At 40.6% G+C, this 72,089-nt stretch overlaps 1 protein-coding gene across 1 annotated transcript; it reads right to left on the minus strand.

The window, feature by feature from the left end:
- Positions 1-12,186: 12,186 nt before the first annotated feature.
- CPO (carboxypeptidase O) lies at positions 12,187-42,115 on the minus strand. The gene is made up of 11 exons (XM_047082232.1): positions 42,084-42,115; positions 39,930-40,017; positions 37,573-37,727; positions 26,270-26,369; positions 24,109-24,210; positions 22,509-22,613; positions 21,353-21,463; positions 20,135-20,225; positions 18,240-18,442; positions 13,312-13,396; positions 12,187-12,449 (listed from the first exon to the last, which is right to left on the minus strand). The coding sequence occupies exons 1-11, from the start codon at positions 42,113-42,115 to the stop codon at positions 12,187-12,189; spliced, it is 1,335 nt and encodes a 444-aa protein (XP_046938188.1).
- Between the last annotated feature and the right edge of the window lie 29,974 nt (positions 42,116-72,089).

Below are 72,089 nucleotides of genomic sequence, written 5' to 3' on the forward strand. Positions count from 1 at the left end.
GCCACTGGTGCCGAGACTGTGATTACTACTCCTGCCTTCTGCTCCCGATGCTGGTAACAGACGCTGCTTCCTGTAAATGAGTGCCTGGCACCGGTACAATCCTGCCCTCGGGATCTTGAGGAAAAGCAGCAACCTTATTCACACTATTAAGGACAGCACTGAGGACTCTGGGAAGAAGTCACCGGCCCAGGGAGAGCGTCAGAGAGAAGAGAGCCCTGAGTCCTTCAGCCATTTGCTCTGTGGCAATTGTTTATCGAGATCCCACTTTACAGACAGACTGGGATAACTAATGAGATATTTTCAGAAAGCAACAAAGACACAGAAAAGCACCTCTGAGTTTCCGTTTACACTCACAGCCTATGAAGGCCACCCAGCAGTGTCGTAGGGGGCCGGTGGATTTCCTAAGACACAGCTTTAGTGATTAGAGCTGGTTGGTTGTCAGGTTTTGGCTGGAACAAAATGCATTTGGGAAGATATCAGACTTTTCATCATGAATAAGAATAGGGTAACGGATTTCTCTGCTAACAGCTTTCTTTTGAAATAAATGATAATCCGCATAAAGACAAATACAAAATATTCTCATTAGCTGAATTAATTGATTTCAGTTAACTAACTGAATTGCTTAATTTTCACTAGCCACCCTCTCAATGAGTAGTTCTTATCTCTTGGAAGACCCTTTGAGCAATCTGAAAACGTACGTATCCTTTCCCCGGGAAAATGCGTACATGTTCCGCATATGATTTAATAAAGTTCATCACCATCATCATCAAAGCCAATTAAAATGCAGCTAGAATCCTTTTGCAAGCCTGCCTTTAAGTTTTGGGTCTCCTGGGGGAAAAGAAGGGCCACAGGAGTATTTGCAAATGAGCTGACCTTTGGGTTGGCACCTGCAAGGAACGGCCAGGAATATTCCCCTTCCCTTCCATTCCCTGGCCTTATATTGAAAATAGGTTTAAATGTTTGAGAATCCTGGATTTGCAGACACACATACCTGAGAACACCTTGCTTCAGCCTGGCTCCAGGAAAACAGAGTGGAAGCACATGTTCTGCTCTGGTACCTGGTTGGACTCATCCTTTGTTTTAACCCCCAGAGAGCAACCCTAATGCAAGTAATTTGAGAACACAGCCTTCCACGTGACAGGAGGATCAGACACCGCCTCTTCTGACAAGGTCATGGTGGTAGCCCCACAACCCTTTCAGGGGGCTCTTGTATATGAAGAAAGGAGCACATCTCATGACATGAAGGGTGAGATGGATTGTAAAACCTACATTAAAATAGCGATAAAACACTGACATCCAGAATTTATCCCAAGGTTTGGGCTTCGCACCAAAGACTTGTATCTTTGGCTCTGTGTTTTCATCTTTGTCATCAGTTAATAGCAGGAAGCCTTTTGTCTTCCCTTTCTCATCTGTTGCCAGAGGCTGTATGGTCACATGAGCACGTTCTGATTCGAGCCTTCAAAGAAGTTTCTATTCTCCATTTTGGCTTTGCGTGGATCACTCCAGCAGGTTACTGGGAACGCTGTCTGAAGGTGATGCAAATGGCAGTGTTTCATATCTATATAATACTTGTAACTTTTTGGAGATTTCTCCTACTTCAGCCTCATTTCTTTCCACTTAGCAAATGGGAAAACTGAAGCGCGCATAAGTGAAGAGAAGGAGCACAAGTTTCTGGCACACAGTAATGATGATGACAAGGAAGCACAAATCGGTTCTTGTGTATTAGGCAGTTTGTTTCGCACATCACATGTCTTGTCTCGTTTACTGTCCCCAACAGCCCTATAAAAAGGTACGATTATGATCCCTTCTTTTCAAGTTAGGAAACTGGGAGGAGATTCAGTTAGCTCTTGCCGCAATAATGCTGTGTAACAAACAACTACATGTTACCAGTCGCATGCAACAGTAAGTAGCTACTGATGTCATGCATTTCTGGGTTTTCTGGATGTTGGCTGCACTCAGCTGGGTTCAGCTGGGGTGGTTCTTCTCCCTCTGTCTCATCCTCCTGGAGCAGTGGACTAGGTGGGCCGTGTTCTCCCCGCGGTGCTGGTAGAGATGAAAGCAACAAAGTGGAAACGCACGAGGCCACTAAAGTCATGGACTCAGGACTCATGTGGGGCTGATTCTTCTTAACATAAAACTAACCAAAGCGAGTCACATGGGTGAGCCCAAACTCAGAGAATGGGGAAGTACACCCTGCCCAAGATGAAACCATGGCAAGAGTAGACGTAGGGAAACATGAAGAACTGGAACCCAAGCTAGCTAAGAGGCAGGGTTAGAATTTGAACAAGACTTTAAACCCAAGTTCTTAACTACTATCTGACATCACAGGGACTGAACAAAAGGCCACCGTTGTTATCTTAAAAATGCAATTTGTCCCTTTATGGATAAAATGGATTACTGTAAACAAACAAATGAGAGTAGGAGACAAAAGCTCTTAATAAGAAGCCATGGTGGAAGAATAAGAAATGGGACAGAGAAGGAATTGGTAACGATAAATCAATTACCCAGCGCTCACTATTTACAGAATACTTTGCTCCTATTTTATATCACCATTTCATAGCAAATGAGGAGAATGTCTCATTTTTGTCTTCTGTCTATACTGGCATGGGTCAAATGTTTTGAGATTCAAAGTCACTTTTAAGTCGTGATTTGGGACATGCGCCCCATTTTAGTGGCACACTTAACTTTAGATAAGTCAGGTACACTGTACTCTCCTGGAAAGGGTGCAGGGGCCAGAAACATCAGGCTCTGACCTCAAGAGGAACAGCAGGAAAGCAAGCCAACGTCGATGAACCAGACGAAGACAAATAGAAAGGAATGGGCCAGTGGCTTAAAATGACCCACGAAGACTAATGAGATTGGGATAAAATACAGACACGGATAAAGAGTAGATGAATGACACATAAGAAACCTTTGCCTCCCAGGAAAGTAGGATGACCTAGTTTCTGTAACTTTGTAACCTCAATTTGGAGGTAGATGGCTAGTGTCAACCACAGATAATCTCATGGAAGGTCAACCCTTGTCAGGGCCAGTTATCCAAATGTCACCCTCCAGCAAGAAGCCAATGAAGGCTGGAGAAGAGGTCATTAAAAAAGAATTGACTGACCCCCTCAGCCATCTAGGACCTTCTCACTGGGTTTCCTCCTTTTTTTGTTTTTTTTTTTTTTTGGAAGTGATCTGTTGGGACTACCTTACACAATGATTCTACTTTCCATCTCCTCTTCCCCTAACCTGAAATCATATTTAAAGGACTACTGATAACCTGCTCTTTGCTGTATATGTGTATGCCTCATTGCTGTGATGCAGACACTTGTCTTCTAGAAGGAACAGGGAAGAGAGCCCAGAGAGCCCAGAGAGGACCAAAAACAACTCTGGGGTCAGCCAAGGAAAAAGGCAATGAGAGGGAAAGGTACTTACAAGAGAAGGGAGACAATGGGGCGCCTGGGTGGCTCAGTCGGTTGAGCGTCTGACTTCAGCTCAGGTCATGAATTTGCAGTTTGTGAGTTCAAGCCCTGCATCGGGCACTGTGCTGACAGCTCAGAGCCTGGAGCCTGCTTCAAATTCTGTGTCTCCCTCTTTCTCTGCCCCTAACCCACTTGCATTCTGTCCCTGTCTCTCTCAAAAATAAATAAACATTAGAAAAAAAATTTAAAAAAAAAAGAGAGAAGGGAGACAAGATCCTCCTTCCTGGTGACATCAGTGAGGCGTGAGTCTCAGAGTGAGTCTCAGCCTCGGTGCTGAGGCCCAGCAGGTCGCCAAGATGTGGGGGAACCCTGTGGTGCATTCTGGAGTCATTCACTTATACTTTGCCTCTCTCCTCCACCCCATCCTTCCATGCCAGGTGTCCTTGAAGGGCAAAACCCTCTTCAGTGGTGTCACTGTGAGACATCTTACTGATTCCAGAATAACAGAATGCTGACAAACCAGGAGACAGAAGAGAGAATATTGGGAAGACTTAGTCATTGATAATCACATCAGACATATCCTAGGCAAGGCAGGTCACCATGGGGGAGGACAGTTAACAGTTCAATATACCCAGGCATGCTTTCCTTTTTCTTGTTACTCTATGGTGAGAGTGCCCTTCCTGTACCTTGGAATTTCCCATGAGGGCTGGGGAAAGGGGTAGTAGAAATAATAGTCTCAACTCCTTACGTATAGTGAGCACTTACTCTGTGACTAGTGAGGTGGTTTAGGGTGGACAAGTGACTTTGTCGTGGAAAACCAGCCCCCTTCCAAGTGTTTTACAAACATTATCTTACTGAATGTTCTCAACAACTGTATAAGGTAGATTGTCTTAGTATTCCCATTTTATCAATAAGGCTGTTAAAACATAGGTTCAGTAACCTCCCCCAGATATAGTCATGAAGTAATGGGGCTGAGGTTTTGACCTTTTGAAGCCTTTTCAACAAGGCTTCAGAATTTTTGCCACTGACACTGCCCTGTATTCTCTCCCATAGGCGAAACCTGGGAATAGTCCATGAAAACAGTTACCTGTAGAACTCGTGTGGAGGCCCAGAGACATTGTTGCTACAATCAGGTTGACCTCATGATTAGAATGGGCTTTGGCTTTGGTTTGGGGGACCTTGAATCTAGTTTTGAATGTATGCCCAGCGCACAGTTTCAAGAAATGTTTGACTTGCTTCTTGGGAATATGATCCTTGGAATCTGTTGGAACAAATTCTGAGAGAAGCCCTTCCCTTTCCCTGGTAGAGTGGTCAGCTTTGCTTTCTGACTGACCGGTGCCCACCCATCCTTTTTCCTCTACAAGTGCCTGACTTCACTCCTTGTCTCAGTCTATATGGTTTGGGAGAGCTGATCTATGAGTAGACATGTGGCCCAGGCCTGGATATCAGCATATTCCCATTTCTTGACCCAAGGAGGCCCATTCTTGGGTCTTACTGGAACTACTGGAAAAGAGAAGCACTTTTCCTGGTAGCAGAGAGGCTAGGATACAGTCCTGGAGCTGTTAGGGGTTGCTTGTCCCCAAATGGGAAGGGTCCGCTTCAGTGAAACCAACAGAAAAAAAGCTGATACAAAATTAAAATATGAAAAATCACCAACCCTGAGAACATATTTGGAATTCCCAGATCCTTCTGTTCCTGAACTCCCTAGTCTAGACATTTCTGTTACACAAACCGATAGATTCCCTTTTTAAAGTTTAAAGCCAGATTGTTTGAGGTTCCAGTCCCTTGTATCAAAAAAAAAAAAAAAAAAAAAGAGAGAGAGAGAAATCTGGCTGGGACACCTGTGGACCCTTGGAGGAAGGCATACCCCTTAGTCCTAGGACTTAAGAACTCTATTCCTTCAGAAGCAGGGTCCTGGGAATTTCCTCCTGTTATCAGGGGCAGCAGCTGACATCAGATGCTTAAGGCAAAGGTCCAGAAACAACCAGATGTTTCTGGACTGAGAGTTAATTCCAGCCTTTTCTTCCCTGCTTGAGAGAGGGTTTGTTCAGGCTTATCCCCACAGCCACTGCTCCCCTACAAGCCCCCTGGCTCCCGATTCTACTCCTCCAGTCCATCCCACCCAACCCCATTCTGCCTCATAAAAGACTTTGAGAGCATTCTTACTTATAAAAACATAATTGAATGGGAAATCCATAGCCATTATCAGGATCTCAAATTCAAGAATGTGTCTTGCATGGGCTACAGGTCATTTACACAATCTGCCCATTTCTAAGTTCTACTCGAGATTTAAGACAACTCGGTGAGGGGCACCTTGGTGACTCAGTCAGTTAAGTATCTGACTCTTCATTTCGGCTCCGGTCAGATCTCACGGGTTTGTGGGATCGAGCCCTGTGTCTGGTTCCACACTGATAAGGTGGAACCTGCTTGGGATTCTCTGTCTCCCTCTCTCTCTCTCAAAATAAAGAAACTTAAAAAAAAACAAAGACAACCGGGTGACATTTTCCCTGGCCCTCACCCACCTCACACAGAGGCTAAGTTAATGGCTCTTTCATTCTTAGTTCCATGTATATGGCCTCTGTTTTAGTCCTTATCCTTAAGTGAGGTTTACTTTTCTGTGTTTTGAACTAGACTCAAAGTCTCTTTGAGGGAAGAGACTTATCTTTCACATTTGACCTCCTTTCACTCAAAAAATAAATCAAGGCACTCTCTGCTCATCTAGTGATGGTTTTATCCCGATTTATTTTATCCATGATTATCCCCCAAGTGTGTTCCCTGGAGCAGCAGTATTAACATCCCCAGGGAATCTTTCGAAACTACAAATTCTCAGGCCCCACTTGCTGAATCAGAAACTGAGATGGGGCCCATCAGTCCACGTTTAACAAGGCTTCCGGATGATTCTGATACGGGCAAATGTTGGAGAACTGCTGCTCTAGCCTCTTGCCACTCAATGTGTCGGGGGGTACCCATAGCATCAGCATCGCTAGAGAGCCTGTTACACGTGAAAATTTTACGCTCTGCCACGGATCTTTTGACGTGGCCCAAGGATCGGTGTTTTGACGTGATTTCCAGGGGACTTGTGTACTCTCGAGCAGCACTTTCGAAATTTTCAAGGTTATTAAATTACCTAGGGATCTTGTTAAACCCAAATTCTGATACCTGAGATCCTGAATTTCTGATAAGCTTCCAGGTGAGACTGAAGCTCCTGGATCGGGGACCACACTATGAGTAGTAAGGGCCTAAAGTGAAAACAGGAAGTGTTTCAGGGCTTTGGGGAAATTGTGGGAGGGGGCTGAGGGGTGTCTCTGGACCCTCCTCCCTGTTTTTGTCTGACGGATACATCATGCCGTAAGGTACATTTTTAGTCGAAATAGGAATTCTGCTGTAAAACAAATCTTTGAAGCAACTGCGTTAGAGAAAATAGTCAACCTTTAAAGTGATAGACTTGCGAACCTAATTATAAAATAAATGTCATAGGGTACATTAGCGTATGTGCAGGAAGAAGCTGGTGGATATTATGGGTTTTTTTAAACTTATTTTAAAAGCTTCTACCAAGTTTCCATATTGAAGGAAATTTTGAAACATAAGATTGAAATGAAGGTTGCCCGTGTCTAGAGACCTGATTTAAAGTCGGAAAATAAACCTAAGTTTCAGCTGACGCTTCACCGTGACAATTTCATATTTCCTACTTCCTGTCTGAAACTCAGTGGTTTCCTCATTTTTCCATACTGCTTCCCTTTTGGCTTCCATAAACCCACAAGTCCATTTTCAGCATTGGTCTATTGCACCTTTCTAGCTAGGGAGGGAGGAAACAAATTTGACTTCAGACAAGTTCTCATGATCTTATAGTTCCACAATTATTCTAGTCATCCACTCCCAATGATTTCAATGCGCTTTTTTCACATTTCCGTGTTCACATAGACCCCACATTGAATCTTTCTGAATAGCACCTCTGATTTCTGTCCCTTGGTTCCATTTTTACAGCCACCAACTCACTTGAGTCTTATTTAGTTTATATGTGCACAGTATATTTTCTGAACTGTTTGCCTCAGACTTCTCCACTCCAACTGTCTCCTTCTAATTCATCCTCCCAGACTTAACTTTACATAACATGTGTTTATTTATCCTCCCTGTGCAAAAGCATCGGTATTCCCAGCAGCCTATCGGGACACTATTCGAACCGTTTGACATTCAGGATCTATAACCACCTGATTCCACCTTGACTCTCTACCTCAATTTCTCTAAGATCCTCTATCCAGTTAACTGGGTTTTCAGGGAGTTCAAACCTATGAGTACATGCTACTCTTTGCCTCCTCTGTGTTTCTGTGGTTGCTTTTGCATCAGAAAAGACAGTTCGCCTTTATTTGCACCATTATTTTGGAGCTGACTTGCTCAATTTTTTTTTTTTAAAGAACAAGTTCTTAGGGGGTAAAAAAAAAAAAAAAAACCTGATAAGAGCTCTATGGGAAAGGCACACGCAGCTTGGGAAGGAGTTAATACACTCACCATTTAAGCTCTTTGGAGCTTTACTTTTTATTATTATTATTTTAAACGAATGACTCCTGAGAAAGAAATAAAATTCCTTTTTCAGGGTAGCTAAGAAAAGACTATGCAGTCTTGATTACAGCAGAGTGGAAAACTGTTGTAAGTGGCCATTATTTTCTCATAAAGTTTTATCGCAACGCCAAATACTTCAAAATTTACAAGTCCTTAAAGGCTAATCTTTTTTTACTTTGCTTTCAATAAAGACAAAACTGGAAATGCATATGTTTTCCTGAAATAAAAGCCTTATCTGAAACAAGATTCCTCACATTCTAGAATGATAACATCTTCAAAATACAAATATTTCTGTTCATGCAACATGGATAATCCCCAGGCATATTCTGATTATTAAATCCTAGCGCTACTTTTATTAAAGGTCTTTTTAGGAAAGTAAGACTGTATTTTGTTTGGATAGTACTTCCCAAGGAGGGAGTCTTATGTTGGGTTCCCTAGATGTAGACCTCCAAGCGTGGGTTCATGCACAAATGGTTTACTCAGGAAGTGCTCCCAAGAGAAGCTGGTAAGGGATGGGGGAGAAGGACAGGAAAAGGGAAGCCATGCACAGTTGTAACTTCAGAGAAAGTTCTTCGGAGGGTAACTTCAACCTAATCCCACAAAACCTCTCCAACATGAGTTACACTTGGGAGTTTTCCCCCAACCCACTGCAAGGGGATAGAACTTTACACTCATGAATTTAATGGTTCCCATCCAGGCAGTGGCTAGGGGTTTCTGGTGGTAGGTACAAATCCCATACACGTCTTACTCTCTGTGACTATAGGAGAAGTACGTGCAGTAGCCAAAAGTAGTCATCAGAAGATGAGTCACACATGTGTGAACGGTTGGAGGCAAAAAATACCTCCGGGGCAGAGATAGATACAGGAGAAGGGGCCTGAAGGGATACGGATGAAGCATTGGCGGTGGCCGCTGGACAGTGCTTCCGATATCCTGGAGCCAGAAAAATCCTACAAATATGAAATTCTCAGTAATTATTTGATCAACCAACAATTATTAAGAGCAGTGTGACCGCGGTCATGCTACTTTTCTTTGTCTCGATTTCGTCTTCAAATAAATAAACGTACCCAACAGGAATCGTATGAGTATTGCACGAAGTAATATGCAATCAAGTATTTCAATCACTTCATAGTGAAGCGGAAGTGAGTGATTATTCATTTTTATTTTTTAACTTCTTTACATTTAGCATTGTGATTGTATATATGTAGGCAGTGGGCTTCTCTTAGTGTCATGTTACATTCATGCCAGATTACAATGTATGCATGAGATGCGAATCATACTGGGGTGATATGAAGGATACATTTTTAGGAACATATCAAAAGATGGCTAAACTGCGCAAGAAAAGGAAGGGAAACAGGAGCTCGGTCATACATAGCAAAAACAAAAATATAACTCATCTTGCCACTGATGTAGAAAAAAAATAGGAGTTAGAGGTTTGCCTACCATCTGAATTTATCATTTTGCATCATTTTAAACTCTAAATTTACCTATAAGTCAAGAAGATTTAGATCCTTTGTAGGAACAGTTATGGAAAAAAAACACACTAAGAGAGTTTGGTGGAAGGAAAGAAATAGTAACGGAAAATGCAAGATATTCAAACTTTCTTAAAAATTAAAGAAAAGGCACCATGGAGGTGCCTTTATTAGCACCGAGAAATTATGTTGAACCACATAAAATCACCAACACTTGGACTTTTTGACCTATGAAGACAGCAATTTCATATGACCCAACCTAATACCTGTTGGGAGACAGTCATCTATGGACTTCTCTTGCCCCTACGCATCTTGCTGCCTACGCCAAGGATGCAAGGTTCTGACCACTCTTCACCTGGCCCGTTTCTCTGAGTTGTGTTTGCAGCAAGCAAGCAACTGTGAGTGATAAGGAAGTGTCTCCTTCTGGGATAAAGAGCAGTCTTGCTGACTGCTTGCTGTAAAAGCAGTGAAGTGCTCAAGCTCAGTGTTTCCTTCCCATGACACCACTCACTGCAAGAGCAGGTGTCATCTGGGCTCTCGTGGAACTTGAGAGCAAGAGGAACCAGTGCAAATATGTTGATGCTCAAGCTGCTTATGGCGCCGTGAGTAATGTTGTCCTGTGTCTCTGACTCAGGAGGCGCATGTCTTTCAACATCCGTGAAGCAGTGACAAGCTAAGTTCTTAGCTTTAAATTGGGGTAATATCAAATCCCAGACCCAGCAGCATCACAGTACAAACTTGAGACACTCTCAAGTTTGCATTAATTACATCAGTGGTGAAGTTTCCCCGACCTACTGCCATTTAAGACCAGGAAGTTGAAAGCTTAAGAAAGATCTGTGTGGGGAGTGCCTGGGTGGCTCAGTAGGTTGAGCATCCGACTTCGGCTCAGGTCGTGATCTCGAGGTTAGTGAGTTCAAGCCCCGCATCGTGCGTGCTCGTGCTCGATGCTTTCAGTGCTGAAGCTGTCAACTCAGAGCCCTCTTGGGATCCTCTGTCCCCCTCTCTCTGCCCCTCCCCTGCTTGCATGCGTGCCTGCTCTCTTTCTCTCAAATAAATAAACGTTTTCTTTTTTTTAAAGAAAGATCTGTGTGGTTGTTTATCACCTTTAGATCTTTGCTCTTAGGATCCTTTCACAAGAAGTAAAAAAACGTCCAGAAAAAGTAACATACATGTCCTGGCCCTCAGATCTCCTCATGCTCTCAAAGCCACGGGAAGCCCCCCAAGAAAGCTATGATTGTGTCCTAGACTCTTGGGAGAATCCATGTAGGAGGTTTCAGGCAAGCTAATAGCTTGCATTTCCATCTGCTCCCTTCTAATTATATTTGTCCATAGGCTCAGTCTTTAGACATGAATTAAGTTTTGTAGGTCAGAGTTTCTATAGACTTGGAGGCTCAAATTGTTAAAAGACAACCATAGAAAGTAAAACACAGGCTAGATTAAGGCTGATAACCTGTGTCCCGAGGCACAGCTCCTTGGCTTTCTTCTTGAATGTGGCACTGGTGGTCACAGTAGGTTTCTTCCCTCCTGGGTTGACTACTGAGGAGACCCTACCGTTTTCTCCTGACAATGCCACAATTGTGGAGTTGGCATTTTCATGTAAATAGCTGCTGTCTGATTCATTAAGCCCTATTGCCCCTGACATTTTTTTTTCTTTCTGACCCTCATTAGCCGCACACTGGCAACACAGGAAGAAAGAAAGAGGGCAAAGAGAGGCAATAAAAGGGTTACGACCAAGAAGTATATTGTGACTGTGACCAACAAGGAAATTTGGAAATGGGTGACTGAACACCCAAGGATGCTCTGTCGGCTGGTTACAGCCACAACATTTGTTCAAAGCCTGACAAGTGCTTAGCACCATTTCAAGGTGTCACATAGAGATACATGGGAAATGACAGTCATAGACACTACCTTAAGAGCACTTACAGTTTAATAGACAAGATAGCACAATTAAATGCCTGTATTCCCATATATGTACGATCCGGCCCTTGCTTACCTCTCCACTTACTCTATTTCTCTCATAGTATCTGTCACAAGCTACAATATTCAGTTTATTTATTTGTGTGCTTAATCATTACGGCTCCCCTGAGCTGAGATTTGCCTTGTATGCAACAGGGTGTCCATTCCAATTATTTACGGCTACCATCCCCAATCTCACCCACTGAAATAGAAATTCCCAGAGGACGGGGACCATGTCTATCTTATTAACCACTGTAAGCCCAGAGCTTAGCAAAATGTACCTAGCAGATTCTCAAAAAAATTTTTCAAGTAAACAAACAAATAAAATATTGAATAAATTAAGGCAGCAACAGCTACATAGAGGGATTACACAACATCTTCTGAGTGCCGCTAGTCATTCGATGATGCAAAATTAAGTGTGAACCTGGTTCAAAAACACAAGCAAATTTCTCAAAATATTTCGATGAGAAAAAAAAAAAATCTCCAGGCCCTGAAACTGACCGCAGATGCGTAAGTGAGCGTGGCCAGGATCAGCAGACCTTCCTGGCTAACCGGTAGATTCATGAGCCACTGAACTTTGGTCTGATCGTAGCAGGATTATAGCAACAACTAATACTCTTGTAAAGTAATAAAAATTGATCACCAGCAAAACACACATGAAAATGCAAACGTGATTCGTCTTTATTGAAAGGGGAAGTATCTTTGGTTAAATTATTCGATTCCTCCTTAACGATAGCCAAGCACCTTCGCCGCAACCACGTTCTCGTCACTGGGGCTGAGCCGGCGTGGGGAGCATGCGCTCAGAGAAGAGACATGAAGGAGAATAGCAGGCCCAGCACCACGGCGGAAGATGCTGCCTTTCCAGCACTGTCCGTGCCCCAGTATTTCTCATAGACGTCATCCAGGACCGAGAGTATAGCTGCCATGCTCTCCTCGCAGGTGGCCTGAATCTGTCCTTCTGGCAGAACAAATCCGTATGTACCATTGTCCCGCAGCTCAAACGTGTATGAGAAGGGGATCCCAATGTCCCGAGCCCAGTCTCTTGAAGACCCGGATGTGGCATCTACAAACAAAAGCATGAAGGCAGAGGTAGAAGTTATACTGGGAAAGGACACGTCTCCATGGCCATTTCAGGGAGGAAAGGCTCGGTGCAGGAAAATGAGTAGACTTTTTCATAGTAAGGATTCATGGGTAGTTGTCTTCTCCCTCTCGTTGAAACGAAGCCCCCGTAGGGCAGGAATTATGTCGTGTCGAACGTCTCTGTTCCCTCTCGCCCGTCTCCCAGAGTACCTCGCATCATGCCCGGCACATAGCAGAGGACTAGTTAAGCTTCTCAGCGGAATCAGAAACTAGGAAAACCCAGCATTATATGGCAAGTGAACTGACATATAAAGGAACTGAAGCAAAATGAGCAACAGGGAAAATATTATGCAAATATCATCCAGGTGGTCCTCAGGTGGGTGGGAGATGTGGTGGCTGAGGATGGGGAAAAGCAGTGCATTGTCCTTTTAACTAAATTTTTTATTGTCTTAGATCCTTTCTCCGAGCCCCACCTGCTTTGCTTTCTCAGCCTGATAGGCCCTCTGAGAACTGAATCAACTGACCAAGGGTCACTGGAAAATGTCCTTCCTGTTAACTCCTGTACCTTCTCACTTGCCAGCTCTTTTTAACTGAAGCCAGAGGGAGTTCTGGTATGCGCCAGTGTATTAATTTTTTTTTTTCTTTTAGCTCACACCTTATCCCTAGAGAGCATAATTCTAGATTGGTACAGATTCCCTTTTATCCTCAGTCATTTTGATTTGTACAACTTCCTGTTGACCTCTGGAGCTCTTCCGTCCTTCTCCTGCCCATCCCACTCCCCAAAGTCCACTGGTTTCTTTTGTTCCTTAGATACTATTGAAGAGGAGAAAAAAAAAGCTACTTACATAAAATATCTGCACTCGATCCAACTCTATAATTGGTTCCATGCTTTTCTTTCAATGCATTTGCTGCCTTCTGTCCAACTTGGATCTGTAGGTGGGAAATGCAGAGACAGATATCTGGTGTTAAAAATAAATCCAACAATCCAGAGGGTTTCATATTTTGTCCAAATCCTTTTCCAGAGTTCCAGACCATCTTCCTAACTTCCTATTGGACCTCTATACCTAGGTAGCCTGCTGGTACCTCCGACTCAAAACATTCACACCCAATTTCATCATTCCCCCACTAATAAGGCTATTCTGGTTTCCATATTTCTGATGCCCCATGCTCCTGCAAACACATGTAAAATCTTGCCCTCACCTTTGACTCTCCTTCTTTCAAATGGTTACCAAGTTGCATCTCCAGTGCCATCACCCTATTTCAGTCTCATTACCTCTGAAATGGACTATTGTCATCTTCTAGTAAGTTTCCCTTCCTTTCACCAATCCTTATCCTAACCGATCTCCTCTGGCTTCCAGGTGAACTTCTATAGAGTAGAACTATGATCATGATCTTGCTCAAAAGCCCTACGCTTAGCTGCCCATTGAATTAAGCCCAAGCTTCTCAGTTTCATATTTGAGATTGTAGGCTTATAGAATTTCAGAGCTGGAAGCAACACCCTTCCTCACACCTACCACCATGTTACCTGACTACACAGGAAATCCGTCAGAACCGGATGATTTCTAATGTTTCAACCTTGCTCTCTGCAGACCCTTTTCTGAGATCACAGCCACCAATACTGACAGATCAAGTGCATTGGCTATGTTTAGTAGCCTTCTGATAAATCTCCTCACGTACCCTTTCAACAGTCTTCTCTAAGTATTCTCCACCCCTGACTCCCTAATGTTTCCCCTTAGATTCTACACAAACACCACCCAAATCCTCCTCCCCACTCCCTGCCTAGACTGGGGTCTACCTTGGCTTTCTTTACCTCTTAGGGCAGCCTGACTGCTCTTGGAGATACATCAGTTCCCCTGACTTCTGACTAGGGATGAGTCTAACTTTAAATCTTGTCTTTTCCTTCCTGGTCCTGTGTTGTCCAGCTGAATCCTAAGGTATGACAGAGTGGCGCCTGGGTAGAGTAGGGATAGGCACAATGAAATTCAAAAGGAAGAGTGAGAAAGGTAGTAAGTCGTGGTGGGTCACATACAGCAGTTGAGAGCAGCATCCTTAGGGCATTTGGGACTTTCTGCGTGTGGTGAAAATAGAAGAAAAACCATTCAACTGAACATATGTATTTAAGATTTTCGCCTCTTTACTCAATACTGAGAATTCCGTCTTGGGCCATTCACCTTCTCTCTCTCTTCCTGAAAAGAGATTCTACGTCTGGCTTAGTTCCTGGTCTCACGTTGTCCGGAATTGACACGATGGGTAGTAAGGGCTAAAGACGCACAAGAAATAAAGCTGGTTTTCATCATTAACACTGCAAAGGGGTATAAGAGTTGTTTGTAGAAGAAGAGAAAATGATAAGAAGGAGAAGAAAGTCAGAGAGGGGATTTCTGGAGACAGAAATTCTGCTAAGGAAATAAAAATGAAAGGTGAAGAGAAAGGATCAGGGTAGTTGCTGTCCGTAAGTGAAATGAACAGCCAGGGGAAACAATTTCTGTGATTTACCAGCTATAGTTCCTTTCGAAGTTCTTTCAAAGTCCGGTAGAGATACAAATTGCTTTTAATTATTTGTCATTCCTACATGTCTCTGCATTTCTTTGAGTGAAACTACATGCTAACTGGTCCGTGTGGGCCTTAACTTGTATTTGGATTATATGGACCAGTTCCAGGCTACATTTTCCTTCCAAATGGCACTTGGATTTTTTTTTTCTTCTGCAGTTCACCCCAGATGATGATTTCCCTCTTCTGATTGCCAGCCATTACTTATTTTATCCTACGTAATTCCTTTCCCTCAAATCCTGGCTGTGAACTTCTGATTTTTTTTTTCAATGATTCCATTAGCAATTCTAATGGGGAAGTCGATAGGAGTAGGAAGAATAACATAGAATAACATATAGGAGAAGTATACAATGGCGGCCCTAGCTTATAGACTTGGTCCTTTCCAAGAAGATAAAATAAAATGCGAAGATTCTGACTTCTATCTTTAGGGGTGGACCTCCTGATTATTCTTCCCTCTCCGTTTGACACTATACCCCGAGGCCATACAGAGCCAATTTCTCTGCTGCCTTCTTCTCAGCCTACAGGAACTTCAGTCAAAATAATAAAAATCCCTTTGCCAGTAGCACATAGTTTACATTTCTAAAGACCTCAAGCCTCCTTCATAACTCCTTCACTGGGCCCAGAGAATTTCCTATAGTCGTATATGCCCAGGCAGACACACACAAAAAAGGTTGATGAAGGCCCTGGCATGTGTGTGGGGGGATGGAGCTTGGGATGGAATCTAGAAGTTGAGAAGGAAAGGGTTCAAATGAAAGAATGTCCGCATTTAAAACATTAGAATTTTTACAGCTATTCTAATTTCCAGAGCCATTTAGAACAGGGCTATATATAGTTATGTTTCCCCTACTTAGTGATTGCCAAGTTGTCTATCATGCAGTGTAATATTTATCATGATTTCTACAAATTTCTGGTTTTGTAAATATATGGAGATTAATTGCTAGTCTCTGGTAGTTGTAAATAGTACCCAAACTGGAAATCTCCTTAAACAGTTGGCTTGATTCCTTGCCTCTGTGCACTCTATCAAAGCTTACCCTTAGGTTCTTAACCCAAAACCACTGCTAGCTAGCTTCAACAAGGTTGACACAAGGTGGCAAAAATTTCACACTGTCTTTTTTAGAGATGATTGTTTATGCTAACTCTTCAGCTCCTGAGACTATAAGAGATACAGAATTGAAGCAACCTTTCTCAATTCAATGTCCCAGTTTCTGCCTGTCGTCCTAAAGTGTTCTCGGTAATTCCCACCTTGGAGTTACCGTCCAGTAGTGGTGAATCTGTGTGACAGGTCTCTCCTGCCCTCTTGCCTCTTCTAGCCTGTGGCCAGAGGGCTCTAACCAGAGAGCCAACAGCACAAGAACCTCTCACCTTTGCATACAAACTTTGCAAAATGGTCACCTAGTATCTGTTTTCCTGAGCCACAAAAGGAACAAAGTTCCCTAAAATTATACCGGGGTTACAGGCTGCTTTTTTATTTTGCTGGTGGAAGGCGTGTCCCATCAAAGATCTATAACGGCCTGTCTTTGGTGGTTCATTTGTGTTTGCCACAGATCCCTTTGAGCAGAAAGTAGACATCTACAACAAATGCCACAGAAACTGGGATATAAAAAGGGCTCTGGGCATCTCAGCTGAAAGCTCTGTTTCTACAGTTTCCTTTACAGAAGAAATGAGATTTCTAGAGCTCAGGGATAGGAAGAACTAGGACACAGTGGTCTGGGCATCTAAGTTGATAGGAGTTCCTAGAAGTTGCAAGCCGTTTCAGAGCAGAGAGGCAGTATGAAGTGACTAAATGAATGTAGCCTCTGGAGTCTGAAGACACGAGTTCCAGTCCGGACTCCACCAACCACTGCCTGGGTCCCCAGGCCTCTGTGATCGCAATAACAAGTGTTGATGAGCATGTGGGGCAATTCCCTTGCCGGAATAGAAAATGGTGCAGTCCCTGTGGAAAACAGTATGTTCCTCATAAAATTAAAAATGATTCATCGATTCATTTGATGATTCATCGATTCCATGTCTGGTGGTATACCCCCAAAATTGAAAGTGGGATCTCAAAAGAATATCTTTGTATACCTATGTTCATAGAGGCATCATCTGCAATAGCCCAAAGGTGGAAGCAATTCAAATATGCACTGATGTATAAAGAAAATGTGATACGTACACATGATGGAATACAAAGCCTTAAAAAGGAAGGGGATTCTGACATATGACACAACATGGATGACCCTTGAGGGCATTATGCTACAGGAAATGAGCCCGTCACAAAAAGACAGATATCATAGGATCCTACTTGTAGGAGGTTATCTAGAGCGGTCAAGCTCCTACAAAGTGAAAGCAGAATGGTGGTCGACTGGGAGCTGTTTCTAATGGGTAGCGAGTGCCAATTATGCACGACAAAAGAGTTTTCTCGAGATTAGTTGCACAATAATGTGAATGCACTTAACACTCCCGAACTGCCCGCTTAAAAATGGCGAATTTTAGGTCATTCCAATTTTGTCAAAATTAAAAATCGAAAAAAAAATTAATGCTTTACAAAAGATACCAAGCATTCCAACAATTCTAAATGTCCTCTCCCTTTACTTTGTGTCTTTTGTCCTCGGGTTCCTGAAAGGGCAAAGACACCTGTCCTTTTCAGCACTTTTGCCCGGTGCTCGGGTAAACACAGCTTCAGAAGAGCCAGGTGAGACAAAGTGCAGTTTCCCTGCCCGGCTTGGGCCTCGCGGGCGCTCCCCCTTACAGACATTCCTAGGCAAATACTAGAAGCAGAGCTTAGAAGAAAATAAAGCATTGTGTTTAGCAGAGAAGAGAGCAGATATTATTTAGCCATGTTATTTTAGATATGCCATATTCCACTAACAGCTGGCAAGTTCTTTAAAGCACGGTTCAAAAGCTATAATTGCTGAACGGAGCTTCAAGAGAATTTACAGAAATGAAAGCACATTCCTGCAGATTATTAACATAATCGTCTCATTTATATTATAGACGAATACCTAAGATGTCTCCCAACTTGACACTTTGTGAAACAGGTAGTTAATTAATGTAGGTAAAGCAGCATTTAACCTGAAGCCTTCCCAGCAGGCGTCTGGCAAGGTGTAAAAAGCAGACGAAAGAAAATAAGGAAGAGCAGGGAGAACAAAAGCGGGGCTGGAGCCAAAATCTCGAAAATGGAAACCGAGGAAAGGAAGGCAGGGGTCCCATGGAGGCTTTTGTTAAGACTCTGCTGCTGTGGGCTTACCAGCTCCTCGTGGTTACTGGACTTATTTTTAGTGTAGCCATAAGGAGTGAGAATGAGCTGCCCAAAAGAGTGCATGGTCAGGAAGCACACGATGTTGTCCTTCTTGCTCTCTATGAAGCTGGAGACAGCTTTTGTCTCCGGTTCCGATACCGGTCCTGTCCCGCAGAACGTTATATCTTGGCAGTTTCTAGATGCGCCGATGCCTGGAATATACGGGACACCACGGGAAGGTCAACATGATGCCAGCTGAGAACTGAGGACAAGGAGTCACCCTTGCTCAGGGCAACCCGTGGGTGGAATCAGGGTTTTTCCTGGCTTGTCGAAGTTAGTTCCGGTCAAATTCGCGAACGAGGATGGTCACTCAAGGAGGAACTCAGAAAGGCAGGAGGGCTGGCGTTCAGACTTAAGAGACAAACTCCACGCTTCCATGGGCTGCGGGGGGCGATGCAAAATGAAATGGCATTCCTTTTACTTAAATCTGTGCGGGGCCCTGAAACAGACGTTTGGGAACCAGTTCGTGGGTTCCCAGGTCAGGCTCTGCCATAGCCTTATTGGCCTAAGTCTCTTTCACTGACTTTCTGGCTTCCACATCATGAGAGTTGTTTTGCAAGGACGCAGTAGCCTGTTCTCACTGATAGTATAAGGACCATCAGCCGCACACCTTGTACGCACTGGGCGCTGTGGTTGGCTCCTCCTCTGTTCAAACTGATCAAATCTCCACAACAATCTACCGATTGGATGGTATGACTACGGGCCACATTTTATTATTTTATTTTATTTTATTTTAGCTTAGTTTAGCTTAATTTAGCTTAGTTTAGCTTAGTTTAGCTTAGTTTAGTTTAATTAATTAATGAATTTATTTTGAGAGAGAGAGAGGAGGGGAGGGGCAGAGAGAGAGAAGGAGAGAATCTTGAGCAGGCTCCACGCTGTCAGTGCAGAGCTCGACTTGGGGGTTTTGCATCTCAGGAGCCATGAGACCATGACCTGAGCCGAAATCAAGAGTTGGATGCTTAACCAACGGAGCCCCCCGGGGCGCCCCCACCACCCCAGGCCCCATGTTAAATAAGAGAAAACTAAAGCAGAGAAAGATGAAGCAATTTTTCCAAGACCATACAGCTGTCAAGTCTGAATTTTAACCCTTATCATCTGGTTTTTAAGCAGACTGCTCTGAACTATTTTTTTTTTTTTTTTTACCTCTTTATTTGCTGCTGATTCCTTGGGGATGTTGAGATTCAGAAACATGAAAATGCTTTAAGAAAGAAATGTTTGCCTTATTTACTTCTGCCTCCCTGCTATAAAAATAATCTTCACGGATAATTCTCTGACTTTTCTTTTCTTTACAAAAATTCGTATATTTAAAAATAAGGTGTGGGGCACCTGGGTGGCTCAGTTGGCTAAGTGTCCGACTCTTGATTTCAGCTCAGGTCATGATCCCATGGTTCATGAGAAAAACCCAGCATTGGGCTCCATGTTAATAGTGTATAGCCTATTTGGGATTCTCTCTCTCTCTCTCTCTCTCTTTCTCTCTCTCTCTCTCCCTTTCTCTCTCTCTCTCTCTTTCCCTCTCTCAAAATAAATAAACTTAAAAAAAAGAATTGAAGTTTTAAAAAATAAGTAAAAATAAGGTGATAGATTTCAAACATATTCACTTTGATCTAGGTTTTCTTTGCCCTTGTTTACCCCATCCCACTTGATGAGAGTCCTGCATTTGAGTGTTGCTGGTTCTTACTATATAGATGTCATTCCTTAGAACAAAAACACTGGTCAAGAAGTCCAGAGAGTTGTGCAAAATTAGCTGTCTGCTTTTGTAAATTATATCCCTAGTAGTTCACCTCGGTCCTAGCTTCTCCTCTCTGTTTTTTGTTCAGCAGGTCATCTACTAAACATGTACTTACTGCACCACGATACATTGAAATTTCGATTGAGATCTGTCCCAAAACATGTGCCATTATTGTGTGATGAACGGGATTTCCTCCAAAGCCGATCCTGTAACAGAGGAACATAGAGATGCTGCTGTTCTAAGGTCTCATAAATCACAGTGTTGGTAATGACTGGGTGGCTCTCAAACATAAAAATATTCTCTAGGATTGTCTGGAAAAACTTGCCTTTAACATAATGAAGCTCGTGCGTGTAATTTTTAGTCTCACAGAGGGGCCAGCAACCCCCAATAACAGAAACATCTGTACAATCCAAGCGTACCTACATGTAAACCATCAAATTGGAGGGAGTATGGCCTTTTCCTCATGAGCAGATGAGCAGTGCCTGGTGGACGTGATCTGCTTAATCAGGGATAGCTTCAGAGAGTCATTTTTTATGTCCGAGTGATACAGGATGAAAGGTAAATAGCTTGGCAGATGGAAAAGGGCTGTTCCAGGTGTATCAGTGATGGTCTCTGCACATTTCTGGAAGCAAAAGACTGATGAGCAGAGATGAAGATAAAGACAAGTTTCTCCAGACAAGCTCAGAGGAAAGAATTTGATTCACACCCACGCCGAAAGCCTATTGCAGAGAAAGGGGTCCCAGGAACAGCTTTTGGAGGAGCAAAGGGAGAGAGGGAGGAATGGATACTCTTTAGAAACAGGGCTTCTTGTTTGTGGAGTGATATGCTTTAGTGAGATTTTAAAGAGGAAGCTTTCTACTAACTAAAAACCTTACGAGATATTGGTTCCCTGTGTGAATGATCACAATGAAAAATGAAAGTTGGGTTAGAGTTTATATATCATTTGTGCCCCTCATGCTTCAAAACTAGGTGGATACTAGGCAGCATATGAATCTTACACCAATCTGGCAAGCAATCCCCAAACTTTAAGGAGGTGGAGTTGGAGTTGGAGAAACGCTAACTCTGGCTGGAAAACTGGGGATACGTTAAAAACAAACAAACATAAAAATATGTGTTGGATTTCAACTGTAAAAAGACCTCAGCTCTCTCAATCCTAAACCCGGTGTAGATTGTTGGCTTAACATTATTGAGTTGATTTTTATTCCAAATGGGGTTTCTTTCTTTCCATGGCCACAAAACATGTTGGTCGCTCCAACGACTAAGGTCAGAAAAACGAACCTGAGTCAAGATCTAGTTCGTGAACTCATTCCAGAACCAGACTCGACGTACTCACAGTTGTCCAAGTGTAGATATAACCATCTATGTTCAGAACGGGAAGCACATAGAAGTCCAGGTTTCTAAGCAACTTTTTTATCCTTGAGTCGTCTTTATAGTTTTGTAGAATCTGAAAATTTAAGAGAGAAACATTTGGAATGCTCCTGGGAAGAGATATTTTCTTTCAATTTTCTAACAATTTCAACTTAATTACAAGAGGTGATTGCACATGGAACTTCTACCCTTCTACCCTCCAGCCTGCCTCAGTTGTCCTGTTTGTTCTGGTAGTGGTTCTCAAGCTTCATTGTGCATCAGAATCACCTGGAGGGCTTGTTAAAATATACACATCCTGGCTCTCTTCCCTCCTTTCCATCCCCTACCCCTAATTCCCTAGGTCTAATGTGGTAGGAATTTGCATTTCTAACAAGTTCCCAGTTATGTTGATGCTGTTGATCTAGGAACCGCACTTTGAGAACTACTCTTTGTAGGTATCTCTCTGTTGGTTTCTCAAGACTTATAGGGTCCAGCTAATAGGTAACAATTCACTGAGCAAGGTATTTTCCACATGCTAAATCTCTCCATCCATACAACAGACCCCCTGAAGAAGCCACTCCATGCTCCTTCTGCTGGTGAAAAAGTAGGGATCTTAGTGTTAGAAAAATTGCCCAAAATTATTTGAAAAAGACAGCACCAGGCTTTACTCATCTCTGACTTCCAAGGTGTGTTGTCATATACATTTAGGTATGTTAACCTTCCAGTAAAAATGATTTGGGATCCACTAAAAAGAGATCAGAATACCTAACCCAGTTTTCAGTAAAGCTCCTTATACATTCCATGTTCCTCGGGGTGAAGGAGTAATTCATGCCTACATGTGAAAGAAGCATGCTTTCTAAATAGCTGTTGTGACACGTATTTTGTTGGGGGGTTAACCATTATAAGAAAACTAGAGAGGGACGCCTGGGTAGTTCAGTCATTTGAGCGGCCAACTTCAGCTCAGGTCATGATCTCATAGTTTGTGAGTTTTAAGACCTGTGTCTGGCTCTGTGATGACAACTCAGAGCCTGGAGCCTACTTTGGATTCTGTGTCTCCCTCTCTCTCTGCCCCTCCCCCCTCTCAAAAATAAATCAGCATAAAAATAGAAAAGGAAAGAAAAGGAAGCTAAAGACACACTTACTTCTTTCACAAACCATTGGCAAAAAGCTGGGGCAATCCATTCCCTGGCATGAATTCCACAGTCCATCCAAATGATCTTCTTGGGATTATTGGATGGTTGGCTGATCTGGAGGGACATTCATGCTCTGTTACCAATTGCTTATAATCATAAGCCACCATGCAAAGTTATCAGGGTTTGTTTATTCCCCCACAGGTCCCTTTCTTCCTCAACTCTGTGGTTCCAAGCACGAGGCAGGGATGATGGCAGAGACATTTACCGATATGACCCTTTCCATGGCGGCTCTTGCTCTCCTGCTAGGTACCTTGGCTGCTATTCTTAGGACCATATTCTGACTCCCCATGTCCCCCACCCAAAGCCTGGCCTTCCCTTCACCCCTATTTCCTAATTATAAATAAAGGCAGAAACCCCCAAGTTATAAACCAGGAGACCAAGTCTTCATAAACCTTATAAAGGCTTACCACATAGGATTCACTCAGAGTGGTAAAGTACCTACAAGAGGTAAGGTTCAAGTAGTTAAAGATGAATCCGGGTCTTCATTTAAACTTCTTGGAACTGTTGGGGTGCCTGGGTGGCTCAGTCGGTTAAGCACCCGACTTCGGCTCAGGTCATGATCTCATGGTCAGTGAGTTCGAGCCCCGTGTCGGACTCTGTGCTGACAGCTTGGAGCCTGCTTCAGATTCTGTGTCTCCCTCTCTCTCTGACCCTCCCCCATTCATGCTCTATCTCTCTCTGTCTCAAAAATAAATACTTTAAAAAATTTTTTTAACTTCTTGAAACTGTGAATGGATCCAAATACGTAACCTCCTGCAATATCTACTAAATTCATTAACTTCCCCTATTCCTTAGAGACTCTTTCAATCCCAGTCAACCAAATCTTCTTTCCTTTCTCCCTGTGCCATTCTTGAACATCAGTTCAGCCTTACTCCAGTAAGAAAGATCCCCTCCTCTTTCAGAGGGGTGGGGTGAGTGGGGATTAACCTGGCAAGTGTGGATTCCCTTTGATGGAAAAGAGGTTGTGAACACTCCCAAGTTTGTAACAGTCATATCTGTTTTGAATGTAAATGGCCTAGACTCTAGTCATTGAAAGCCTTTGGAAGAGGTTGATCAAGACTCTCCCTCTTTATCAATGAGAAATTTACAAATTGAGATAAATACAAGACTGGATTCATCATATTCAAGGAACTTTTCCCTCTAACCTCACCCATTTTCAAAACTGCCAGCATATTTCCTAATCTACCTTTTATCTTAACTCTCTTTTATAATTACCCCTTTTATGAGTGTGTGTATTTGGTGATTAGTTTCTTTTTATTGCTTCCTTATTCTTTAAAATATGCCCCAGGCAGAGGATATTTACACATCTTTTTTGGCTGACTTAGCTCAGAGTTTGATGGCCTATTGAAAATCAGGTAGGTAGTGAATGAACCAATCATTCACTCGATTCCTGAGTAAATTCTATTTCAGAGCCAATACAACTTATTTTTTTGTAGTTATAGATAACTCTCAAATTTGGGAATGTGCTTTGTAAATTAATATGTCTACAATAAGTGGTAATAGGGCAGTGAACCAAGGAATTAAGGTAATTCTCAGCCTTCTCACTCACCTTCAAATAATACATGGGCCGGGTCTCATAGGTCATTCCCAAGAAATGCTGTGTCACGACTTCTGCGTACTTCTCACTTATCTGGATCATCCACTGATAGATCTGAAACAGTCAGGAAGGACTGCGGATATCAATAAGAAAATCGTTTGCTTGCCTCTAATTAAGATAACTGCTTCTCTCATTAAGAAACTGAACTCTGGACTATTTGTTCTACATTACAACGACTGTGTGCTAAACAAACTACAAGACTCAACCAATAAACTACCACTGACTGCCTCCCATTTTCTTTAAAGATCTACTCTGCCACCCAATCTTAGAACACCTTATTGAACTTTACAAATAAATTATTGAGAATTCATAGTTTCAATAATCCACTGATAACAGGGAATATCAGAACATCATACTGGGGCAACTGGGTGGGGTGGCTCAGCCAGTTAAGCAACCGACTTCGGCTCAGGTCGTGATCTCACAGTTCATGGGTTTGAGCTCTGTGTTGGGCTCTGTGCTGTCAGCTCAGAACCTGGAGCCTCCTTCAGATTCTGTGTCTCCCTCTCTCTGCCCCTCACCCACTCATACTCTGTCTTTCTCTCTCTCTCAAAGACGAATAAACATTAAAAAAATTTTAAAGAAACATCGTACAATAACACGTCCTTCAAATGGTCACACACCTCTAGGCTTCCATGTGGTACCCAATCATGCCAGAAGTTTCAGTCAGGCTTTTGGGGGATCTTTTTGGATCCCAGCAATATCCTTTGCTAATGCCCATGGATCCAAGATTAGAGAGGAGCTGGATATGCCCTTTACAGAACATGCCAATAGAAGTTCCTCAATCAATCCCAAATCAATCATTTTGATTCATGTGAGGAGACCTGAATGGATGTTGATTTAATTAAAAGTCTTATACGATGCTTGGAAAAGCAGTCTTATACCTTCACCTGTATGTCAGTACTATGGGATTCTATAATGGTGAATGGAATAAGGGAATTCGTAAACATAAAATATATTAGGATAGCCATTATCCTATTGAGTGTGGGACAGTCCCACACTCAATATCTGTATAGTTGAAACATCTCTTCCATAAGAGTTATGGTAAATAGCAATAATTACTTTGGGATAACAAATATTCTATTCAAAGAATTTGTATCTCGATTGAGATACATGGAATATCTGTAGATAAAATTCGTTATTATAACACTAGTAATAGGTCAGTGGGGTTTTTTCAACTCAGTTCTGTTAACTGAAGAGAGCAACAGCTTATCACGTGGGTATTGTGCATGCTTCTTGATGGCACTGAGTCAAATGAAGGTGTCTTAAGCCGTGGGAGGGCTACAAATAACAGCACAGCAGCAGCAATTATGTCTTTATTGTTTAATTTTTTAAATGTTTATTTATTTTTGAGAAAGAGAGAGACAGAGTGTGAGTGGGGGAGGGACAGAGAGAGAGAGACACAGGATCCGAAGCAGACTCCAGGCTCTGAGCTGTCCTCACACAGCCCGATGTGGGGCTCGAACCCATGAACTCTGAGATCATGACTTGAGCTGAAGTCAGACACTTAACCGACTGAGCCCCCCAGGCACCCCCCTTCATCGTTTAATCAGATGTAGCATAGTGTATTCCATTCACTCTCACAGAAAAGCTGCAAGATAGGTACTGATTTCCTGTTTGGCAGACGAGGAAACTGAGGATCAAGGAGGTTAAATGTTTCGGTCAAGGTCACAGAGAAAGTGGCCAAGGCAGGTGTGACCTTTCCTGATACCAGAGCATAATCTTTCCAGGGGCCTTACTGTGCCTTCTTCAAATTTTTAGAATCTTTACTGCTTGAGGGTGATTGTTACAGAAGAATGTGTAAATTTGTTCCTGCATTCTTTGAAAAAAAATTCTGGAAATTATTAATAGACCCCCCCCCAAATGCGGAGAGAATTAATGATAAAGCCTATTTGGAAAGCCACTTGGGCATTTATACAAAAATTTAGATGTGCTTATCCTTTAACCCAGAGTTTCTATTTCTAGAAAATTTATACTTCGAAAAAAGCTTGGCATAAAGTCACAAATATGTCTATAGAGCAGCTAATTCTTTCCTGTATCCAGTTTCAAAAACAACAACATCTTAGTAGCAATACAAATATTTCTTTAAAAAAATTTTCCCTGTGTCCTTGCTCACCTCCTCCATGGTGTGATATCTGGTATAGGAATAGGCGTCCAGGCCTCTCCTCTGGCTCACTGTCTCTTCCACAACTTCTCGTCTGTGTTGTGCTAGGGATCTGCAGAAGAAAGCCAGACTGAAAGCAGGGAAGAAACTCGGATGTCCTGAACAGTGAAAAGCTGATAAAAAGGTGGTCAGAAGCGATGAGAACAGGGTTTGGAGGAGAAAAAGTCAATGTTAGCGTCTTCTCGCTGTGACTTACTGACTGTGAGACCTTGGGCAACAATTGAGTCCCTCCAAACTGTAGTTTCTTCATCAGTTGAGTGAGGGGAGGACAGCCACCCCAATCTTGCAAGGAAGCTGAGATAATTCAGTAAGATGTTGTAGACGAACATACTTTTAAATTTGTAAAAGAAGTAACAGCTATGATTTATTGAACTGAAACTTATCATGAGACACTCAAGGAATTTTTTTATTTTTTTTAATGTTTATTTTATTTGTGAGAGACAGAGAGAGACAGCAGCAGGGGAGGGGCAGAGAGGGGGGGGAGACACAGAATCCGAAGCAGGCTCCAGGTTCTGAGCTGTCTGCACAGAGCCTGACGTGGGGCTCGAACCCAGAGCCGTGAGATCATGACCTGAGCCAAAGTTGGGCGCTTAACAGACTGAGTCACCCAGGGAGACACTCAAGCAATTTAAATCTCCTTCACTTCTCTTGACCACTCTGGGATAGGTACTCATAGTATCCCCATTTCAGAGATGAAGAAATTGAGTCACAGGGAAAGTGTTGGGATTGACGATAACTGACAGCCTGATTGAAGAGCCTGCAGTATTCTTTAAATCATTTTTAAAATGTTTTTGAAGTATGATTAACATACAGTGTTACATTAGTTTCTGTTATACAATATGGTGATTCAACAATTCTATACATTTCTCAGTACCTATCATGATAAGTGCACTCGTAATCCCTTTACCTATTTCACCCATATCCCCATTCACCTCCCCTCTGGCAGCCATCAGTTTGTTCTTTGAATTTAATAGTTTGGTTTTTCTATTCGTCTCTTTTTTTTCTTTGTTCGTTTGATTTGTTTCTTAAATTCTACATATGAGTGAAATCATGTGGTATTTGTCTTTCTCTGTCTGACTTACTTCATTTAGCATTACGCCCTCTAGGTTCATCCAGGTTGTTGCACACAGTAAGATCTCATTCTTTTTTACGGCTGAGGACTATTCAATACATGTATTATAATAGGAGAAGATAGGCTAAAATAGGCAGAGAGGAAAGGCTTAGGATCTGAGTTCACGGGGGGGGGGGGGGGGGGACACATATTTTGCAACAATGCTGGGAGTGTCTGACCACAGCAAACCCCCTCAAGGCTTAAGGTTCCTCTTAAGAATGTAACAGAACCCCCCCCCCACCTCTGATTTCCCTCAGGAATTTGACAAAAGACCTAGGTTCTGCCAGAAACCACCCCTCATACAATGGAAACTAGCCAATCAGGGACGGAGAACTCAGCACCTAGCCAACAAGGGTAGAACATGAGAAGGAACAAGGGAGAAGTGAAGGGGAAGGGGAGGGCTGACCAGAACCTTATAAAACAAGGACCCTTGCCTATAGTCCTGGGGCATTCACTTCTGAATGTCCCTTCTCTGTAAAGAGAGCTTTCCTGCTATTCTTCCTTTCTAATCTTTTTTTTTTTAATTTTTTTTTTTTACATTTTATTTATTTTGGGGACAGAGAGAGACAGAGCATGAACAGGGGAGGGGCAGAGAGAGAGGGAGACACAGAATCGGAAGCAGGCTCCAGGCTCTGAGCCATCAGCCCAACGCGGGGCTCGAACTCACAGACCGCGAGATCGTGACCTGAGCTGAAGTCGGATGCTTAACCGACTGCGCCACCCAGGCACCCCATCTTCCTTTCTAATCTTATACTCTGATAAACTTTTGCCTGCTGCTCATTTTGTGTCCACCTCTTCATTCTTTGAAGTGGCAAGACAACAAATCCCGGGTATTGTGGTTAAAGAAAATCCTCCAACAGTATTGTATATTTATAATACTCCATTATATAGATACATATATAATGTGTGCATATATATATATACACACACACACATACACACATATATATATCCACCCCCCACACACACACACATATCAATAACCCACATCACAGTGGAACATTTGTTATATTCAATGAACCAACATCAACAGACACATCTTTATTTTTCAAAGTCCATAGTTTACATTAGGGTTTACCCTTGGTGTTATACATTCTATGGATTTAAACAAATGTATGATGAACTGTATCCACCATTGTAGTATCATAGAGTCTCACTGTCCTAAAAATCCTCTGTGCTCTGTTAATCCCTGTCCCCCATCCCCCAACCACTGGCAAACACTGATATCTTTACTGTCTTCATTGTTTTGCCCTTTCCAGAATGTCACAGAACTGGAATTACACAGGGTGTAGCCTTTCAGACCGACTTCTTTCACTTAGTAACATGCATTTAACTTACCACCATGTCTGTTCATGGCTTGATAGCTCATTTCTTTTTAGAGTTGTCTCACATTTCATTGTCTGGATTTACCACGGTTCATTTATCCATTCACCTACCAAAGGACATCTTAATTGCTTAACTGGCAATCATGAACAAAAATATCACAAACATCTGTGTGCAGGGCTTTGTGTGGACATAATTGCCAATTCATGTGGGTAAATCCCAAGACACATGATTACTGGGTCATATGGTTAAGAGTATGTTTAGTTCTGTAAGAAATTACCAAATTGTCTTCCAAAGTGGCTATACCATCCTGTGTTTCCACCAGCAATCTCTGAGAGTTCCTGTTGCTCTACCTTCTTCACCAGCATTTGGTGTTGTCACTGTTCAGGATTTTGCCCATTCTAAGTATGTAGTGGTATCTCATTGCTTCCACTTGCAGTTCCCCAATAACATGATGTCGAGCATCTTTTTGTACCCTCACTTGCCATCAGTAGATCTTCTTTGGTGAGGTATATGTTCTGGTCTTTGGCACATGTTTAACTTAGGTTTTTAATTTTCTTATTGTTAAGTTTTAAGAGTTCTTAGTATATTTTTAAATAACAGTCCTTTATCAGACGCATGTCTTGCAAATATTTTCCCCCAGTTTATGGCTTGTCTTCTCATTCTCCTGACATTGTCTTTTGCAGAGTAGAGTTTTTTAATTTTAATGAAATCCAAGCTATCAATTATTTCTTTCATTAATTGTGCTTTTGGTGTTGTATTTAAAGTCTTGCATTATCGGGGCGCCTGGGTGGCGCAGTCGGTTAAGCGTCCGACTTCAGCCAAGTCACGATCTCGCGGTCCGGGTGTTCGAGCCCCGCGTCAGGCTCTGGGCTGATGGCTCAGAGCCTGGAGCCTGTTTCCGATTCTGTGTCTCCCTCTCTCTCTGCCCCTCCCCCGTTCATGCTCTGTCTCTCTCTGTCCCCAAAATAAATAAACGTTGAAAAAAAAATTTTTTAAAGTCTTGCATTATCTTCTAGAAGTTTTATGGTTTTGCATTCTACATTTAGGTCTGTTAATCCAATTTGAGTTCATTTTTATGAAGGGTATAAGGCCTATGTCTAGATTCACTTTTTGTTGTTAGGCATGTAGATACCCACTTGTTCCAGTACCATTTGTTGAAAAGACTATTTTGCTCTATTGTGTTATCTTTGTTCTTTTGTCAAAGATCAATTAATTATATTTACGTGGGTCTATTTCCGGGCTTTCTATTCTGTTCCAGTGATCTGTTTGTCTCTTCTTTTCATCGATACCACACTGTCTTCATTACTGTAACTTTATCATAAGTCTTGAAGTCAGGTAGTTTCAGTCCTGCAACTTTGTTTTTCTTCAATATTGTGTTGGCTATTCTGAGTCATTTGTCCCTCCATATAAACTCTAGAATCAGTTGGTCAATATCCACAAAATGATCTTCCGGGATTCTTATGGAGATTTCATTGAATCTATAGATCAACTTGGGAAGAATTGACAATAGTGAGCCTTCCTATCTATTAATATGGAACATCTCCCCATTTATTTGGTTCTTCTTTGATACCTTCCACTAGAGTTTTATAGCTTTTCTGATATAGATCTTGTGCATATTTTTTTAGGCTTATACCTAAGTATCTTATTTTGGGAGGTGATAATATAAATGATAATATGCTTTTATTTTCAAATCTCTCTTATTCATTGATGTTATATACAAAATCAATTGACTTTCATACATCAACCTTGTGCCTTACAACCTTGCTTAATTGCTTCTTAATTCCAGGATGGGTTTTTTGTCAGTTCTTTCAGATTGTCTACATGGGTGATCATGTCATCTGTGCACATAGTTTTCTTTCTTCCTTCCCAGTCTGTATACCGTTTGTTTCCATTACCTGTCTGATGGTATTAGCTAAAACTTCCAGTGCAACGTTCAAAAGTAGTTGTGAGAGTGGACATCCTTGCCTTGTTTCTAATCTAAGCGGAATGTTTCTAGTTTCTCACCGTGAAGTATGATGTTAGCTGTAGATTTTTTTGTTGCTACTCTTTACGATGTAAAGGAAGTTCCCCTCTATTCCTAATTTACTGAGTTTTTATCAGGAATGGGTGCCGGTGTTTGTCAAATGCCTTTTCTGTATCTATTGATTCTGCATCATATGAGTTTTTATTTCTTTGCCTATTGGTGTGATGGATTTGCATTAGTTGATTATCAAACATTAAACCAGCTCTACACGCTTGAGATAGATTTCAGTTGGTGGCTGTGATGTATAATTATTTTTATATATTGTTGGATTCAACTTGCCAGTATTTTGTTGTAGATTTTTATATCTATGTTTATGTGAGATATTGATCTGTAGTTTTGTTTTGTGTTTTTTTTTCATAATGCTGTTTTTCTGATTTTAGTATTCGGGTAATGCTGATCTCATTGAATAAGTCAGGAAGTATTTCTTCTGTTTCCATCTTCTGATACAGACTGTACAGAATTGGTAAAATTTTCTTTCAGTGTTTGCTAGAACTCATCAAAGGCCCCATTGGGGCCTGAGCTTTCTGTTTTGGACAGGTATTAATTATTAATTATATTTCTTTAATAAATATAGGCCTACTCAGATTGTCTATATATTCTTCATCTTTTGATAAACAGTTTAATAAAACTATTCAGTTCCGCTCCTCTATGTCAGATATTGTGCCAGCACTTAAGAGAATATATTCATGCACGTTATATAATTTATTCTCATTACAACCCTGTGAAATGTTATCACCCATGTTTTATGAATAAAACAACTGAGGCCAAGAGAAATTCAGTAACTTGCAAACGGTTGCGGAACTAGTAAGTCGAACAGCTAGTACCCTATCTCTAAGTCATGCAACCGTTTGATAAATATTTTAGTTTCCTAGCTAAAAGGCTTTATTTAAGCAAGAAGTATATAATATTTTCATTATGAGCACATACCAACTGATACTTCATTCACCCAACAAATATGTATGGAGTGATTATCATATTAAGAGCACTAGGATGGGAGCCTTTGGAGAAGCTGGGGTGTGAACTTTTGGATTGTGACCTTGCACTGCAAGGATGTGTCAGAGATTGAATTAGTTAATGTTTCAATGACTTTTATCTATTTTCTCTTTTTTTTTCCCCTCTGAACATTCGTGGTATTATATCTGCCCTTTCCCTAAACCTTCATTTCCTTATCTGCAGAATGGGAATAACCATACCTTCCCAAAGGATTCTTACGAAAACTAAATGAATTAATACACTTATCCATGTTACAGTGAGCATAATTCTGACAACTAGTTAATGCTTAATCAGCGTTAAGGCACACTAGTAGTTCAAAACAAAGCAAAGCAGAACGCTATTTAGCTGCAATCGTTTTAAAAATAAAAATTGTGTGGAGAATACTTTAGCCACCTAACTGGTATTGTCTTCACACAATACTGAGCAACAAAATATTTTGAAAGAATTAATTAAAACTCAAGTTCCATTCATAGCTACGGAACTCCAGTAACTGAATTGACTAAATTTTATTTTTCAATCTGGTTCATTTAGCACCATGTACCACAATTACCCACTGTAATAGAAATCAATCTCTCTAACATAATTCCATGGCTTTCAACTTGGAACCACACTTATTATTTTTAATTGTTACTAATATTTATAAGAATAGCTAATATTAATAAGAATTATTATTCTAAATTTAATAACAGTATGAATTTTACCTTACTCACTCTGTGCAAATGAAAATCTCATGAGATAGGATTGTCTAAATAATCAGTTAAAATAATGAAAATGAATTTTAGGGGATTAAAAGAAATAACTGTTATTAAAATTGTAATAGTTAAGAAACAACATGTTATTCAGGGATTTGTTTCTAATATTTATCATTCATTTGATTTTTTTTTTTCAGTAAGCAAGAGTGCTTCATTCAGGGTGAGCACTTCTAATATAAAATGTATATACTGATGCAAGCAATATGTTGAGGCTGATCAACAAAACATATTATCATCTTGTAAAGAAAATATGTACAACCCCTGGTGTGTTTAAATTAATAAAAATTCAATCTACACATAAATGTTCAAGGGCACATTTCATGTCTTTATCAAATAATCAGAAGATATATATATATATATATATATATATACAATGATACCAGCTAATCTTTATTGAGCACTATATGCTAGGCAATGATAAAAGCATTTACTTAATTCATTCAACAACCCAAGAGGTGGGTGCTCTTGGTACTGTACGCAAAATTAGTAATAGATAATAATAAAAGAAAAGTCGATTTTGTTTTTACAGACCTTAAGATCTACTTAAGGGAATAGACATAAATACTCAGCCATTAAATAATAAGCCATAAAGTGTGAAAAGGAAAGTGCCTGATTGACTACCAGTTAAATGGCACACTAAGTGTATTGGAGACAAAGGAGGGAGAATTCTTAACCTGAGAATAGCCAGTAATAACAACCAAGTTTGTGCGAGCAATTATACGTGCCAGCACTGTTCAAAGAACTTGATACATATATATACACTTATTTAATCCTGACAAAAATCCTTAAGGTAAATACTATTATCCCAGGTTGTTGTTTTATTCTGAAGATGTTGTTACATAGGTAAATTATGCATTTATTGTACCCTAGGGAATCAGCATAAAATATTTATTAGCCCATTTAAAACTTTGTCGAGCTTTAATTTGGACTATGAAGAGAGCAAAATAAGTACGAGATTATAAAGTCACTAGAAAACAATTTTAGTGCTTTTCCTGGAAAGAGGGAGAGAGGAAATGAAGCAAATTAGAAGGATATCTTTTCAGCCTTCCCTTCATCTTTCCTCACATTGGCTGTCCTGCCTGTCCAGTCTGGCCCAGAAATGAGATCAGAGAGGCTTTCACAACACTGTTGGGACAGAGATGGTCACTATTCAAGAGCGACCCTGTTCCATCCTTCACATAGTTCAGCATTTATGGTTGAGTGTTTATCATAGTTATCTACTCAGCAGGGTAGGAAAGTGAGTACACAAAAAACAGGGCTGGTCCCTGGTGAGTTCCTGTTTCAGTTGGGTTGATATTCCCTGGCAATTCCACAATAGAGAAGGGAAGAAATTAAAGGTAACTGGACACCATCAAGAACCAACATTTGGCTTTCCCCTAGCTAATGTCTGCTAAATGTATGAGTACCTTGCCTATTAAGCCCAACATTGAATGACTGAGTTCATTTAATATGCAAAAAAAAAAGAAAAGAAAGAAGAAAGAAAGAAAGAAAGAAAGAAAAGAAAAAAGGAAGAAAAAAAAGAACCGTATGGGATCTGAGTGAAAACATCTGATATTAAGAGTGCTTATCATTTTTACATGAGATTAAACACAATACCTAAATCTCAGAAACCCAAATACTTAGTTCAAGCAATGTTTAAACCATATACTTAGGAAAGGCAATTCCTTGTTTCTAGGCGATTTCTTGGATGATGCATAATGCATGCAGAGAGGGAAGAAAAGCTGGCTAATCCCCCAAATTATCACCAGTCTCATCTCACCGATCAAATGAAAAGATTATTGTACTTTGTGTGTTCTTTTTGAATAGGAATTCATGAAATGTTTAACAGAGAAAATGATCCTTTGGGGTACATTATTAATAAATACTGTGGATCAAAGATTGTCTAGTGGAATTTTGACTGGAATGCATAAAGAGGCAAAAATCTAATGAACACTGAGGCAAATTTTGTATTTTCAATACTTAGTAAGGATACAGTTACATGAATATTTCATGACAGTAATGTATTTTCAAACTTTTTTTCCCTTCTTATAAAATTAGCATACACTTAACCATGGAAAATTGAGAAAGTATGGAGAGGAGAAAAATAGAAAATAGAAAGAAGGAATAATCCTTAATAATCCCATCTCCCTGAGTCCACTGTTGATATTTTGGCATATTTCTTATCTGTATTTTATCCGTGCACATTTTTTTTCTTAAACACAATGCAGATTATATCTACATAAAATTTGTTTTTACTCCTTTGTATTGCCTATCTACCAGAAGCATTTCCTCAAACCAATGAAAACTTTTTATAAACATTCGTTTTAATGACTGCATAATATTTCACAGTAGGTATATATTACTAAGCATCACTTATTTAAACATTGTCATCTATGCTACATATTAAATCTATTTCTCCTTTTGTTTTTTTGCTATTGTAAATAATTCTGGAGTTAATGACTTTTTGCATAAATCTTTGTGCTCATTTCTGACTATTTCCTTGAGCTACATCCCAGGGAGAAAAATTAATAGGTCAAAGAGGATGAATATTTTCAAGCATTTAGGTCACATTGCTAAATCCCAAATGATTTTACAGACTGACACTGTCTTGGGAGTATGCAGTATATAGGAGTTCACTTCCCTAAATGCTCAAAAGAAAGATTACAAAGCTTGTAATCTTTGTTAATCATAGGTTTTCTGGACCTTTATTGCATCACATGTAATGAATAGAGTATCAAAAATGGCAGGTAACCGATGTTTTGAGTTGGTAAGAGCCATAAAAAAAGTGGACATTATTTTATATTAGTAAATAATAATGAAGATGCAAACAGTCACTAAGGACCAAGACTAGCAGATTTAAAATGTTCTCCTTAAGGGGCGCCTGGGTGGCGCAGTCGGTTAAGCGTCCGACTTCAGCCAGGTCACGATCTCGCGGTCCGTGAGTTCGAGCCCCGTGTCAGGCTCTGGGCTGATGGCTCGGAGCCTGGAGCCTGTTTCCGATGCTGTGTCTCCCTCTCTCTCTGCCCCTCCCCCGTTCATGCTCTGTCTCTCTCTGTCCCAAAAATAAATAAACGTTGAAAAAAAAAATTTAATAAAATAAAATAAAATGTTCTCCTTAAGAGCAGTCATAGCTGCACTTGAGTTATCCGATGGAAGTCATCTCATCAGAGTCCCATTGCCTGAGCCAAATCATTCCCCTAATTTAACCTGGGCTTGAAAAATATTTTTTTCAATAAAAGTTTTATGCATCTTTATTGAAGAAAATTCACAAAATGAATAGTTGATATTCACAAAATGAATAGTTGAAGGTAAAGGGGGAAAAATCACCATCCAAAGATAACAATGACCATTTTGGCACATACTTTTTCTTTTCTTTTTCTAGCTATTTTATTACATTTTTCCATTCCGCACCTTGCTTTTGGCATAAAACATGCTTTTTCTAATTCTATTAAAATTTTTTCATAATCATTATTCTAATGGATAAATAATACTCCATTATCATAGATCATATATCAACATGTATATAACCTAATATGGGACATTTAGGTTGTTTCCAAAAATTACAATATTTTATGCAATATTTATATTATTAATAAAGCTACATCTCCGTGCATAAAACTCTTTCTGTGCTTAGCTTATTTTCTCAATATAAGTTTTCAGGGACAGAGCTACTACTTGAAACAACGTGTAAGTTTTAAGGCTTTTGATATTTTTAACCAAGTTGATTTTTTTCCCAATCAAAGCCCCATGACATATGCAAGTCTTTGTCTCTAATTTGCGAAGGAAGAACCTCAGGTGGAAAGATAAATGATATATATGAAACCAAGTAAACTGATGGAAAACATGAGATGGACTGTTCAAAGAGGTTTTGGCATTGGAAAGATCCTAGACTCTCTCTATATCTCTGAAATAAGACTTCCTATCAAGCTAAGATTGAGATTGCACTGTTCATCTGGGGCAAAAATCAGAGTGAACTTCCCTGTTCTGTGAGAGTGGGTTTATTGCCAGATTCTTTTAACCATGAAGCAAAAGGAAAAATACTATCTACAACCATGCATGCTTGATGAGATATGCCAAATGAGCAGGATAAACCATGCATGAACAAAAGAAAATACACACTTTATGTGAAAACTATACCCCGCGACACACACAGATTTGATATACATTATATGTTTTAAAAAGTTATGATTCATTATGAAGAGAGAAAGAACACAAACATAAGCAAATGATACGAACAGGCAATTTATAAACTAATAAAATGAGTAATAATCAAGACAAAGCCCACAAAATTTTATTAGGAATCAACAAAATGCAAAGTAAGGCAAGTGGATATTTTCACACACAAACCGATACAAGTTTTCTAGAGGGCAATTTGGCAATAAGCAATATGATTCTTACATTTTCCTCAGCTTCTGAATGAGGAATTCTCCTTCTAACTTATATTAAGAAAATAATCAAAGACTTGCAAAAAATTTTTATGTGGCTGGATGCTCACCATGGCATTATTTGTAAAAATGACAAAGTAGAAATCAAGCATATGCCCCGTAGGGTACAAATGATGGGGTATTATTAATGATTGCAATATGTTTTAAATGAATTATGAATGTCAAAGGAAATTTTCAATAATACAACTTAACAGAAAAATTCTGACAATAGTACTGAATCTATCCATGTATCCAAAAACAATAATAACTATATCTTGGTGAAATTTTAAACATTTTTAAACATTTTCTCAAATAATTAGCATAATCTTATTTACCAATTATGAACCTGTAAATAAAGGATACAGAATTTTCATTAATATTTCCTTTTTCCAATCACACATGACATATGTTTGGTATTTATCATATGTTATGTTGGAAAATATTTGTCAGATATTTATCTATTTATTCAAAGATTATTAGAGTAACGTTGAATGACAAAACTTCCACAATCTTTATTATTCTTATTTCATGGTGGTGCGTATGGGTTGGAAGAGGGGAGAATCCAGCTATACTGATCTGGAAAAAAGCTTTCCATTTAGATGGTCTAAATCAAGATAAATCAGCCCCTCTTCCCACGTCACTCTCACCCATCATATCCCAGCTCCTCAGGAACCAGGATCCCCAAGAGGTAAAGGGTCCCAAGCAGCAGCTTCATTCTCCTGCAGAAAGAACTAGATAATCCTGGGCTTCTCTTGCAGGTTAATGGACCAAGCACCTCTGAGAATGCATAAAGGCAGAGGCTCTCACAATCAAGATAAGATAAGTCAGTTAATGGATGTCTCAGCAGAATTTTATGTGAGCAGTTGCTTTATTAACTCTATCGTGTCCTCAAATAGCTTTTTTTTTTTTCTTAAGTAGTGGAAAACACTACCATTTTATTTTTCATTTCTCCTTGAAAACCAAATTCACACAAGCTCTTGGCTCCACTAGATCCGGAAAGAAGTTCTTCCCTATGTGAAGTCCTCATTGCCAGGCATCCCCATCACCTGTATTTGCTGAGAAGCTGATTATTCCTGCTGTTCTCTCCACACAGGTCTCTGAGCATAATGGGTTGTATGTCTTCTGCTCTGGGTATGGTGGGTGTGGTTATTATCAGGATTTCCACTCCCCTCTTAAAGCTTTACGTTGGGTCAAATTCCTTCTCTTGTTCTGAGAAATCGCCCCACCAGCTTCTTAAACAAATCCAGGTCTCTCTGAATCTGAGCAGTGAACACATTTTAAATCCCTTCCCAAGTGGATTTTCCCACACACCCCTCTCACATAAAGGACTCTGTCACACACCCCACCATGTTTCCAGACAAACCCAGGATATGCCTGAATCTCAGTGATCACTAACAAGTAAAAGTTCAAGTTAAGATTGTTGTTAAAAGTCTAATTGAGCAAGGCAAGCTTTCGTGCAGAGAAGTGGAGGATTTAAACAGAGTCTTTGGCATTTGGGGACTTAGTCTAAATCCTGTGCTCCGTATTCATTCATTTATTCGCTCATTCATTCTACAACAATGTAACAAATACCGACTACACACCGGGCATTAGTACAAAGATGAAAACATACAAAGATGAATGAGGCAGACCATGACTCTGCTTTATGGAATTCACAATAGAGTGGACAATAAACACGTGTGCAAACAATTTCAAGTACAATTTCAAGTAAAGGGAATCAAATTAAGGAGCTAGAGAGTGATCATGGGCCAAGACTATACTGAGATGGAGAGGTCTGTCCTGATTTAAGACAATATTTTTTAAATGTTTATTTATGTATTTTGAGAGACAGAGAGAGAGAGAGAGTAAGCGTGAACAGGGGAGGAGCAGGGAGAGAAGGAGAGAGAGAGAGAATTCCAAGCAATCTCTGATCTGTCAGCAGAGCCCAATGTGGGGTTTGAACCCATGAACCACAAAGCCATGACCTGAGCTGAAATCTAGAGTTGGATATTTAACCTACTGAGCCCCTTATTTAAGATGATTTTTGAGTTAAGTTCTAAACGATATGGTTCATGCAAAGGGTTGTAGGAAAAGTATGGTAGGTGATGGGGCAGCATGTGTAGGGGTCCCCGGGAAGAAATAAGTTTTGTGCCAGTGAGGAACCGGAAAAAAGCCAGTATTTGAGTGAAGTGGGACTTAGAGAGTGATGGAAGATGGGGTCAAGGAGATAGGCAAGGGCGCTGGTCTTGTAGAGACCATGAGCCATAGTACGGACTTTGAATATTATTCCAAGAAATCACTGCAAAGGTTTTGCTTTTATATTTTAAATAATTTGCCTGGCTGCAGTGTAGAGAGTAGGCAAGAATGGAAACACAGAGGCCAGCTGGGAGGACACCATAGCAGTCCAAGGGAGAGATGATGGGGCCTCGGGTTAGCCAGTCACACTGATATCATGTGACATGGCCACACTGGGAATTTATTTTAAAAGCAGACTCAACAAACTTGCTTATGGAATACTAATGAAGTGTGAGGGAATTAGGAAACTCAAGAACAACTCGTAGACTTTGGGACTACAAAATGGAATGACTAGTGGTGACTTCTTATGAGATGGCAGAAATTGAGGGAGATGAGATTTGAAGAAGGGGAAACTCAAGAATTATGTTTGGCTCTGATAAGTTGAAGGTGCTTATTATTACACATCCAGGGGATTGTCATGTGGGCAGCAACAATGGCAGGCTGGAGCTGAGGAAAGTTGGAGTGGGGTGCATAAATTTGTGACTCTTCAGCTTGCAAAAGATGATGCCCGAAGCCACATGAGGAGCTCATCTAGGGTGTGAACATAGATGAGGAAGGCAAGAACGAAGACTGAGCCTTGGGCTGGTCTAACATTTAGAGGTCTGGGTAGAAGAGAGGAATTCAGCAATGGAAATTGAGAAAGAACAGCCAGTGAAGTAGGTGGAAAACTGAGAGACTGTTGTATCCCAGAAGCCAAGTGAGAAAAGCATTTTAAGAAAGTGGGAGTTACCAGCTGGGCCAAATGTTGTTCAGAAGTGGAGTCAGATGAGGACTGAGAACTAGCAGTCTCATCCAGCAGGATAGAGGCTCCTGGAGACCTAGAAAAGAGCAATTTCAGTCAACATGTGGTAGGGACAAAAGCCTGACTGGAGTTGGTTAAAGAAGGAAAGCAAAGTGAGAAAGTGGAGGCAGCGAGTATAGAAAACTGCATCAGCATAGCTTGCCTAATGGAAACTTCATTGTTATGATCTTCCGCCATCCCTTTGGGATACTGTCAAGTCAGATATCTTGAATTCATTTTTTTTTTTATTTAAATTCGAGTTTGTTAACATACAGTGTAATCCTGGCTTCAGGAGTAGAACCATCTTGCACATGACATCCAGTGCTCATCCTGAAAAGTGCCCTCTTTGATGCCCGACACCCATTTAGCCCATACCCCCCCCACCCACCTCCCCTCCATCAACCCTCAGTTTGTTCTCTATATGTCAGAGTCTCTTCTGGGAAAATCAGATAAAAACGGAGAGGGAGGCAAACCATTGAATTCAAATTTTGATGATGTCCAGCATGAGAGGTAAGATGCAACACCCGACACTTGTCCCCTCACCCAAGTGCGGGGACAGAGCAGCCACCTCAGAGTCTTCATTCTGAAGCAAAGGTCTTAATGGAGCTGTGAGTTCCACAGAGGAAGAGTGGAAGAGAGGAGTTGAGGGTGTTTTCTTTCCAGTCTCCTCTCTGCCGTGAGGCAGAGAGGCAGAGAGGAGTATGGGGGTAGTCCAAATAAAAGGTGAGATTAGAATAGGCTTCCCCCTCCATCAGATATGTGACTCTATGCAGTTATTCCGAAGCTAAAGAACACAAATAAAAATAAGAAATACATGAAAATGCACAAACAATATATACAAATTGCTATTAGAAGCCTACAAATAATTTTTAAAACTATGTTATGAGACTTGGGTGCTCGGGTGGCTCAGTCAGTGAAGTGTCCAATTCTCGTATTTTAGCTCAGGTCATGATCTTATGGTTCATGAGATAGACCCCCATGTCGGGCTCTGAGCTGACAGCGTGGAGCCTGCTGGGGATTCTCTCTCCCTCTCTCTGCCCCTCCCTAACTCTCTCTCTTACACACTTGCTCTCTCTCTCTCTATCAAAATAAATAAATAAACTAAATTTTAGAAATATGTTGTAAGCACATTTGGCATTGCTACACAGGGTTTTCCTAACAGTCACTGGTAATTGGATTTTCCTCAATCCTCGTGTCCAAATGCACTGCAGTATGTGGTTTCCTGCCAATTCACTGGCCAAAGATAATCTTTCTGCAACCTTATGGAATGAAACCAGTAACCTAGAGCACCCAGAGCCAATGAACTGGGACCACTGGACTCCTCACTAACAAGGGTGAATTATTATCACATCTTTCCCGGTGATTAGATTATTCCTCACTGTTGTGTTTTATGGCTTTCTAGTTAGTCATCTCAAACAATTTATTCACAATAGTAGTGTTTTTTATTATTGCTGTTTTATAGTTCCTATAACAGTAAAATTTATCCTCAACTCTATTATTACGATATTCAACTACTAATGGAATTTTTGTTTCTATTTGATTGTGTCTTCAAGCCATAACAATAAAATTTACTCCCAAAACTGTTACCGCAAGTTTTATGTTCTTTAAACTACGCGATAGCATGCTCACAAACACATGTGGTTCTTTAAACCCACATGAGAGAAGACCTGCCAAACCGTAAACACTGTTTTATGGGAAAAAAAAAAAAAATGGGAATTTGTTGCTATTATGGTGAGACCCATGTTCTTTGAGAGAATAAGTAATAGGATTAAAGAAATGAAAGAATCTTAGCGACTACTGATTTGGAGGATGATTACATTGTAATTGGCAGAAATATTTGTTTAAAAGATCAACCTCTTTTTATTACATGCCAAACCCTAGACATTTCCACCGTCTTCGTCCTCCAAAATAATGTGGCCTCAGAAGGAGGTCCATGATTTCCCATGGCTGATTGCCATATTTGTTGCAAAGAAGCTCTATGAAATATTAATAACAAAGACCAGGGTCATTTTGAAGGTAAACAACTTGAGTGGCTTAAAAATTGAAAGTTATACAGCCAAGCCAGTTCACCACCTCTGCTGCTCCTTAGTTTTTTCCACTGACCTTGAACCCGTGGACATTGCAGTAAAACTCATCGCTCGCCATGCACGTTTTATGCCTGGTGATGTGACTTTCACAACTGGGTCAAAGGGCTGGAACGTGAATCATCATCCACCCAGTGGAATAAAAGACCAGCAGGAAGCAAGAAGGAGGTGTGTCAGACAGGCAAAAAGTGGGCTGTGTTTAAGGGCTTGGTCTCAGATGGATAATAGGTTGACTTACGGTCACAAGTAGGGACGCAGGCAGATTGCAGGGAGACACAGGCTAGTTGTCACTCAGAGATGATGGCCTTAGTGGCAGAAGAGGCAAACTCTAGATTTGGTGTGTGTGGCAGCACCTAGCATACATGCGTGTCCTGACAGAAGCTTCAGAGAATACTGCTGTCATCTAAGACAATAGATGAGTGGATGGGTGGGTAGGTGGACGTGTGGATGCATGCATGCAGGAGTAGATGGAGGGATGCATGAATCTATATGCCTGTTATCGACAGCCGGCATAAATCCACTGGCTAGATCCAGCCTCTCACCTTTATGGCTCGGCACTTAATTTTCTGTGACCATCCCCTTCCCTTCTGCCGGATGCGGTAGCTGTGATTATGCTGGCAGATTGAGATCTACTTTCAAGAGAAAAACTGCTGCCAGTCTCTGGCTGTGAGGACTTTCAGAGTGTGACTCAGCATTCAAGCTGAGACTCAGTGCTACCTAAGAGGCATTCCCTAACCAATGACTGAACGCAGAAGTGGCACAAGGGCTTACCACTGTACCTGTGCAGGATTCCTCTATTAGCAATCTTTTTGGAGTTGCACTACAGTCTGAGGCCTTTCTTACTCAATCCCTCTTTCCTGCCCTTCACTTTTCACAGTTGTCAGATCTGGGTCATGCCCTGAAGGCTCTCCTTGCCTTTTCCTGTCTCCTCTCCCTTCTGTCTTTCCCAAGGATTACCCCCTGTAAATCTCTTCCACTTCTAAGTTCGTCGTGACGCCTGCTTCTCAGATGGCCCAGCCAACACATCAACCAGACCCCAGGACAAATGAAAATAAATGAATACAACTGTTCTTGAGTCACAGGGATCTTTCTGGACTTTGCGGATGGTTAGACGCAGAAACAGACAAAACTGAAGTTCAGAAGAGCAGGGACCATCCCACACAGCCAGTCCTTACCAGGCTTCCAGAACAGCCAGTGAACTACAGAAAATCACATGCTGGCTAGATTGCACGCCATACTAGTTGGCTTAGAAAACAAGCGTCGTCTGTCTCATTGTTCGCTTGCCTTGCCAAATGCGTTCACAGTACTGTGTGACAGGGTCCTCAAGGAGGGAGATGATAAACTTTGCTCCTTCCCTCGTGCTAAACCATCTTTCATTTAGATCATCATGGAAAGGAAGAGGAGCAGAGGGAAGAAATACATGCTCTCAAGTGTCAACAGGAGAAGCAGGAGGGCAAGGAGATGGGAGGAGTTTGGCTTTCCTCCAGAAATCTTTGCCACCTGTCTGGATGAGGGGTGGGCATAGAACCAAGGTGTGGTAAGGGCAATTACCTTGGGAATTAGCCCTTTGGATACTTTTCCGTCTCTTTCCCAGTTGGATGGTATTTCACTCAGCATTAACCACCAACTAATTTTCAAAACAACAACAAGACACTTTTGATTCATCACCCTGGGTCATACAATACGTATATATACACACACACACACTATATATATATATATATATACACACATATACACACTAATATGATATAATATCATTCATCTATGAGAAAGAAGGAAATCCTGCTACTCGTGACAGCATGGATGGACCATGAGAGCTAAGGGAAATAAGTCAGAGAAAGATAAATACTGTATGATATCACTTACATATGAAATCTTGAAAAAGCCAAACTCACAGAACAGATAGTAGAAGGGCAGTTACCAAAGGACGGGAAGTGGGAGGAATGGGGAGATATAGGGCAAAGGGTACAAACTTCCAGTCAGAAGATGACTAAATTCGGGGCGCCTGGGTGGCGCAGTCGGTTAAGCGTCCGACTTCAGCCAGGTCACGATCTCGCGGTCCGTGAGTTCGAGCCCCGCGTCGGGCTCCGGGCTGACGGCTCGGAGCCTGGAGCCTGTTTCCGGTTCTGTGTCTCCCTCTCTCTCTGCCCCTCCCCCGTTCATGCTCTGTCTCTCTCTGTCCCAAAAATAAATAAACGTTGAAAAAAAAAAAAAAAAAAAAAAAAAAAAAAAAAAAAAACAAAAAAAAAAAAAAAAAAGAAGATGACTAAATTCTGGGATTCTCATGCACAGCATGGTCATTACAGTTAAGAATACTATATTATATACTTGAAAGTTGTTAAGAGAGTAAATCTTAAATGCTCTCGCCATAAAAAAAGAAAAGGTAATTATGTGGCATGATAAAGGTGTTAGCTAATTCTATGGTGGTAATCAGTTTACAATATATAAGTGTATCAAGTCAATATGTCATACATCTTAAATTTACACAATGTTATATGTCAATTATATCTCGGTAAAGCTATAAATATATATATGCAAAGATATATATATATATACACATATATACACATATATATGTATGTGTGTACATGTATGTATAAAAGAAAGGCAACACAATTAGAACAGGCTTTCTTCTCTTCTCTGGATTTTCCCCCAGCTTCATTGCCCTAACCTTTCATTCCTGTTGACTATATCTAGCAAAATCATTACAGATTACTAGAGATTATTACATTCATTGTCAGAATCTCAGTGCATTACTAGATAGACCATGTACAGAGCGCTGGGTTAAAAGTCAGAAGCCTTGGGCTCTAATTTTTGTTCCCCCATTTATCAGCCATATGATTTGGGGCAAACCTCACCTGTCTTCCTTCATAAACAGTTCTAACAGTCTGCCCTCCCACTCAGACTTGTGGAGCATATTAAATGAAATAATCTATGTAAAAGCCCTGTGAAGATTGTAAAAACTATCAAAAATGTATGGTGTAATTATCATTGACACTAATAACAAGGATCTGTAACCAGTTTATAGTTCTGCACACGATTATTCCCGTATGATAACCACATTCTATAGAAAAGAAAAATCAAACTTCCAAATAGCAAAATGTAGAACTGTTTTCTCTTTTATCACCAAATTTCCTAATAATATAAAGTTCTCTAGAGAAATTTTGATTTTTTTTTAAATTATTTTTTTCTTTTACATTTATTTATTTTTGAGAGACAGAGAATAAGCGGGAGAGGGGCATAGAGAGAAGGAGACACAGAATCCAAAGCAGGCTCCAGGCTCTGAGCTGTCAGCACAGAGCTTGACACGGGGCTGGGACTCACCAACCCTGAGCCGAAGTCAGACGCTCAACCAACTGAGCCACCCAGGCACCCTTCTAGAGCAATTTTCTAGAGGTGAGGCAGAGGGTGGAGGGGTTTCTCAGCTTTATATCCATTAGCAAAACGGATTTTTGGAAATGAGCATCTGCTGAAAACGAGCTGTATATTAGCTACTAAAATCAGCTGGATATAATCTATATAATCCTAGCTTTCTGTTTATGACCTAAGAACGTATTAATATGAGAATATCCCTAATTTAATGTATATTCCTATTCTCATGAGTTTCCTATATATCGAAAATAAAAACGTAGGAGTAAGACTCCTACTCTATTTCACATATGGAGATTCATTTTATACAGAAAAGTAGTTACTAAAATTATTATGGGGTTTAATAAACCCACGTATACTAAAAAATTTCAGTTCCAGATCCACACTTGTGCTCTGAGACTACCACATTTCACAAGATTCATACCTGTTATTCTCTTGTATGGAAATAACGTCAGCAAAGCATTCACATCCCTTACCCTAATTGTCCTATGTCCTCATCACTTCTATTAGCATTTCCTTAACCCCCCAGGAGGATGCCATTTTACTCTGATGGGAAGTCTTTTAAAAGCTAACGCAAATTATAAAATTATAAGGAAAATTTTTAAGTGATTACTATATTCCCAGACGCTATGCTTTAATGCATAAACAACCTTCATGTAGTAGGATCAGTTATTGACCCCAATTACAGAAAAGAAAACTGAGACCCAGAGGTCTGCATTGATCATGCTATCTAAAACCAAAAATTACAAGTCAGAATATGGACTGGGAACCAGCATCATCAGCATAACTGAAGCAAGGTCAGAAAGGCCGAATCTCCATCCCAGACTCTCCATTTTAATAAGACTCCCCCGGGGGCGCCTGGGTGACTCAGTCTGTTAGGCTTCCCACTTTGGTTCAGGTCATAATGTCACGGTTCATGAGTTCGAGCCCCATAACAGGCTCTGTGCTGACAGCTTAGACCCTGGAGCCTGCTTTGGATTCTGTGTCTCCCTCTCTCTCTGCCCTTACCCCGCTCCCACGCTGTCTCTCTCTCTCTCTCTCTCAAAAATAAATAAACATTTAAGAAAAAACACTAATAAGATGCCCCCAAATGAGTCCTATTTTGTTACTTTTGTATTCGTTTGTTTATTGTGGGTCCTATTTTCTTCTATCAGCATTTCCTTAATACTCTAGAGGAATGTTATGTCACGCACCACTGCGCTTGCTTTTCTCTCCACCCAACTAACCAAGATTTCCCTCATTCTCTTAGCAGCACCCCACCCTTCCCTCACCTCCATCCTCCTCCCCCCTCTCCCCCGCTGAGGCAAGTCACCAAGTCTCTCCGAGCCTTTGTTTCCTCCTTTATAATATAAACAAGGATGAAAATACCCCCCTTAGGGGGTTACCAGGAGGGTTAAAATGAAATGGAAGATCAAAGACCACTTGTAAATTGCCTAGCACTGTAGTTTGCTAACGTTGTTTCCTTTCAGAACCATCTGGAGAGTTGTGGGGGGCACCTCCCTTTTCGGGGCAATTACATCAGAATTTCTGGTAAGGGCTCCCTGGCCGCAGCATTTTTACATTCCCAAAGGTGATTTGAATGGGGAGGCAGGTTTGAGAATCTCTGGCACCCATTGCCATGTACATTGTAGATGCTGAATAAAATTTAGCCTTGATTATTATTTCTTCTATCCAGTCCTTGTCAAAGAGCAAAGCTCTCTCAACAGGCCATGCTGATTTCCTCTGCATCTTATTACAGCAGGCTCTACCTTCCCATCTCTCCTGGGCTTTTTGAAGTCCTGACTCTGAAATCATACCTTTTCTCTGAAGCCTTTTCTAGTTACTCCGCCCTAATCTCCTTCTGAAGTCTCTACTGTAAAATCTACTCATTTGCCCACCTCTCTTAGGTGTAGTTTGTAACTGTTTCCCATGTGTCAAATTACCTGTTTCCCAGGCTTCGTGAGTTCCAGGCCCACATAGGGAACCTGTGCCGGCAGCACCGGGCCTGCTTAGGATTCTCTATCTCCCTCACTCTGCCCCTCCCCCGCCCCCCAAATAAATAAATAAACCTTAAAACAATTGATTCTATTTACTGCATTAATTAACAAGAGAGCAAATAGGAAGTTAGAACCGGTTCAAGGGAGAGGTCAAAGAAACACAGATATATAGGCAACAAAGAATGCTATATTGAATTTACAAAAATATGCAAAATTAGTCATTTCCTTCCACTGAACACTTTTCAATGGTATTTGTTTTTTTTTTTTTAATTTTTTTAATGCTTATTCATTTTTGAAAGCTGGAGACAGAGCCTGAGTGGGGGAGGGGCAGAGAGACAGGGAGACACAGAATCTGAAGCAGGCTCCAGGCTCTGAGCTGTGAGCACAGAGCCCAACGTGGGGCTCGAACCCACATGCCGTGAGATCATCACCTGAGCAGAAGTCAGATGCTTAACTGACTGAGCCACCCAGGCGCCCCTCAATGGTATTTCTATGGACAAGAATCATTTGGATTATTATTAATTTTTCACAATGTACAGAATTGTAAAATATATCAAAAACAATGAAAACCAGGTAGCCACAAACAGTGCTGTAGATAGTGTTCTACCTTTACCATTGTAGATGCCCCATAATCCTCGTGGTCCATTACGTAGCTTTTCACAATTTTTCCTGACAACACTCTGCATTATTGTGGTCTATTCATTTCAGGGGCAATTAGAAAGGGTAGTTGAAAATCAGGTGAAAATCTTCACTAATGTAGGAATTTGTGTGAGATTAATTCAGCTATTGGTATCTTCAAATAACTGCAACCAAGGTAAAGCCCAAATCCAAACTTTATCTGGAGTAACCCAGACTTTTGAGATGTCTGTGCAAATTTTACTAATAAGGATGTCAAACTTCCAAGGTTGCTTGGAATGTTGTTAGTATCAAGCTGGTCCAGCTGGGAAAGAAAGGCAACTTTTAAAATTGATAATGACAGGGGCGCCTGGGTGGCTCAGTCGGTTAAGCACGCGACTTTGGCTCAGGTCATGATCTCGCGGTTTGTGGGCCGGAGCCCCATGTCGGGCTCTGTGCTGACAGCTCAGAGCCTGGAGCCTGCTTCAGATTCTGTGTCTCTCCATCTCTCAGCCCCTCCCCTGCTCATGCTCTGTGTCTCTCTGTCTCTCAATAATAAATAAATGTTTTAAAAAAATTAAAAGTAAATAAATAAAATTGATAATGACAAAACAATCATGACTGTTAAAAATACATATGGATTTTAACACTGACTTGGCTGGCCAAAGCCCATTTATTCAACTTTATTCATTTTGAAATGTATATTATTAGTCTAATGTTAGTAACTGATAACTTCTGATGAACATACAAGTATCTGGGGTGTATTTCCTTAGGACTTACCAAAGTAGAATGAATAGGTCTACAATTACTCTGTGGAAATTTGAACTAAATTATAAATTACAGGACTCCTGCAATAGTCTCCTAATTCATCTGCCTGAAGCCATTCTTTCTCTCCTCCGATCTGTTCTCTACTCTGATTCCAAAAAAAAAGCTTTTCAAATCCCAAATTTGTTTATATCTTTCCCTGACTTCATATTGCTTTGAGGGTTAAGACCATCTACTTGTCATTTCCTAGGACCCTGTGGTTTGACCCTTTCTGATAACCCTACCCTAGTTTAGGTAACAACCATCACTGCCCCTGTCATACCTCAACCTATTCATTTCTCAAGGAGGTCTTCCTTGGCCCCCTCCCACTCCTAATTGGGGTACCCCTTCCTCTTACACGTTCTTTTATTAGCACTAATCAAAAGTCCTTTATAGCACTAATGAAGGCCACAATTTCATACTTACTGATGTGATGATTTGGTTATTGTCTGTCTTTGCTATTAGACTATCCATGAGGGCATGGATGTATTTCCATTGCCTAGCATGGGGCCAGGCCCAGAAATGTATCCAATAATTATGAACTTAATAACTGTATTAACAGTCACCAGTTACATACAAATGTAGCAGTTTCTTCTTGGTCCCCAGAGCTTTATCAATTTATTTGCTGGTGTGTTTTGCCTGAGCTTTTCTAGTTTTGCTTTCCTTTGTTGCTGGTTTTATAAGATTGCATCATACTAAAGGGAAGGAGGAGGGGTGCCTGGGTGGCTCAGTCAGTTAAGCATCTGACTTTGGCCTAGCTCGTGATCTTGTGGTTATAAGTTCGAGCCCTGCATCAGGCTCTGTGCTGATAGCTCAGAGCTTGAAGTCTTTTCAAATTCTGTGTCTCCCTCTCTCTCTCTGCCCCTCCCTGACTCACACCCTCTCTCTCTCTCTCTCTCTCTCAAAAATAAACACTAAAGAAAATTATTTAAAAAAGGGGGGGGGGAGAAGGAGGAGACATGAACTGAGCAGGTACCAGGCCCCTCACAGCATATTTTCACATGATTTCATTTGATCCTCATAATCTATATGGCATGTATTATTTTTCCAGTTTTACAAAGATGACACTGAGGCTTAGAGATATTATGCAAGTTACACCACCAGGAAATGGTAGAGCTGAGTTTGAACCCAGATTTGCCCTTTACTGCTAGACTTGGCATCAAAGACCTTGCTTGGTCAGCGGGCTGGGAGGTTATCTTCTGTACCATCATAGCAAAGCTTTGGGCCTCAGTTTCTTCCTCTACAAAATAAAGGCTGGAAGCCAATGTTAATATGCATTTCTTTATTCACTAGTACTAAAATCAAGTTTCCGTGCAATGATCTGCTACTCTGTGTGAGAGCCGCCTGTCTCCTTTGCCAATTACTGACGTGGGGTAGGTTACAAAAGTGGCCACTGATCTCCCTCTTCCCTGACTCTACATACTTTGGCAATGCCCTCCCACATGGACTCTGGGACTGATCATGTGATTCTTTTGGCTCATTGAACAGTAGCCAACGTGATGCAAGCGGCGACATGTAGAGCACTTGTGCACTGGGGTTTGCCCCCTGGCTGCACTTGGAACCCATCTGCCGCACATGAGCAAACCTCGACAAGACAAGATGGGATCAGGTGCCCCATTGCATCAGCCAACAGCTGGCCTTAGGGGCCAGACCACCTAACTGACCCCAGATGCCTGAGTAAGCCAGTGTAGACCAGCAAAGGAGCAGTCAGTCCAACCTACCAACCCATGGACTCGGGCGCTAAATAAATGGTTATCATTTTAAGCCACTACATTATGGGTTCTGACTGTGTATATAGAAAATTTTGTTTTTAACAGTAAGTTTGTGTTATATGTTGATCTTATAATTTTCCCATTCCAGGAGAAATGGGTCATATTTCCTAGATTTATTCTATTAAATGATATAAAATGTATAGCATAATAGGCACATATCTCTTCTTCATCGGTGGGAGAAATAGGCTTTTTTATTTTCTTCTGATTGTAATACAATTTAACCCACTAATTCATTTGGAACTTAATGAAATTTTAGGGATGAGGCATGGATTTAAATTCTTTTCCTCCACATTAATATTCAATTGTGACATCCCTCACCATTTAATAACTCCTTTCTCAACCGCTATATTGCTTCTTGATCCTCAAGCATTAATTTCATATAGTGTAGTAGTTATATTCTCTGGGATTGCTGTGGCGTTCTACCAAGTAACTTTTCTTTTTATAATTTAATACCATCATTTTATTACAAATTTACTATTCATCAATACAAAACATATTAGTAATATGCAACTCATAAAAGTTGTTTGTTTCTAATAGTGTAATTAATGAAGGCCCTTTATGCACCGCAGAAAGCAGTTTCTTTCTCTCTGCTAATTTCCATGGCCTTTTATCTTCCCTCTGGCTCCTCCACAATTCTGCTTCTCTTGTAGTTATTTCTGCCATTCCCGGCATTCTCCACCTGACTGTCAAATTCTTGAGAGCAGGAAGAGTGCGTCTCTTCCCTTTGTTCAGTGTTTTCCACAGAGAAGATGCCCAGTACTTGTTTGCTAGAGTGATGTGAAATTTCATATCCCGGCAGACATTCATTCTTAATGCAGTCTTCCTGAGACTGTGAGCGCTCCTCACTCATGAAGTTCTGAAACCTGTACAAAGCGTGTCTTGTTGTCCTGCCTGGTATTGTGTAAACAGGATATCTGCAAGCTAGAAAGGGAAACTTCTTGGGTAGCTCAAAAAACAGGCCTGTAAATTTAACCGATCGGGGTGTCCGTGGAAATAGATTCTAATTATTAGTACAGTAAGTGAATGCAAGACCTGGGGACAGGTTTTAGGTCAATGCCAGCCTATCGGGCAATACCCCCACATGCTGGGCCCAGGGCCTACAAGGGTGACTCGGTATGGTCCGTGCTTTCAAAACTGGCATAAAAATACTGACCACTATGAGAGCCGCCAAGTTTCATGACGTGCTTTTGCAAATCTCATTTCAACTACTTGAAAGAAAGATTCTCTGTAAGAACTGAATGTCAAGACTGTCATTGAAAAACCTAGTTCTAATGTCTGCTTTCTTCTCCCACTCACAAAGCTGTTTTTCAAGGAGAATCTATTTGCTGTTTAAGCTTTTTCCTCCTCCTTATCCTTGACGGTGGGAGGTTCCCACTAGGTTGTGAGGAATGCACTGAGAAGTAGAATGTCAAGGCCAGGAGCACAGTTGGACCTGCCAAGGTCATAGCCCAGCCCTGCTCCGTCTCTAGTGGTTCTCATAAACACTCCACTCCCAAGGCCTCTCCCCAGACCTTTTCTTCACCTTGGCATGCACCACCTCTCAAATCCTGTCCAACCCAATCCTCACGGAGCATCATGTGTCCATAAGGCTCTTGCCAGCACCCTTAACGTCTTCACCCCCAGCTACACCCACCTGAAAATCTTCTAATCACTCTGGACCATTCACTCCATCTGCCTCTTTTGCATCTCTACCCCAGCATTTTTGAGGGAATGGAGAAATCTCACAGCTGCCATATCGCTGAGGCTTATTCAACCAGTTTTGTTGAGTACCTGCTAGGCACTAGAAACAGTAGAAGAAACTATCCTAGACTCAGAAAAGAATACAACAGTATTCAACCTCAGAGAGAGAGGTTCTTCTTCTTCTCAGAGCAGGGAAGCTCTACAACTACACCATAGTGTTATCATATGGGAAAACAGAGTACCATGGAAACGCACAGGAAGGCACCTAACCTAGAGACTTAAGGGGCCGAGGAAGGCTATGTCACTTCAAATTCATGGCCTTCAACTCCAGGGGGGCCCTTGACACCACTCAGCAATTATTTTATAATTGTCTGGTCAACCACAAATTCCCAAAAGGAGTAGCTAAGCCTTCATGGCTCTCCTAAAGGGCTCCAATCCACTCTTGTCGTCCTCATCTCTCAGCAGGCGAGATAGCCCCTGACTACACTGAAGAAGTCCAGTCCATGTTTATGAAACCATTTCCACTGCAACTCTTCCCCTCCTGACTTCGGAGAAAAGGTGCCCTTTTTTTAAAAATCCTCTCTCTCCACCATTATCCCCAATTCTGAGACCAGGGCCTTGGCAAGTTGGTTGATTGGACTCCTTCAGAGAGACTCCATATACTCTTCCATGTTCGAGCTCTTCCTCTTAATTACTCAAACACAGCCAATAAATACAAGTCTCTACTACACAAAAAGTAAATCATAAATAAAGAAAAATATAACGCAACCCAAATGCTCCCGGGTTTCACCAGTTTCCAGATTAAACCCGAATTGTACCGGGTTAAAAAAAAAAAAAAGCTTACAAATGCTTTCCTGCACCTTGCCAAGTATTCTAACCCCAACCTCCACCTACCTCTGCCTCCAGCCTATGTGAGAGCCCCAGAAGGAAGGAGGATCTTACATGTAGTCATGAAAATACTGTGTTTGTTGCTGCTGCCTTGCTAGAGACCTACCTCTCCCAGCCCGCTCCCAGCCCATGTCGGGGTTCTGTCATCCCCTGCTGGAGAGCTACTGCACTGTTGTCAAAAGGTCTGCAGCCTCCGAAGATTCCAGCTGAATCTGCAATGCGCCGAAATGCTGGCCTCACTCTGCTGAGCTAGGACTCCATGCCGGGGTACAGAGTCCTGCTGATGGTTCTGCCCCCCCCAGTGTTCTCAGTGTGGACACTGACCTCGGTACCTTGCATGGGGCCTGGACAACTGCAGAGTGCAGACAGAAGAGAAGAGAAAGGATCCCACGTGTCTGCCCTAATTTCTTTAAAGAAGCCTGATGGCAAGCGTGTTCCTGACAGACCTAATGCCCTGTACAGCTCCAAGAGGGCTCCTTGCACACTATTTGCTATGTGAATGGCAAACTCAGAACATAACTCCTTAGAGTCCTCTCGGCGGCTGTCCTGTCGAATATTCCAGTCTCTGCTCCCCCCACCTCCATTTGGGAGGCGTGTTGATATCTTCCGAATCCCCATTGTGGCTGTGACTCAGGATCTCCCAGGAGGATCTCAAGCTTCCTGCCACTCAGCGGGTGTCAGAAAATACTTGGGTGGGAGAAGGAGGTCACAACTCAATATAGTAGCTGTAGGGAATGAACAATATTTCCTTGACCCCCTTAGAGTCCCTGGCTGGATCTGAATATTAAATGGACACGAAGACGAGTTAACAAAAGAAAAGCATAAACATTTTTTTTTTAAATACAGGTTTTACGTGACCTGAGGGCCTTCACTTGGTCCTGAGTATTTTTATGCTCAAGTTGAAGGGTAGGCAGTCAGGTAGAAATGTGATAGGTCAGAGGGTTTGAAGGAAGTGTAATGAACTGGGGAAAATTAGCAAGACTTGTTTGTTAGGATTCTTCTCAGTATCTCTTTGTCTTTGCAGATAAGGATGTTTCTTCCCTCCAGGTATAGAGAGGGCACCTCTCTCATGAAGGTCTTGTGATCTCTTGCAGGGCAGACTGGTGGGGGGGGGAAGTCAGAGTGACCTTCCTGCTTCTGCCATTTTCTCAAACCCCTTTAGTTTAAAATAATATGCCAAGGAGCCATGATTTAGAGTAGCATTTCCCAAACCCCATCATCATTTTATACAAATCATGGAATAGCCATGACTCTGCTACAAAAAAGAAAACCTCACTCCTCAACCCTGCACCCAGTCCTGGCTCCTACTCTCTTCTTTTCTTTTCTTCACAGCCAAGCTCTGGAAAGAATCAGTTGTAATCTCTACTTTCTCACTGTGCATGCGTTCTTTCAATTTAATACTACCTTCTTTTTAAACATAATCATATATTCACTTGGTTTAAATCTCAAAAAGTACAAAAAGCTACCCCTGGCTACCAAACATCCCTCCCTAGAGGCAACCAGTTTCCTGTGTATCCTATCAGAGATATTTTATTAAACACAAGCAAAAACAGATCTATTTCCACTTTTTTAAAAATAGCAATTGCATCCTGTATCTACACACTGTTCCTTTTTTTTTTTCCTTTGCTTAACATTGTATTTTAGGGATCATTTCAAATCAACAAATAAAGAGTGTCCTCATCATTTTTGGGGGTGGGGTGCTACAGAATATGATCTTGAATAGCTGTACCCCAATTTTACTTAATTAGTCCCATATTGTGGGTCGTTTTCAATTTTTCATGCCTTCCTGTACAGCAGAATTTTTTAAAAATGCAAGTTTCCACTGAGGCACCAAGATGTTACATTTTGTTAAAAAACAAAATCCAATGGAATAAATTTTAAAGATCTTATTGGCTTTAGTTAATGATTCATGAATCATGCAGCCTCTAATCTAGCAGATAGAGAGAAGCTCCGAAAAGCTGTACAAAATGAATGACTTTTAGAGGCAGAAGGGAACAGGAACAAGGAAGTTATACTAGACAAAAATAGATTGGTTATCACAAGGTTGCTTTCCTTTAGGGGATAGAAAGGGTCTACTGGGCAGATTACCTGACTACTGCTGACCTCGCAATTCCCGACTGCCTGGTTTAAGATTCCATTTGTGGCAGAGCCAAAACCGTAATTAAGTAAAGTTTTGCTTTGGTGACATGGGGCTTAGCGGAAGCCACTCAATTTCGGACCCGTTGTCTAGTGTTTAACAATCCCAAAGCGAGGTAAAGATCATATGATTTCTAAAAGAGGTGAAAAACCAGTTTTGTGACTCTTAAGCTTCTGACCCACAGAAAGGATATAAAGAGGCGGAGATTTGGAGATGAGCAAGTATTTTGGAGACCGTAGTCTTGGGTTGTGAATCCTAGTTCCCCATGGGGGGAGCACTGGGGATCCTCACTCTCCATTTCATGACAAAGAAAGATGCTTCCAGATGGTTGCCCAGAGAGTGTGATACATGGCCATACATCTAGAAAACCTAAAGGTAAGGGTTGTGAGGCTAGCTGCTTAGAAGATGAACAAAGACATGGTACAGGGAACCTGCACTCCTTAAGTTGGGCAAGGAATGTGTGTTTCCTCAGGACCAGATGAGGACCCCAAGCAAGGACAGCGTGGGATGTCTTAGGTTCTGTTAAACAGGAATACCTGGAAGAAAAATTCACAGTTGAACTGAAGCCAGAGTGTTAAGAGCTGGGGAAAACATAAAAGACGTGTTGCAGGGGCACCTGGGTGGCTCAGTCGGTTGGGCATCCGACTTCGGCTCAGGTCATGATCTCACGGTTTGTTGAGTTCGAGTCCCGCATTGGGCTCTGTACTGACAGCTCGGAGCTTGGAGCCTGCTTCGGATTCTGTCTCATTCTCTCTCTGCCCCCCCCCCACTCATGCTCCGTCTCTCTCTGTCTCTCAAAAATAAATAAATGTAAACAAACAAACAAAAACCCTGTTGCAATAAAGGTGGATCTACCTTCCTGAAAGGTAAGCAAGATGAGAGATTCCCTGGAAATAAGGGAGACAGACCCAGCACTCCAAAAATCCATGAAAGATCTCAAGGAAGAGCTGGGTTTAAAAAAAAAAAATCCAGCACAGCCAGAAATTGGTGTTGGTCAAATGAGGCATTTCTGCTTCCTCACTCTTAGCTCTCCCCGCTGTTTCCACCTCTTGGGGGGTCTGGAGGGAGATTAGAAAGACAAGAGGAAGCACAAAAGCATAGGGTGGGGAAGAAAAAGGCAACGATGCCCCCTCTCCCACGGCTGGTGTCCAGCCTGCAGTAAGCTGAACCCGAGAAAAATGGGACTTAAATCAAATTCTAAGTATTTATTATTATAGTGGACTAAACATTTGACTTGCTGACTATGAGACCTTTTTATTAACTGAAAGTGATCACAGAAGTCATAAGGCTTATACCAATTTTCACTGAGGGACTGGGTTCCACAAATAAATCTAAAGTGACATCGGGTGACTGCCATTTCCTGTGAGGATGTAAAAAGTCATGAGAAACTGTTGCTTCTATCCTAGCAACAAGAACACTCCAGAGAAGTTACTAAATCATAGCTGTGGGCGTTTTTTTCTTCATCTGTCAGAGAGATAAGGACACAAAGAAATCTAAATGAACTGCATTCCAGAAAGTGACCGGCCCTTCTTAGGGGAAAAGACACCCGTGGCCACATTCATCCCTGGCAGAGTAGAAAATCGGATACTGAAAGGGGGAAGGAAAAAACAGGCAAAATCTAAATGAACTTTTAATGGCCTGCAATGGGTGTTCTGAGACCAATTTCCAATGTGGGTGGTGTTCTTCCCCATATCTCCAGTGATTTTCTACACACCGTCTGGGTGTCCTACAATTCAGCTCAGTTCCGATACTCTCCACCTGGAGATAGAATCAGATTCCACAGATTAAAGGCTCAGTCCTACAGGACTGCCTTCCCTGCCACTGCAGGTACCAGTCACAGGCCCAGGTGACCACCTGTGCTTCTGACCCACAGGCTATAGATTAGAGACCTTGTTACCGGTGGGACAGTCTGAGCTGTGTGAATGGAGGTCTCTGTCCTTGGATTCCCACGAGAAGATTCATGTGAGGGTCCGTGCTCAGAATAAAGACAGCCAGAAGGAAAGTTAACAGGGCCAAAGCTGTTTACTAAAGCAAAAGTACACTTCCAAGGTGGGAGACCGGCAGATTTCTGCTTCTAATCCTTTGGAGAACTCCTCCCACAGGTTGGGGAGGTAGTTTTTGACCCTACGAAGTTGTACCTGAAGGGCCCTGGCAGCCTTTCTCCATGGTGGTGGTGGTAATACCCGCAATGCAAATGGACTACCATGAGTCTAGAAGTTGTCCTTGGGCACAGGTGGAAGAGGAGAGTGCTTCCTCCACACCTGTGCCTCTTGATCTCAGCCCCAAGGTTTTGGAAGCCTGTGACCCCACGCTTTTAATGTGTAACCTATTTACCCTTGCCTCCAGCACCGGTCTTTATTGTTCCCCTTCAAGGACTTGGGACTCTGCCTCGGGGTGTTCCTTCCACTGGGTGGCTCAGTCCTTAAGCCTCAGACTTTGGTTCAGGTCATGAACTCGCAGTTTGTGAGTTCCAGCCCCACGTCAGGCTCTGTGCTGACAGCTCAGAGCCTGGAGCCTCCTTCGCATTCTATGTGTGTGTCTCTCTCTCTCTGTCCCTCCCCTGTTCACACTCTGTCTCTCTTTCTCTCTCTCAAAAATAAATAAATTTTAATAAAAAAGTATTGTTTGAAGATAGACTATGTTAAGTTAAAGATGCTTGTTGTACTATCTAGAGCAAACACATAAAAAAAAAAAAAAGTACGGCTAAAAAGTCAATGGAGGAGATACAGATAATTAAAAAATCACGTTCAATTCACCAGATAGAAGTCATCAAAAAATGAACAGAGAAACAAAGAGGAGATGGAACTATCAGAAGCAAATAGCAATATGGTAGACTCAGACCCAACCATACCAGTAATTACATTAATTATAAATTAACTAAACATTCCCACTAAACACCAAAGATTGTCAGACCAGATTAAAAATACAAGATACAACTCTACGCTGTTTGCAAGAAACTCACTTTAATAACTTTTAAAAAAATTTCCTTAAGTAATCTCTCCACCCAACATGGGGCTCAAACTCACAACCCAGAGATCAACAGCTGCGTGCTCTGCCAGCTGAACCAGCCAGCCGCCACGCAAGAAATCCACTTTAAATAATAACACACAGGTAGGTGAAAAGTAAAAGTGTGCTATAAGATAAAACATGCAAGCACCAAGTATAAGATGGGTTGTGTGACTATAATATCAGACAATGTCAATTTCAAGATCAAAGGTATTACCAGGATTTAAGAGGGACGTTCCTTGATGAGTTAAAAAGGTTGAGTCATCAAGAAAACATAATAATCCTCTAAATATTTCAAGATACATGGACAAAAATCTGAGAGAATGAAAAGGGAAAATGTGTAAATCTACCTTTTTTTTAAAAAAGGAAATAGGAAATTTTTATATCCCTCTGTCAGTAATGGATAAAACAAATAGACAAAATCAGTAATGATATAGAAAGCGTGAAAACTGCTATCGGTCCCCAGGCTAACTGATATTTTAGAACAATACCCAACAGCTGCAATACTGAAAAGATATATTCTTTTCAAATGCACATGGAGCATTCACCAACGTAGACATACAGAGTATGCTCTCTGACCACTATAATATTAAATTGGAAATTGATAATAATAAGACATCTAGAAAGTCTTCAAATATTTGGAAATTTATTAGCTATACACATCTAAATAACCCATGGGTCAAAGAAGAAATCACAAAGGAAATTAGAAAATATTTTGAAATGAATGGTAACAAAAATACCACACATTAAAATTTGTGAGGTACATTAAAGTAATCGTAGAAGGCAATTTATTATATTAAATACTTGTATTAGAAAATAAAATAGTATAAAAATTGATCATCTAAGTTTCCTCTTAAGGAACTAGCAAAAGGAGAGAAAATTAAACCCAAAATGAGCACAATTAAGGAAATAATATATATGAGACCAGAAATTAATGATACGAAAAGACAAAATTGAGAAAAATCAATGAAGTCAGTAACATTGATAAAGTTAATAACATTGATAAACCCCTAGCAAGATCAATGAAACCACACACACACACACACACACACACACACACACACACAAGCAGGGGGTGGGCGCGGGGATGGGGTGGGGGAGAGAGAGAGAGAGAACAATAAAATGAATGAAAGAGGCAAAGTTTTTTTGTTTTTGTTTTTACTAAACTGCATTCAAATGATAATAAGGGATATTATAAGCAATTTATGCCAATAGTCAAGAAATGCAAGGGTCCTGACTTCAAGAACTATGAAGATATCGCTATATTTGTAAGCTAATAAGTTAGCCTGCCAATTTTGCGTATGCTGGCAGAAGACACAAGACTCCTAGGTCAGAGACAAATGATATTCCTCACAGCAAGTCTATGAGCTTCATGTTTGAGCAGGTTCTCCCTTGAACCTCAGTTCCATCAGGTGACACGGTAGTTCAGCTGGATGCTGGACATCAGTTGGTTTGTGTCACAACTGAAGAATCCCAAGGTTGAGAAACTCCAATCTTTGAAAAGGAACAGCAAGCAAACCGGTCTGACATTTGCCCCAGAGGAAGACCTTATCTTTATTATACTGGACAACAGAAAAACCTGCCCTCTGCTCCAGACAGAGAAATGACTTCTATCTTCCAAGCTATTTGCCATGTAAATATCTTCAAAAGACAGTCTGAGACAAAAGCTGTCAGTGTTTCAGCTCACAAAACATGCAAAATTTGGCAAATCCGTGGATAATTATCTCCCAACACCAACTAGATCAACTTTGGACAAATTCCTTGAAAAATACAACTTACAAAAACTTGCAAAAAGACATACAATATTAAATAACTCTGTATCTAATAAATAGAAGTTATAATCAAAACATTCCCACAAAGAAATTCCAGTTTTTATCAGTTTATTCTATCAAAGATTTTAAGAAGGAAATTCTTTCAGAAAATAGAAGTGAACACTTATTATTTTTATGATGCTAATGTAACCCCAACAATAATATTTGACAAAAATATTTTTTAAAGTTACAGGCCAATATCCCACACGAACATAGATTTGAATAAACTTAAGAAAATATTAGCAGATTCAATCCAGCAATGCATAAAAAGCATGCCAAAGTGGATTTTATTCCAGGAATATAAAGTTAGTTCATTATTTGAAAAATCAATGATTGACACTAACAGAAAAAAAAGATCAAAAACATAATTATTTGAATAAATGCAAAAAAGTATTTGACAAAATTCATTGCCTATTCATAATAGAAATTCTCAACCAATGAGGAATAGAAGTGAATTTTTTCTATGCGATAACTTTTCATATGGAAAACCTATAGGTAACATTGTATATCATGAAGCCACAAACACCTTTTTTCTATGATCCAGAACAAGGCAAGGATGTATACTGTTATCACTTCTATTAAACATTGTATTGAAGTCTAGTCCAGGGCAATAAGAAAACAAAAGAAATAAAAAAGCAGAAAGATTACAGAGGAAAAAGTAAAACTGTCACTCTTTGCAGGCATGAATTGAATTTACAACACTCTTTGAAATTTGCCAAAAACTACTAGAACTAAAGTTAGGATGATACACAAGCAATTTGCAAATCCATCGTGTTTCTACATACTAGCCATAAACAATTGGAAAATGAAATTAAGCTTAAAATGCTGTATATAATAGCATCTGAACAATCAGATATCTGAAAATTAAGCTAATGAAAGACAGGCAAGACGTGTACATTGTAAGTTACAAAAGATTGCTGAGAGAAATTAAGGAAAACACAAAGGGGGAGAAACATATGGTATTCATCATTTTCTATTATTTTTTATTTTAATTCCAGCATAGTTAACATACAGTGTTATATTAGTTTCAAGTGTCCAGTATAGTGATTCAACAATTGTACCCATTACTCAGTGCTCATCATGATAAGTGTGCTCTGTAATCCCCATCAATGTGGGGATACTGTCCGTAACCCTCAGTTTGTTCTATATAGTGAAGAGTCTGTTTCTTGGTTTTTTTCTCTATCTCTTCCTCTCTCATTTTCCTTTGTTTTGTTTCTTAAATTCCACATATGATTGAAATCATATGGCATTTTTCTTTCTCTGACTTATTTCGCTTAGCATTACACTCTTTAACTACATCCACGTTGTTGAGGATGGCAAGATTTCTTTCTTTTTTATACCATTTATGTATATATAATATATATACATGCGTATATATCATCTCTTCTTTATCCATTCATCTATCAGTGGACACTTGGGCTGCTTCCATAATTTGTCTATTGTAAATAATGCTGCTATAAGCATAGGGATACACGTATCCCTTTGAATTAGTGTTTTTGTAGCTTTGGGGTAGGTACCCAGTAGTGTGATTGCTGTATCATAGGGTAGTTCTATTTTTAACTTTTTGAGGAAACTCCATACTGTTTTTCACAGTGGCTGCCCCAGTCTGCATTCCCACCAATAGTGCACAAGAGTTCCTTTTTCTCCACATTGTCACCAACACTTGTTGTTTCTTGTCTTTTTGATTTTAGCCATTCTGACAGGTGTGAAGTGATATTTCTTTGTGGTTTTGATTTGCATTTCCCCGATGATGAGTCATGCTGAGCATCTTTTCACGTGACTGTTTTCAGATGACTGTTGGCCATCTGTATGTCTTCTTTGGAGAAATGTCTGTTCATGTCTTTTGCCCATTTTTTTAATTAGGTTATTTGTTTTGGGGGTGTTGAGTCGTATCAATTCTTTGTATATTTTGGATTCTAACCCTTTATCAGATATATCACTTGCAAATATCTTCTTCTGTTCAATAGGTTGCCTTTTAGTTTTGTTCATTGTTTCCTTTGCTGTGCAGAAGTTTTTTATTTTGACGTAGTCCCAATAGTTTATTTTTGCTTTTATTTCCCTTGCCTCGGGAGACATATCTAGAAAAATGTTGTTACAGTGGATGTCAAAGAAATTACTGCCTGTGCTCTCTTCTAGAAATTTTATGGTTTCACATTTCACATTTAGGTCTTTAATTATAGTGTTCATTATTGAAAAATTCAATGTTGTTAAGATATCCATTCTCCACAAATTTATCTATAGGTTCAATACACTCAAACAAATTCAGCAGCGTTTTGTTTTGCTTTGTTTTGTTTTGTTTTGTTTTGTTTTGTTTTTAAAGAAATTCAAGCTGATCCTGGGGCACCTGGGTGGCCCAGTCAGTTAAGCATCTGACTTCGACCCAGGTCATGATCTTACAGTTTGTGAGTTTGAACCCTGTGTCGGGCTCTGTGCTGACAGCTCAGAGCCTGGAGCCTGCTTCAGATTCTGTGTCTCCCTCTCTCTCTGCCCCTCCCCTGCTTGCATTCGGTCTCTCTCAAAAATAAATAAACACTAAAAAAAAATTTTTTTTTAAGAAATTCAAGCTGATCCTAAGTTTTTTCTGAAAATGCTAATGATCTAGAAGTGCCAAAATGATTTTGAAAATGAACAAATTTGATAGTATGGAAGACTTAACCTACCCAATATCAGCAACTACTATAAAACTATAATCAAGTCAGTTTGATATTACCATAAGGACAAATAGGTCAATGAAAGAGAATACAGAGTAGAGGCATTGACCCATACAATTGATTTTTGACCAAGGCAACAAGTCAATTTAATGGCGGAAAGAAAAGTCTTTTTAACAAATAGTGAAAGGAGATTGAAAATAAAACAAAAATAACCTTTCAATGGCTGCTATTGTGCACAATCCAGATTCCCTCTTCAGACTCATTTCTCTGTCACTGGAGTGTTGGCGGCTGATGGCTCACAGCTGAGCCCCTTCTCCAGAAACTGTTGTCATCAACCAATGTTATAGCCTCTCCTTGGTAAAAACGGGAATCCAATAACTGGCTAGTGTGGAGGTACAAAGGTCCGGGACTCTCGCATCACTTAAAACAATGTTGAAGAGCCATCTAAATCCTGAGCTCCTCATAGGATTGCCTGATGCCTCTTTTGCATCACACTTTAATTTCTCCCTCTGCCCCATCCTGCTTCCTTCACGACTCACAAGTATTTTTCCTGGGAATGAATGCTCCCCAATAAACCTTCTGTATGCAAATGTGTTTCACGGAGAACACCATATATTACAAACTGGACTCTACTGACCCCATACCAAAAGGAATAATTTGAGATGGATTATAGAGACAAGTGTAAAAGGCAAAACTAGAAAACTTCTAGTAGAATAACTCATGGGAGAATTTCCTCGTGACCTTGGGGTAAATGAAGATTTCTTAGGACACAAAAGGTACTACCCAGGAAAGGGAAACATTGATAAATGAGCTTCATAAAAATTAGAAATGCCTGCTAATCAAAAGATACAGAAAGCAAGTAACGGATGGGGGAAAAATACAATATTAAAAAAAAAATAGCTTGTGTTCATAAATATAAAACAGTCTTTATAAATCAACAATATAAAGACAAATGGCCCAGTAAAAATGGACAAACGACTTAAAAAGAGATTTATGAAAAGCATATGTAAAGATATTTAACGTCATTGGTTATCAGGGAAATGAAAATTAGAGGCAAAAGTGTGATACTGTTTACAACCACTTACAACGGCTAAAATTTTTAAGACTGACCACATAAGGCAAGGATGGGAGTACCTGGAACCCTCCTACATTGTTGGTGGAATGTAAAATTCCATAAAAACTTCAGAAAAATGTTTTTTTAGTTTCTTATAAAGTTAAATATACATCTACTCCAGGACTCAACAGTTCCACTTCTAGATAAGAAATGAAACCTTATGTCCCCAAAAGGATTTGTCAGTAGTGTTCCTAGCAGCCTTACTGATGTTTGCCAAAACCTGGAAACAGCCACATGTCCATCAATAGAAGAATAAACAAACAAATTGTGTATGTCCACTCACTGAAAATAACACTCAGCCAAAAAAAAAAAAAAAAAAAAAGACCTACTGATACACACATCAATATGGATGAGTCTCAAAAAGATGTTGAATGAGGAACACCAGACACAAAATAATCATAGTGACTGATTCCATTTATATGAAGTCCAAGAAGAGAAATATAAATCTATGGTGATAGAAAGCAGAAAATAATTGCCTCTAATTGTAAAGGAGCATGATGAAATTTCAGCTGTGGTTAAAATATTCTCAAGTATTTTTACTTGAAGAGCTTTAAAAAGAGTTCAGAAAGATTGGGATCTCCAAATAAAAGACACTACAGTTTTGGAAAAAAACCTCACAAGTTTACCAAGATTAAATTTAGTCTTTTTAGGGTGAGATAAACAGCAATTGCTTCACACAATTATTCTATCTTCAAAGTACCACATATCTGCCAAATTCAGTATTGCAAAAATTGGGGATAACTTTTTCCTGAAGTGTAAGCAACTTAATAGAAAGGACTCGAGGCTTCATTTATTTTGGAGATTAGTGCTAAGCAGTGTACTTACTGTTTTCTTTTGTTTTGGTTTTATTTATCTCAAGGCAAAGAGCTTGGGTTTTTTTTTTGTTTTTTTTTTTTCTTATTTTTTTCACTGGTATAATGATGTGTTCATCATTCCGGCAACCAGACAAGGAATCACTCTGGTTTTCTCAAAATCAGAGACCCCATCCTCAAAATAGTAAGACCCCATAGGCTCTTGGAAAGAATATTAAAATTATCCTTTGTTATATCACATTGTCCTACTCTTGCTAACAGATCGGGAAGAACTATGATGAATCCTATTTTAATGATAGTAGTCTTCTTGATAGCTTCCTTTTGTGGTTTTCTACCAGAAACATTACAATCCCCCACTAAGGGGCACTTGGAGTGGTGTAGGAGCACTTTTCGGTTGTCATGGTGACAGAGTAGTACTACCACTATTTTAACATTGGGGACCAGAGTTACTGAGTATCCTGCAACGTACACAAAAGTCCTGTATTGTAAAGGATTGTTCCAACCAATGTCGGCAGCACCTGTCTCAATCTGCTTGGGCTGCCATAACAACATTTCAGAGACTGAAAGGCTTAACAACAGGGATTTATTTTCTTATAGTTCTAGAAGTTGGAAGTCTGAGACCAGGGTGCTAGCATGGTTGGGTTCTGGTGAGGGCCCTCTCCCTGGCTTGCAGACGGCTGCCTTCTTGTAGTGTCCTCACATGGTGGAGAGAGAGAGAGAGAGAGAGAGAGAGAGAGAGAGAGAGAAAGAGAGAGGGAGAGAGGTGGGGATGGGGACTGGGAAAGAGGGACAGAGAAACGGTGGTGGAGAGAGAGAGAGAAAACTCTGTGTCTCTTCTTATAAGAACACTAATTCTATCAGATTAGGACCCACCCTGTGACCTCATTTAACCTTAATTGCTTCCATGTAGGTACAATCACATTGGTGATTGCTGTAACCAGGGCATCACCATATAACTTGGGAGGGACACAACTCAATACATAGCACACCTCTACTGAGAACAGTAAACGTGAGTCTGTTCCAGTTTAAGGTTATACCAAGACATTAAAATTAATATTGTTGCTTCAAGTTAAAATTAAAATTATGCCTTCAGGATAAATCTAAACTCCTAATCATGATGTCTAGGCTTTTAATATCCTAGCCCTAAACTATTTTTCCCGTCTCACTTCTGTCCATTTCCCTCATTCCCAAATTCCATTTTTATTTCCACACCTCTGCCCTTGCCCCATTATTCCCTCACCCTGGAATGTTCTTCTCTTTTCAGTCTGCTTAGGAAGTGCTTACTCATCTTTAAAAGACCTAACTCACATGACTTCCTCTTTGCAATTTTTTCTGATCACATCACTCCTGTCAAAATTAATTAATTTCTTCTTTGGATTGTGCCGAAATTATTTACAGCCTGTCTCTTCTGACAGTTTGATCTTTATATCTCCAGCATCTTAAGAGTCCAACGTACATATGTGCCCAACAAATAGTTCTTGAATTGTATTAAAATTTAATTGATGCAATGGTGACATCATATATTTTTTCCACTTTCAACTCTGCCATGTATCTCCTTTCTCCTTGGCTTCCTGCTATAGAAAATTACGATTTAGCATCCAAACCACCCTCATGACTTCATTTCTTCTCTCCCCATTCTCCTGATTCTTATATCGCAACTTTTCATAAGGTGAATAGTAATTGTTTATAATAACGATGCCTGTAGAGTCATGAAAAATTATTATACTTCATATCTTATTTTTTCTTGTATATTTTGATTCCCAAATAATCTTCTATCTGATTCATAGTTAGTCCTTGTCTTGGACAAGACACATCATGTCTTGTCCTTACCACTAAAGTTTCAACAATGCCAAGCAAATCTTCCGTCAATATAGTAGTGTCCCCCCCCCCCCCCTTACTTCCGCAGTTTCACTCTCCACCATTTCGGTTACCCAGAGTCACCTGCATTGTGTACACAGACGAGTCTCCTTCTGACCTATCATCAGATGATCAATAGTAGCCTAACACTACATGACAATGCCTGTGTCATTCACTTTACTTCATCTCCTCACATAGGTACTTTATCAACTCACATCATCGCAAAAAGGGTGAGCACAGTACAATAAGATATTTTGAGAGAGAGAGACCACATTCACCTAACTTTTATTATAATATACTATTATAGTTGTTCTATTTTATTATTAGGTATATTTATTAATCTCTTACTGTGCTAAGTTATAAATTAAATTTTATCATAGGTATGTATTATGTATAGAAAAAAACATAGTATATATAGGGCTGGTACTATAAACAGTTTCAGGAATCGCCCGGGGGTCTTGGAATGTATCACCCAAGGATAAGGGGGAACTACTGTCCAGATTTTGACTTTCTCAAAATCGCCAATAATTTTTTTTGGTTGATGGATGAAATTCTCAATCACATATAGGTAAAACAAAGAATCTAAATTTACTGCTCTGTACAAAGCAAAACTTGATATCATAAAGGGTTTTAGGAACCATGGTGTTCAAGGATTGGCAGACTCTCTAAAGTGGGAGGGTTTAGAGATTGCCTGACTTTCAGCTGTGAAGTTTAGGGATGAACTGACTTTCAGAAGCAGGTCCTGGAGTGCCGCTGCTGCTGATTGGCTGACCTTCAAAAGCACGTGGCTATCCCTCATTGATTCGTATGGGCTGAATACTTGTTCTGTGGTTACTTGTTTGCTACTCTGGACTCAGACCAAATAACAGTCTTTTAATCTTCATTTTCAAATTAGGAAGCAAGACCTTTCCAGGTAGGGCATGCATCAGAATCACCTGGAGTGCCCGTTAAGACAGATTGCTGGGCACCCCCCCCCCAAATTTATTATGTCATCAGTCTGGAATTGTACCTTAGAATGCACACTTCTAACGAGTCCCCAGGTGCTGCTGCTGCTGGGGCAGAGACCACTGAGACCACTTTGAGAACCACTGAGTTAGAGACGAAAATGTCATAAAAGTAAACGGTAATTAGAGCTGGCCAGGTTTAAGAACTCTTTGGTGGTAGTGACCTACAAGATCAGCCGAGTTACAGTTGGATACAGGAGCTAAGGCAATGGACGGAGGCATGGGCAAGGCTAGCCATGGGGGCTTTCTCAGGGGCCCATGGATGGCAGAGCTTAAGACCTGTTGGTGTGAGATACCTGCTGGAGAGGCAGAAAAAGGACAGCTTTTGCTCTCCGCCTTCCACACAATGCATGACTGCCTTCCACTTCTAAATTGTCAGTTAGACAAAGGAAGTCACTTTACCATAATTTGTTTTCCCTTGTGTAAACATAGAATACCTAAATACAACGGGATTTTAATCTCCCCTTTCTTCTCAGTGTATGTCCATAAATTTTGCCTTTGCTAATTAGCCCATTCCTTCAAGGTAGTGGATACTTTATACATCTGAACAGGCAATTTAATGCCTTAAGGAAAAGAAGATCCCCAAGGGGGGAAAAATGTGCATCATCAGTTCCTAACACATGGAAGATCTATGTTGAAAAATCAAGGCCCATGCCCAAATGTGCAATATATTTTTTGTCTTCAATCCATTCCAGCACAAGAAATATGATTCCAACTAGATTGAAGATTTTTCTTCTCCTAAGAAATGTGATAGTTGCCAACTAGTGATGAAGTTTCCAGAATTCTTCTCCCGATACTTAACAGATGAATTTATTGGATGGAAAAGTAAGAGCAAAATCTGAGCTTCTTTGGAAGTGTGCCCAAACTCAGCAACGGTGATATCCATAAGTGTCACGTGGAGGCATGTATAAAAGACAGGAAAAGAGCGAAGCAAACACAAAACCACCAAAAAGGCAGCAAAGTAGAGCATAGCTAACCTTGATGGAGCACCAGAGTCAGGATCTGAGCTTTACCCATCCATCACCACTGCGTGGTGCTCATCAGGGTAACCAGAAGGAATGAGTGTGTCCTCCCTGAAGGAACGGAATGCTCTGGGACACAGCAGGTTGTGTTTCCTATTCTCTATAACGACTATGACAGCTCTTATCCTCCACAATGGAGGTCTTCTCTACAGAATGTTATTGACCATCCATGTTTGGAAGTACCAAGAGCTTCAGGAGAAGTCTCCAAAAAATCAGAAACTGTGAATCTCTACATTTTGAAATGACAGAATCTTTCTTAATGGTGGGAGAACGCAATGAATTGGGCACAGAAATTCATACTTCTCTCTACTTTTAATTCCAAGCATCCCCTAGTGAATTTTCTGTGCCTATTTCTGCCTACCTAATAGAGTGAATCATTTACCAAATGTGCAAAATTTCAGCCAGAACGACATCTATTTTAACAATATTTTATTTTCAGGGTTTTGTTTTTTTTTTTTTTTTCCCATGGAGGGTGAGCAAGCACTCTGTAGGTAGGATGTGGGTTTTTTTTTTTTTTTAATGAGTCTCATGGACAGCTCCAGAAGGCCCACAATGGCACAGATTCTCTGTGCATGCACAATTTGTATACTTTTTTTCTTTTCGCTGAGGGATATGCTAGACTGATCTGACTTTATTGATTCAACAAACATGTCTGTGCACCCACCCTGTCCCAGGTGCTGTTCTCAGGGCTGCACTTCCTAAGTGAGTCAAGTCTCTGGTTGCCTACGAGTGTGGTCTCCAGTTTTCCTTACTAGCTTTTTTATACCTGACATCACACAGAGTTCTAGTCCCTTGTTTCAAAATAAACAGGGGCTTTGTTCCTTATTTAAAAATATGAACAATATTAAACAGGTCCCATGGTTATTTACGATTTTCTGCCACTTAACTCAGAAATGTGTATGTTTTCCAACAAACGATTTCGGCTAAGGAAAGATTAAGGGTCTGGAAGAATGGAGACATGTGAGTCTCATTTACTTCTTTCCTACTTAGGGTCTTAGTGAGAGGGCTCCATTTTGGATATATTTTCCATAGCTTTGCTTCTCACAGTGTAGTCCCTTAGCAAATGCTATCAAAGTCACCTGGGAGCACTGATCTAGATACACAGAATGCAAAGTATAATAGATACTTATTGGATATAATAGATATAATAGATATATCTATATATCTATATATAGATCTGTTATATCTATATCTATATATAGATATATCTATGTATATATCTGTTATATCTATATCTCTATATATCTATGTATGTATAGATATAGATATAACAGATCTATATATATATAATCTATAATATAATAGATATAATAGATACTATGCGTGATTGACTGCCACTAACCCCCTGCTCCCCATAAGTCTAGCACTTTGTTAGTCCCTCCATTCAACATTTCTGAAATACCTACGATGTGCCCATCACGATGCCAAGGACCAGAGGCACAGTAGGAGAAAACACATACATCTCTTTACCCAAGTCTACATTTTAATGGTGAAGATAGATGTAGAAAGTTGTCATTTCAGTATTTTGTGATGAGTGCTATAAAAAAATAAGAACATGCCAATATAGCAGGTTATAAGTGGGGCACCTAACCTAGTCTAGGGAGGGCTGTGAGGGAAGACAAGGAGGAATCAGCCAGGAGGAAAGGATTTAAGGTTAATATTGGGAACATTATTTGAGATTATATATATATATATATATATATATATATATATATATATCTCTACAGTGAAGGTCTACAGTGAGAATGGATGTGCAATAATAAGAATATATTGGTTTCTGCCCCTGGTTCTTGCAAATATTTGGGCTTTGATCCTGGTTTCTGAGACACGGAGATTTTAAAACTCCTGCAATTTCCTGAGTAATGGGGTGATAGGAGCATCTTACACAGGGCTCCCAAATCCCTTAGAATTTCCTGGGTGATGGGAGCATCGTTAGTTCTAATAAAGCAACTCTTAGTGGGCTCCTGGATGGGGGCTGGTCACTAAAAGGACCAATCAAGACCAGAAGCTTGGAACTTTCAGCCGCACCTGCCATTCTCAGGGGATGAAAAGGGAGCTAAAGATTGAGTTAATAATGGATCATGCTTACCTGATGAAGACTCCATAAAAATCCCTGAAGTACAGAATGGGCCATGCCTCAACCAGTTTAGAATGCAAGTACTGTATGCACAGAGAGATGTTTAGAACTTGATAATCATAATAAACCCACTTTGCAAAAAATCTACTTACTTTATGATTTTGAGGTCTCCAAGAAGAAATTAAAAGCTATTCTATTATGTTAAAGAGAAGGCTGTTACGTCTTTGCTCTTTTGCCCACACTACTTTCCAGTCTCCTTGGTCATCTAAAAGGTCTTTGGCTTTTCTAATGGAAACAAATTTGTATTCCTGGAGAACCACAATAAAAACCCAGCTGAGTTCTGCCAGCCTGGCCCCAACCATGGACTGTTCTCCCCTCCTACATTTCTTCTTCTTCTTCTTCTTCTTCTTCTTCTTCCTTCTTCTTCTTCTTCTTCTCCTTCTCCTTCTCCCTCTCCTTCTCCCTCTCCCTCCCTTTCCCCCTCCCCCTCTCCTCCTTCTCCTTCTCTTCTTCTTCTTCTTCTTCTTCTTCTTCTTCTTCTTCTTCTTTTCCTTCTCCTTCTCCTTCTCCCTCTCTCTCCCTCTCCTCCTCCCTCTCTCCCTCGTCTCCTTCTCCTTCTCTTCTTCTTCTTCTTCTTCTTCTTCTTCTTCTTCTTCTTCTTTTTCTTCTTCTTTTTGGCAATGTATGTCTTCCCTAAAGATGAAGCTGAATCTTATTAGGTAAAAGTAGAGTATCTCCTGGTAGGAGACAACAATTTCACCTGTTACTTTAAAAGAAGAGATTTTTTTCATGTTTATTTTGTTTTTGAGAGACAGAGAGAGACACAGAGCAGAGAGAGGGAGACACAGAATCCAAAGCAGGCTCCAGGCTCTGAGCTGTCAGCACAGAGCCCTAGTTGGAGCTTGAACCCACAAACCGTGAGATCATGACCTGAGCCTGAGCTGACGTCAGACGCTTAACCAACTGAGCCACTCAGGCACCCCAAAAGAAGGAATTTAATATTGACAATTGTTCATTAGATGCAAAGAACTGCTATCTAAGAAAGAGAAAGCTAAGGTAAGATGAAGTAACAACTGCTGGAAGCAGCTCTCACTCCTAAAAATGAAGAGAAATAGCAAAGAGAGGTTGGAAATTTTGAAGCTTAAAGCCTTTTGGAGGAGGGTTGGAGGAGGGGCCCCTCTGCGTGGGGGTGTTACTCCGCTAATGCTGTGGGTGTTAGGGGCACTGCAAAGTGGATTCAATGAACTGCTGTTGGTGAGATTAAAAAGTCTTGCTGTGTTATATTCACTGGAGAGAGAGCTGAAAGGAAGCCCATAGGAAGCAAACAAAAAGGAGACAGTCCATACTTCCTCCTCTAGCTTGGCAGTTCCCTCCAGCACCTCCTGCTGGCAAGTCAAGCGTGGAATCATCTGGCAAAGCAGATGAGT

The sequence above is a fragment of the Lynx rufus genome, unplaced genomic scaffold, assembly GCF_022079265.1.
Source record: "Lynx rufus isolate CCGP_SWC_20201006 ecotype Redwood Valley unplaced genomic scaffold, mLynRuf1.p SCAF_2, whole genome shotgun sequence".
NCBI classification, from domain to species: Eukaryota; Metazoa; Chordata; class Mammalia; order Carnivora; family Felidae; genus Lynx; species Lynx rufus.

What these genes read in the sequence shown, in the direction of transcription:
- CPO (XM_047082232.1), bottom strand. Translation starts at nt 42,115, where the DNA reads ATGAGTTTTACTGCAATGTCCACGGGTTCAAG. An exon ending in GAGGAGCTGGGATATGATGG is followed by an intron (nt 26,370 to 37,572) that starts GTGAGAGTGACG and finishes TTTCTTCTGCAG; the next exon opens with ATCCCTAGCACAACACAGAC. An exon ending in ATCGAGTGCAGATATTTTAT is followed by an intron (nt 12,450 to 13,311) that starts GTAAGTAGCTTT and finishes TTTTGTTTGTAG; the next exon opens with ATGCCACATCCGGGTCTTCA.